The 72,089-nt window shown below is 33.1% G+C and overlaps 1 protein-coding gene across 1 annotated transcript; it reads right to left on the bottom strand.

Moving 5' to 3' along the window:
• Positions 1-14,189: 14,189 nt before the first annotated feature.
• Positions 14,190-58,481, bottom strand: LOC148954038 (uncharacterized). The gene is made up of 4 exons (XM_089086104.1): positions 58,334-58,481; positions 48,857-49,390; positions 48,182-48,529; positions 14,190-14,260 (listed from the first exon to the last, which is right to left on the bottom strand). The coding sequence occupies exons 1-4, from the start codon at positions 58,479-58,481 to the stop codon at positions 14,190-14,192; spliced, it is 1,101 nt and encodes a 366-aa protein (XP_088942230.1).
• Positions 58,482-72,089: the final 13,608 nt, after the last annotated feature.

Genomic DNA, 72,089 nt, shown 5'->3' with positions numbered 1-72,089 from the left:
TTTATGTTGCTCCTTACTTTCAGTTGAAAAACTTTTTTTAATTTAATTTCTAATCTTTTTCTTTAATAATGATGAGAAATCCGGCGCCCCCTTCATAGCAGTGTCCTTTCCCCCATGAAAACTTCTTTCTTGGAAAGATCCTCCGATATAAGCCCTGATCCCCCTCCCTCCCACCTACCAAAAATATCCCCCCTGAAAACGTCTGTATACTTCCCAATAACCAATACTATATGTTAACATTGGGTAAAGTTCATAACTTTCAACCCTCCCCCCGGGGATTTAGGGGGATTAAGTCATCCAAAAAGACATAATTATCATATTTTCGAACATGCTGAACAAAATGGCTATTTCAAAATTTTGATCGGGTGACTTTGGGAAACAAATGAGCGCGGGAGGGGGCCTAGTTACCCTCCATTTTTTGGTCACTTAAAAATGGCACTAGAACTTGTAATTTACTTTCCAATGAGCCCTCCCACGATATTTTAGGACCACTGGGTCGATACGATCACCCCTGAGAAAAAAAAAACAAAAAATCAAATAAACACGCATCCATTATCTTTCTTCTGGCAAGAAATGCAAAATTCCACATTTTTGTAGATAGGGGCTTGAAACCTCTACAGTAGGGTTCGCTGATACGCTGAATATGATGGTGTGATTTTCATTAAGGTTCTATAACTTTTAGGAGGTCTTTCTCCCTTTTCTTGAAAATCAGCCGAATTTTCTCAGGCGCGTAACTTATGATGGCTAAGATTAGACTTAATGAAACTTATATTTTTGAAATCAGAATTAAAATCTGATTCTTTTGATGTATCTATTGGTATCAAAATTCCGTTTTTTAGAGTTTCGGTTACCATTGAGCCGGATCGCTCCTTACTTACAGTTCGTTACCACGAACTGTTTGATTCTAGGAATTAGTCTCTCGAAGCTGTTTAAAGTTCGACTCATTCTAGACGAAGGGATGTTCAAACAGATTAATTACGACAAAAATACGATTCGCCAAAAGAAAATTTAACTCAGTTTGTTTGGTTGTTTTTTTTTTTGTTTTTTTTTTCAATAAGATATGTCCCAGTTACAAAAAACTTTTTTAGAAGCTGTGTTCAAACATTTGTATCCAAAATTTGTTTCGTGGTGATTTTTCATCAGCATTATTTTCTTCTACGTAGTAAAACACCTGAAATTCTAATACAAACCAAAGGATATTTCCTTTTTCCATTTGTTGGCCATTTCAAATGAATTGTAACCATTACTAGTTAAAGCAATGAAACCTATTAAGATTAATTATAAATGTAAATTATTATCAACAGAAACTCAAAATCGTTGATTGAAGGTGTCACACTTTATATTTGAAAAACACATTTCCATGTTAAGTAGGCTATCCTGTCTTCTTATAAAAGAGAAAGCCATTTTTTCATCGTTAGACCTCCCTCTCTCTTTTACTTCCACCGAGCAATAGAACCTTTTTTGCTTACAATCGTTTCCAAGCGTCATTTTCACAAGACTTATCGACCTTTACTAGTCCCAGACTTTTCAAGACCAAAATTAAAACCTGCTCAATCTTGAGCGTACGCGGCTTTCGCCATAAACAGAATAGAAACAACAGAACACAACAGAAACCAGGAACACAACAGGATACAACAGAAAAACAAGAGGAAGTGCAGTGTTTACTGTAGAACTGCCATGAACAGTGACGTTTTACGTTTTTTACTTGTAGTGGGATTCTAATTCTCCCACTCTTGGCAAGCCATGGCTACCTGTCTGCTCTAAACAAAAAAAATATAACTTGCCTTAGCCCGAAATATAACTCAAACTCCGTTTCGTTTTTAAACTTTTTTTTCGTCGTATTTTTCTTAGAATTGTGTATGTACCAAAGAAATTACGAGAACTCTAATCCTGGTTCCTGTGAACAGAATGAATTTCGCCTTCATATACCATCCTGTAAAATCATGAAAAATGGAAGATACACACATGACTAAGGTAAAAAAAAAGTTTTTTTTTAAGTTTGTCTATTAGATTTTTTAATTATTAATTATCTTTTGTCTAGTTCTGTCAAACTTAATTTTTTTTTTTTTCATTTCCTGGGCTTGAATCGAAACTCTAGAATTTTGACCAAATGACTGATTGTGTCATCTTACTGCAACAGGTAAATGAAATGTAAACACAAGAAGAAATTTTCAGAAAATAAATGTCACGTCGGCAAACAAAATGTAGTAGATTCTGCTCTATTAAGCATTTACAAAGAACCAAAACTACACTTCCTTTCTTTATTGATAGTTTCTTCAATAGGTCGTTATCACATAATGAAAGACCATATTTATTACACGCTTCCCTAGCTTCTTCATTATCTTTAATTGCCCATGTTCCTGCTCATTTCATCTTTTTCTTCCTCAAGAGAAACATTTTCTTTCTCAGATCAATATATCTCCTTAGCATTCCCTGTGGGTCTCTCGATCCTGAGAAAGAGGGAATCAACGACATAAATGGCGAGATTCCGTGTATCTTACGGGCATTAATCATGGATGCGACAGATAAGGTCTGGAACTAGCCTGCTTGAAATGCAAATTGCGTCCTTACAATATCGTTAATGTTTCATTGCAAGTTCTACGAAAGTCTATCATTAAGTAATCTTGAATATTATGTAAGATAGTTTGAGTCAAATATCGATCACTTTTCGATAAATTCAAACTGTTGTTAAGAGCTTTGTCCAGCAATATCCTGTGAAAGAAAACGAATTATTTTGAGTCCATCTTTGCTTTATAGCAAAAATATATGAAATTGAATCTCTTTAGTAACTTAATGCGTACTTATGTTGGCCACTTTTTGAATATCAATTTTAACAAATAGATATGTGTAAGTTACTAAATATTACCTTAATAATTCTATACTAAATAGTGAGCAATAACACTAGTTTTATTTTCAAAAGTATGAAACTGACTAGATCTCTTGGTTTACAGCCTGCTAAATAGTCACTGTGTTTGCCAGTCATATAAAATATATTTTGAAATTCACAACTTACAAAAATCAGTTTTAATAAGCTACGAAATACTATCTCAGAACTTAAGATTGGAGAAAAAAACGTCAATTGTTATAACCTCAGCTGGTACTTAAGTGTTATAGCAAGTACACTTTGTTCTTTATCTGTAATTAAATAAAAAAACAAGTTTTTTTTTAACTGAAAGTAAGAAGCGACGTTAAAACTTAAAACGAACTGTCCCCTCCTCACCGCCTCACTTATTACTCTAATGTTTTTTATTGTTTAAAAAATAGAGTTATGGGAAAGTCAAACTTTAGCGTAAAGTGCGAGGCGTTGAGGAGGGGACAGCCCCTTTCATATACGGAATAATTTCTGTTCGTTTTAAATTTTAACGTCGCTCCTTACTTTCAGTTAAAAAAAAAAAAAATAATTTTTGAACATTTTTGAATTAATGCAGGTTTTGATTTTGGCTCACCGTACATGAATAATTAAAACCAAATTTGCATATTAATTTTACTTTTATTTGGTTAAATGGCTTTCTCGAACGTTGTTTAATTTTATTTACGAACGTTTTATTAGTATATATATACATAACTTACGAATTAACTTACGTAACGATCTTCTATATTAATATATTTTTAATACGTATATTAAGGGGTTCGCCCCCTAGTCAATACCTCGCTCTTTACGCTAAAGTTCGAATTTTGTTCCAATTCTTTAAAAATGATCCCTTAATCACAAAGGCCGTTAATTAGAATAAATAGCTTTTATGAAAGTACTCAACATCTTTGGCTTAAAGAGCGACGTATTGACTAGGGGGCGAACCCAATCATATACGTAATATTTTCTGTTTGTTTTCAGTTTTGATGCTGCTCCTTACTTTCAGTTAAAAAAAAACTTTTTTTTTATTTAATTTCTGATCTTTTTTTAAATAATGCTGGGAAATCCGGTGCCCCCTTTATAGTAATGTCCCTTCCCACATGAAAACTTCCTTCATGTAAACATCCTCCCACATAACCCCGGACCGATCCCCCCCCCACTACCAGAAGAAATCCCCCCTGAAAACGTCTGTATACTTCCCAAAACCAATACTATATGTAAACGTTGGGTAAAGTTCATAACTTTCACCCCTGCCCCCGGGGACTTTGGGGGGTTAAGCCTTCCTAAAAGACATAGTTATCATATTATCGACCATGCTGAACAAAATGGCTATCTCAAAATTTTGATTGGGTGACTTTGGGGAAAAAAATAGCGTGGGAGGGGGTCTAGGTGCCCTCCATTTTTTTGTCACTTAAAAAGGGCACTAGAACTTTTAATTTCTGTTCCAATGAGCCCTCCCACCATATTCTAGAACAACTGGGTCGTTACGATCACCCCTGGGAAAAAAACAAAAAAAAAAACAACAAATAAACACGTAATTATGATCCTTCTTCAGGGAAAATAAAAGCAAAATTCCAGATTTGTACATACTAGAGCCTGAAACCTTTATTATAAGGTTCTTGGATTTACTGAACTTGACGGCGAGATTTTCTTCAAGGTTCTATAATTTTTAGAGGGTGTATCCTCCTTTTATAGGAAATCAGCCAAATTTTCTCAGGCGCGTAACTTTTGATGGGTAGGACTAAACTTGATGAAGCTTATATATTTCAAATCGGCATTAAAATCTGATTGTTTTGATGTATCTATTGGTGTCAAAATCCCGTTTTTTAGAGTTTCGGTTACTATTGCGCCGGGTCGCTCCTTGCAGTTCGTTACCACGAACTGTTTGAAATCTGGGAAGACTGTTTAATATTAGCCAAATGGTAGGCTATCATGGAAGACAGAATTGTGCCGCAATCCAAACTATTACGAGTTTCTTGTGGATTTTCATAAATTATATATTTTAATTAGGAATAACTCTATAAAAATAGCGGGATGGGTGAAATTTTCGTCCGAACAAAGCGGCACCTCCACTTAAGTTTGAGAAGTCACATAAAACACGTATTTTTGTTTTATCATCAAATGTCTTGGAAAATAAGTTTTCATAGCCTAACCCTTCCCCCCCTTTTCCAAAAACATAATCGTGACTACACCCCTCCTGAGTTGGATTATTCAGAAATTTTGAATATTTATTCACACGTTAAAAGGCTTACTTAGACTAACAAGAGGCTAAAGGCTGAAGAGGTTTTCTCCTTTATCAAACAGTTCTTTTTAACGAACTGTAACTAAGGAGCGACCCGGCTCAATAGTGACCACAACTCTAAAAAACGGATTTTGATACCAATAGATACGTCAAAAGAATTGGATTTTTATGCTTATTTCAAATATATAAACTTCATCAAGTTTAGCCTTACCCATCAAAAGTTGGAAGCCTGAAAAAATTGTCCTTATTTTCGAAAAAAGGGGAAAACGCCCCCTAAAATTCATAGAATCTTAATTGGTGAAAATCACACCATCAGATGCTGCGTATCAGAGAACCCGACTGTAGGGGTCTCAAGCTCCTATCTTGAAAAATGTGGAATTTTGTATTTTTTTGCCAAAAGAACGATCACGGATGCGTGTTTATTTGTTTTGGTTTTTCCCAAGGATGATCGCATCGACCTAATGATCCTAGAATATCGCAAGAGCGCTCATTCGAACGAAAATTAAAACGTCTAGTGCCCTTTTCAAATGACCAAACAAATTTAAGGGCAACTAGACCCCCTCCCATGCTCATTTCTTCCAAAAGGTCACTCGATCAAAATTTTGAGACATCCATTTTTTTTAGCATAGTCGAAAAATCTAATAACTATGTGTTTGAGGATGAATCAATTCCCCACAGTCCCCGGGGTAAGGGCTACAATTTATGAACTTTTCAAATTGTTTAGATATAGTTTTGGTTATTGGGAAGTATACAGACGTTTTCTGGTTGAATTTTTTCTGGTGGGGGGTCGGGGGGAAGGGGTTACTGGGAGGATCTTTCCATGGAGAAATTTTCATGGGGGAAGGGAATTTCTTATGAAAGGGGCGCCGTATTTCCCAGCATTATTCAAAAAACGATCAGAAATTAAAGTAAATAAAAAACAAATTTTAAACTGAAAGTAAAGAGTAACATTAAAACTTAAGACGAACAGAAATTATTACGTATATGAGGGGGTTCACCCCTGTTTAATATCTCGCTCTTTACGCAAAAGTTTCTTTAGTACTTTCAAAAGAGGTATTTATTCTAATTAAACGGCCTTTGTGATTCAGGGGTCATTCTTAAAGAATTGGAAAAAATTCGAACTTTAGCGTAAAGAGCAAGGTATTGACGAGAGGGTGAACTCCCTCATATACGTAATAATTTCTTTTCGTTGTAATTTTTAATGTTGCTCCTTACTTTCAGTTGAAAAAACTTGTTTTTTTTCATTTAATAGCCTTAAAGACGCATATAGTACTTCTTTTAATTTTTGAAGGAAATTCTTTATTTTATCTTTAATCTTACGCTTTGTGAGGTTTAGGGACAGAAGAGTTATTTACAGGATTGAAGAGCTATATACAGAATTGAGTTATTTCATTTAAAATAAAAAGGGATAATAAAACTGGACACGAAAAAAATACCATGTAAGTCACTCCCTCCCCCCACACCTTGCCCCTTCAATCATGTCCTCCAAGCTGAAAAGTCTACGAAGGGAATATTTCCCCTTCCCTCTCTCCGTCATCTCTCCACACTAAAGTCTGACTACAGTCATTCTTGAAACATTTTAGAATGCAACGAATAGTACTAGTTGATGATTGCAAGCATTTTGTTCAGTGATGGCCATCTGAAACGTTCAGCTGAAAAATGTTCTGTTTTACGCTAGTGCTTTTTACTCTAAGCATTGAGGTAAAAATAAGCTCTGCCTGAGTGGAGGGAGCGAGGTTTCTAGGGATCTAGTGACCATCTATATAAGTAGGGTAAATTTTTATCGTGTTAAGTTTTAACATACTCCTTATTTACATTTTAAAAAAAGCATGCTGAAATTATGTTAAACATGGGAAGAGGAGTTTGATCTCCGCCAAAATAAAGTCGCTATTTGTACCAAAGTTTAAGTTTCGTGAACAAAGCCTCAAAAATGATAATTATTCCCTAAAAAAACGAATCTTTCAAAAACATTTCTCAGGGGAAGCGGAACACAAGGAATGAATGTCTAGGCCATTATTCCAAAAGTATGTGAAGTATTTGTTTACGAGTGTGTGGAAAGAATTGATGCTTAAATAAGCTTTTCCTACTTTATAAAGATTCTCTTCAAAATATCTCACAACCAACAATGTTTTTTTTAGATTTAATGTAGTACCTCTCTCGTTTCATCTAAAGCTATTTATAAATCTCATTTGGAAAAGTAGTATTATCTTGTAAAGGCAGGTCAATTCAGACTTCAGTCGTTTGGCCGTTGAGGCAATAAATTGACGTTGATTGAAGTTTCTTTCGATAAGAAAAGCTTTCTAAAGACAAAGTGAATATAAAAGAAATATATAGAAAGCGTTTTTCCTGTCTTTTTTGCTTTCCAGCTGTTTCCGAGAGCTCGCGTAATAATATATGTATAGTCTTTGTTTAACGTTGGATTAATTTAGAAGCTGAAGCGTCCTTTAATTTTGGAGAAACATAAAGCCCAAACTTGAAATTTAATATTTTGGGTTTGTTGATAACTCTTAATTTTTAAAAAGAAATTCAGTGTTTTTCCTATTTGTGGACGAAAATAAAATTGTTCAGGCCTTGAAAAATAAAGTTGATCTGATTTTGCAGTTATTTTTAAGTTAAATTTTTTAACGTGAACACAAAATATTCAAGGTGTTTAGCCCTTGTCGACTATCTCAAGCACTATCTTTAAACATAAGCTCATAAACACCTTTAATTTTGATCCTACTATAATCGTTATCAATTTTGACAAGCTTGAGGTGACCTTGTGTACAGGGGTGTAGCTCCAGCATTTTCATTTGGGGGGGGGGAGGACAAAAGGGGGTCCACATCTGAATAATTTATGGGCGTGGGCTATCCTTTAGGGAAAAGCAATGGCGGTTCTGGCCTCTTCAATTTGCTTATACTTACAGTAAGTATTAAGTATTATTATGTAAGTATTACAATGAGTGAGTAGCTTACTACCGACTACGACCTCTACTTTATTTTAATAAATATAAAATTTGAAAAACTACAAAATGGTTATAAATGTCAATTTATTTATTTTAGATCTGTACCCTTAAAATTTCTGCGCCCGGGGCAAATGCCTCCTCAACCACCCTCCTCTACAACCACCTGTCGGGGAAGGGATGTTGGGAAACTTGTGAAAAACACAAGCCTAAATGTGTTGTAAAGATGTCTGGACATTGGAAGGGAAAATTCTTTGTTGAAAGGGGCCATCACAAATATGAGCCAAAGCTAAGGATGGACCATTAATTGGATCACGTTTGTTAATTAATTTGGTCAAAGTTGAGCTGCTTTCACTGTTAAGATTGTCTTCACTTTGTGTTATTTTGTTACTATAACAAGACAGATGGCAATCAAATCCCTATTGAATACCTTCTTCTTCTTGTTTCACCTTCCGTTCCTTTTTTAAAGTTGGTTCTCAGCCAAAAAAAGAAAGTAAGGATTCCTGCCTCTAATTGGTTTTATTAGCCTGTTATAACCGAACAAGTTGATACAAATTATAGTTATTCTGAATTAATGATTTACTAGATCTATACCAGCACAGCTGTCTTAAGCAGCATATATAGCATAACAGCTGATAAGCTTGGGTTCATTCTTGAGTTTAATTTGCCAGCTTTGCCGTTAATATTAAAGTGCACATCCCCCTTCCCCTTCCTTCAACTCCCGCACCCATCATAGAAGATTACATCTCGCAGTTAAACTACGCCCCATTCCAACAGCCGCATGCATTGCGTCATTCAGTTGCATGTGATTTGAAAATGATGTTTCAGAAAATCAACAGTACACCCTTTAAATTACAATTGTTGAAATCTTATACAGGAAAATTACAACTCCCTCATTGACCAACAAGAAAAAATCACTTTTTTACATGGGCAGCAGTGATATGTCCTCTTTTTTTTTTTTTTTTTTCATAGCTTTTGAGGTACTGGAACATCATAGAGAGCTGTTTAAGGACGCTGAAAGCTAATTCTTACATCTTATCTTTTTTTATATATTAGACTCGATAAGCCCGTCATAAAGTGCCACATGGTACACTAAAAGCCCAATTTCGGTAACATTTTTGGAATGAAAAGGCTATGTCGGACCCATGGACATCATAAAGAGCTAATTAGGGACTCATTTATCAAGTATATCTTTATCCTGAATTATTTTTTGTAAATTTGACTTAATAAGGCAATCGTAAAGTGCCATGGCAACCTAAAAGTGCACTTTGGGTGTTTTTTAATTTTTTTAAATAAAAAAAAAGGGTGCTGTCATAATAATTTATTCTCCAAATTATTGGAGGAGCAACTACCACCCTCCCCCCTCCAAAAAAAATGACGCCACTGCTTATGTACAACCCAATGGGAAGATGTTGTACCTTTAGGTGTTTTTCAAAGTTAATACAAGTTTAAAATATTTCCTCAAGAGTATATACTACTACTACTACTATCAATTCACCGCAGCACCAAGCCACCTGAGGCCAACACAGCTACGCACACTCATCCTCCATCCAGTCTTTTCAAATCCTTCCTCTTTACACCCTCCCAGGAAGTTTCCATTTCCTTTAAATCTTTATTTTTGACATCCTCCCACCCCAGACGAGGACGACCTGCTTTCCGTTTCGCCCTAGTCGGTTGGCCGAAATGGAAATCGCTGGCAATCTGTCATTCTTCGTCCGCAGAACGTGCCCTAGCCATCTCAACTGTTATTTCATTATAGCCCTAGAAAGCGGGATTGAACCACATTTTTCGTACAGCCTACTGTTTGAAATACGATAAGTCAGCCGGGTATCCAGGACAATCCGTAGGCAATTTCTCTGGAAAACATGTAGCAAATCTTCATCCGCTTTTCGGAGCACCAATACTTCAGAGCCATATTTAAGCAATGTCATCACAGTAGCTTCCAATATTCTATATTGGTTTGCAAACTTATCTTCCTATTCTTCCGAACTTTTTTAAACTGTGAAAACACACCCTGGGCCTTGGCTATTCTACTTTTACCATCTTCACTGCCCCCACCGTCTTTACTAATAGTACTACCAAGGTAAGTGAAGCTGCCCAGCTGATCAATCTTTTAGTTACCCAACATCACCTTTTCATCTTCACTTATTCCTAGGCTTAGTGACTGAGTCTTCTTAACACTAAAAACCTTTAAAAAAATATAACACTTTAAAAAACATTTTTAAATATTCAGTAAACTCAAAAATAACTTGGTATAATTTCATTAAATTTTTTTAAAAATCTCTATATTTTGGTATATTTTACGATGTCCTCTAGTTTAGAATAAGTATCCTTGATTTGTTGATTCACTGTAATATGAGCAAAAAAAAAACAATATTTTGGATATAGTAACTAACTTGAGATATTGTGCAATATACTTTAATGAATGTATTATCAATGCGATACTCTTAGTTGAATCAATTTACGGTAGAATTATCAATCCTGTTGGACAAGAAGAAAATACTGCGCCTTGAGCAGTGCTATCGTATTCATCCCTTAGGAGACGCAATACATGTCAATGAACACAATTCAATTTGTATGTTAATCTATAGCAAAATCTAGGTTCCTAAGATTGCTTTTTCTCCACAAGGTTATTTCTGAAGATTTGCAGTTCAGTAGAAATAAATGAGAAAACTCACATTCTCTTTACCCCGGGCTCCTGTAATCCCTTCAGCCTATTCCTCATCAATTATCCAATCACGTTTGAATCCAACCTCAGTTAAGTCGCCTTTCTTCCCTCGTTCACGCCTAAGAAATCTGCAGAAGTAATTGAACACCATCAAAGGCACTAAGTCATGTGAGTAATAAGATAGCTTCACAGGGATAGTGATTGATTGCCTAATTTGCATTTCTAGATCCGAACTTGAAAGCCTTGGACTTGAAAGGGTTAGTTGAAAAATCAATTCAGAAATGGACTATGCCTGTTCCATGAACATGTGAAATATTAACGGGAATATATGGTTATTAGGCAATATGTGAGATTTGGGATTGCGGATGAGAACTTTGAATTCTATTTCTGAATAATATCCTTTTTTTCATTTTTCTTTCCTGAGCCTGGTTCAGAAAATATTTTAGTTTTAGAACAAGGGAGGGAAAACATCCCAAGAAATGTAAGGCAATCTTGAAGAAAGTTACACAATCAAATCAAAACTTCTGAAAATTTAAAAGCAGAGCCTTTAAGCTACTAGAAACAGAATGTGTTATTATTTTTTCTCAGACACATAATCAAAGATTAGCTTTCCTTCTCGGCCTTTCTTTGGGGTTTTATTTTCGCTGAGGGTGATCAAATCGAACAAGTGGTACTATAGTATTGGGCGAAGACTCAATCAAACAAAAATGTGAAGTTCTAATACCCTTTTCAAGTAACAAAAGAGAATTTACTACGATTAAAAGGATCTTATGCAGTACTTACTGCTTGATTATACATAAATATAACCGCTTAAATGCACCACTCCTTGCGGCTGGTGACGCCTTCACTGTTGTGTTTGATTCATTTAATTATTCACGAGCTCTGTTATTTTGTTGTGCCACAGAAGCCTGAATAAAGCCAAAGTACTATCAAACAAAATTCTGCCAAAAGAAGACAATGCCGCATGATGGCATTTTTTGCTAGACATACATGCAGTCGATACAAAATGAACGATTACTACTTATATAATAGTTCTAAGAATGATTTTGGATATACAGTTGCATACCAGCAATTAAAAGTGACGTAATTATACCCTTTGGATCGAAAGTGCAATGCAGGGTTGGGAGTAAATCTTCCGACGTTTCGCTTATCTTTCGCCCTGATTTCTCCAGGTACTCATCAAGTTGCCGTCGCTGTAAGTAAAATTCATGTGAGTCATTACTATTGCCATCAATCGGTTTTATAGTGGCACATACTGCTATGACTGATACCCTGCACATTTTAGTCATAAAATGAGCGACTAGCATTCTATTATTAATACCTTCCCAACCTAAACAAGACTTGGTAGCTTCCCATCATGAACCCTACTCCCTGCGTATGAACCCCCATCCTTCCTACCAGAGTAAATAAAATATATATTACCTAATTTCAGGTTTCCTATTCCTGGGATATGATATAAATTCTAAAAAATTATCTAAGGATTCTTTTAGGTACTAGTTTAACTGATTGAATATCTGACAATAAGTTGCACGAAAAATAGTGTTCGATCCCCTTTCTAGGACTGTAATAAATAAAATAGGATAGCTAATTTTCGCCTGTGTTCTTGTTTGGAAATACCCAATTTGCCCTTTTCTTCAGATATCGTTTAACAAGGTCGGATATCGAATCCTGAACTTCTATATTTAACAAATTCATATATCGTATAAAAAAATCGTTTATTTCTAATAAAATAAATAAAATTAACTAAGCCTAGAGGAGTACTTGCACTTGCTTACTTGTGCTTGCAGAAGGACCAGGCTTTTTCCTTCTCACCTGATATGAAATACAGAAGTTTCAAGGGAGTCCAGAGAGTGATCCTAGCCTAATTGTTGGCAAACTGGACTTTCTATCCTGTGTCCTTCGTGGCAGGGGATAGAATCCTAGTTTTCCTTATTATTAGAATTGGGATGGGGATCCGCGGTATGCCTCTGTAGGCTCGGGCAGAGTCAATCTAGCTCCAAATGGATACTTGGAGAAATGAGGGGGGAAACTCACAGCCGGGTGCAGTACTCCCGGCCAAATACAGCGAACAAGAATACTGGTGCGTACGGTACGCGGATCATTAATCAAACATGAAAAAATTTTTAAAATGCTGAAGTGAGAGCCTGAGCCTGGGATAGCCTAGAGGAGTGGCTTTCGAAAATCAAAGCACATTATGTATATTTTCTACAGTTTTGAATTAGTTTGCTTATAGAATTTGTATATTTGCTTAAAGATCATTTTAACCTTCTTACTCGGTTATATCACAGTTGGTTAAAGCCAGTTTACCAAGTTGTATTTTTCTCCTTTGCCTCAGAATGCAATAGAATGCATTAATATTATTGAATTTGTTGATCATAAAATTTAATTTTACAATTTTTATCTAGAATTTTCTTTTTTTTTGTCTAGAATTATATTTGAAGCTTGAGCTTACACTTATTTTATCAAATTAAATTTCATAGCAAATATTCTTTCCATTACTTGGCAAATTTTCTTCTTATGCACATGTTAGGCTTTCAAAAAAGGCTACACTATTAATAGCGGTCTTCCGCAGTACTTTATGCTTGAATGTACGTATACTAGCCCTGATGTTTCATATTAGGTACTATTTTATCATATTGAATATCAAGAAAAAGTTTTCTCCGATATTTATTGAAATTAGTTTTCAATAGCACATTGAAACCTAATTTCAATTTATTGAAATTACAAATTAGTTAGCACAATTTTTCAATACCAGTTACTTAATGTTAAATTAGCAGTTTAAAATAGGTGACGGGGAGTATAATGGAAAAAGATGGCTTTCCTTGATACGAGTAGGTGTGTTTATCGAACGGAAATTTAATTTCAGGTGATATCTCTAGATAGTATATTAAATCTACTTTTTTTTATAAGAAATAAAGTATTTTAACATGATAATCAATTGGATTTTTCACATTGTAATATCAAAATCATCCCGTAGTGTTTTTACTGTTCAATAGAATGCCGTAGATCTATTATCAATATGACATATCTGCGGTACGTGACCACAACTGCCTTTTATTTCCTTAGACAAAACGATATTAGTACTATGCGGGGCGATTTTCAAGATGTATTTTAAGATCTTATACAGAATTTATTGTCCTAGGGGAAATAGGGTGAAAAATAGAGAAGCTCTTTCGTAGAATTGATTTTCAGAAATCTTTATGTTTTCAAGGGACGTGTTGTATAACAAAAAAAATTCTAAATTCTAAATATCCCGTTTGTCAGTTTGATAATTCAATAACGGATCAGTGCATATTATATGCTAGATAAATTTCTTTGTGAAAGCAAGTCAAGTTTAAGCTACATCCTATAGAACCAATGACGAATATTTTGCATTTAGTTCTCGTTAGATACCAGAAACTAATTCAGTATATGCGTCGTACTTGGAAATCTTGCATTTATTTAAATTTATTATTTATCCAAGTATTATCTTTGACCTTTCAGGCTTTATATTGTCAGCCTATATGTATTCATATCAAGTATTTTGCCAGTATCAAGATGCAAAAGTGGGCACTTCCCTAAATAAAAAAGGATAAAAATCATTATCAAGATATTTGAAAATATCTTGATAATGCAAAAACATTTATCATCCTCCATCCTCACCCCTGCTAAATTAATTTTTTAAAAATACAGCTGAACGATTTATCTGAGTCCTTTTATCACCCTTTATGCTAAGATTAGACATATGATCGGAAATTCTTTTAATAAAATATAATCTTTCAAAAATATTGGGATACGTCCAAACAAACTTTTTGGCCCAATTTTCAATAAATTTCTAAATAATTTATTTCGAATAAACTTTGGTTTTTTAGTGTCTGAGCACAATTTTTCCTTTTCAAACTTATATTCGGTTCATGGTGAACCTTTTCACGCTGAAGTGAAAAGCTTCACCTTGCATTGGATTATCCAATAATCCCGCATCATCTTATTTCGGCAAATTTGTTTATAACCAGAAGCTATGGGGAAAAAACTATTAACGCAAAAAATATTTCCCTGATGAAATTGTTCAAACGAAATATCTAAACTTACCAAGAGCAGTTGCGTTGGATATTGTAAGAAAGCTTCAAGAGCAAAAAGTAATTGATTTTTCTTGGTAATTAATTTTTGAGTCATTTTTAGCATACAAGCAGAAGACGAAAAATACCACATCGACAAGGAAATCCTAGAAATTTTGGCTATACAAAACCGTGTTTTATTTTAAAACTAGCGCGTTCAAACTTCATTTTTAGTTGCTCATCAACATTCCGCTCAAATACGAAATTGTTGTTAGCAATTAAAATTCAGATAGACGATCTTATGAAAATTTTATTTGGAATTATTCAAAATAGAATTCAAAATAGAAAATAGAATTATTCAATATCTCGCTGACAGCACGGACTTTTATTTGAACGAACTGTGAGTTATATTAATTATTTGATGGCTGTCAGTAGTAAGTATCTATTGAATTCTGAGCCTTTATGTTCCTTGGCAGCTTTCCATGGTTGATTACCAGACAAGTTTCTCGGTCAACTATAAGTTTCTGGACCTTTACATTCCATGGCACCTTTCCATGGCAGATTACTAGACTGATTATTGCTATTGTTGTCAATTGAACATGGAATTATACAAAACCTACCAGACAAGTTTCCGGGCCAACCAGACATGTTTCTGGGCCAAGCAGACAAGTTTCTGGGTCAACTATAAGTTTATGGGCCTTTACATTCCCTGGCACCTTTCCACCAGACTGATTATTGCTATTGTTGTCAATTGAATATGGAATTATACAAAACCTACCAGACAAGTTTCCGGGCCAACCAGACATGTTTCTGGGCCAAGCAGACAAGTTTCTGGGTCAACTATAAGTTTTTGGGCCTTTACATTCCATGGCACCTTTCCAGAGCATGTACCTATGGATTTGGGGCTTTTACGTTCCTTCCTGCTATAGCAAGGCTGGTTTGGTGGGTATAATCTGGTTTGGTGGGTATAATCTGGTTTGGTGGGTACAGTCTGGTTTGGTGGGTATAGTCTGGTTTGATGGGTATAGTCTGGTTTGATGGGTATAGTCTGGTTTGGTTTTTTGGGGGATTCCCCGCCTGTTCCTAAACATTGCAAAAAAGATAGCAGTATGAACGGGGGGAATCTTTACGTTTTTTGCGTACGCCTCTACACCTTTTCAAAGAGAGTGAATATTTGACATTTTTGCAAAAAGGGATAAGGAATTCGCAAATTGGACACTATGAACGATATTAATTAATGTTTTGAATAATAGGAGTGTGAATGATTCTAATTAGTGATTGGATTGTATGACGGTGGATAAAAAAAAGTATTAAACTGATTAACAGTTAAGGTAACCCTGAAGGGGTTGTTAACTCAGGTAATTTGTTATAAATTTGAAACAACGTCAGTCTATGAAAATGGCTAACGACGATAGAATGAAAATGTGAGTTGACCTAGCTTTACCTCTCCGATGTGGTCTGTATAATACACAAGTGATGTTTGAACAGTATTGTCAATTTAAAATAGGGTCTACCGTTTTAGTATACTAAAAAGTTGATACTACGAGAGACGTAGATGGTAAGAAAAGAATTTTAATAATGAAATTCAGAAAAAAACCTTAGAAATCCTTGCAAATCAAGTTGTAAGGTGTATGTGAGTACTAACCATCAAGGATCATAAGCACCAACGACTCTAACCAGCAGAGACATCAAATCCCCAAAGATCCCTTATCCCCAAAATTTTTGGCCCCCCCCCCTCCTTTTTTTTTTTTTTTTTTTTTTTAACATGATATATTTTTTTCAACTTTTTTTTTTACATGTCTTCGAATCAGATGAAACAAACTTAAATTACTATTCTAGTTTTTCTAAACCAGTATTGCCTATAACTTAACATATTCAAATATTTTTTGATAACTTGATTGGTGAGAACTATTTCCGTAAAATCTGAGCTAATAAGGGTTTTTGACCGTAAACTCTAGTTTTTTGTGGGAAAATTATGGAAAATACAATTCTCTGGTTCAAATATGAAACTTAAGTCTATTTATAGATCGAAAAATAAAACTATTTCCGTAAAATCTGAACTAATAAGGGTTTTTGACCGTAAACTCTAGTTTTTTTGTAAGAAAATTATGGAAAATACAATTCCCTGGTTCAAATGTGAAACTTATGTCCATTTATGGATCGAAAAATAAAAGTATTTCCGTAAAATCTGAGCTAATTAGGGTTTTTGAACGTAAACAATTTTTTTTTGTAAGAAAATTATGGAAAATACAATTCTCTGGTTCAAATGTGAAACTTAAGTCCATTTTTGGATCGAAAAAATAAACTATTTCTGTAAAATCTGAGCTAGTAAGGGGTTTTGACCGTACACTCTAGTTTTTTTGTGTAAGAACATTATAGAAAATACAGTTTGTTGGCTCAAATGTGAAACTTAAGTCCATTTATGAATCGAAAAATAAAACTATTTCCGTAAAATCTGAGCTAATTAGGGTTTTTGACCGTAAACTATATTTTTTTGTAAGAAAATTATGGAAAATACAATTCTCTGGCTCAAATGTGAAACTTAAGTCCATTTTTGGAAAAAAAAAACTATTTCTGTAAAATCTGAGCTAATAAGGGTTTTTGACCGTAAACTCTAGTTTTTTGTAAGAAAATTATGGAAAATACAATTCGTTGGCTCAAATGTGAAACTTAAGTCCATTTATGAATCGAAAAATAAAACAATTTCCTTAAAACCTGAGTTAATAAGGGGTTTTGACCGTAGACTATATTTTTTTTGTAAGAAAATTATGGAAAATACAATTATTTGGTTCAAATGTGAAACTTAAGTCCTTTTTTGGATCAAAAAAAAAAACTATTTCTGTAAAATCTGAGCTAATAAAGGTTTTTGACAGTAAAATCTAGTTTTTTGTAAGAAAATTATGGAAAATACAATTCGCTGGATCAAATGTGAAACTTAAGTCCTTTTTTTAGATCGAAAAATAAACTATTTCCGTAAAATCTGAGTTAATAAGGGTTTTTGACTGTAAACTCTAGTTTTTTGTAAGAAAATTATGAAAAATACAATTCGTTAGCTCATAGGTGAAATCCATTTTTCGTTAAGTCTCAGAGTGAATAAATTCGTTATCAACATCCTTTGTCAGATACATCAAATAAAATTTACAAAATCGAAATTTAAGAATGAATAAAGGCTTCAACAACATCCTTTATCGGATATGTTGGATAAATTTGACAAAATCTAAGCATCAGAGTGACTATATTTTTTTATCAACATCCTTTGCCAGATACATCGAATAAAATTGATAAAAACTAAGTGTCAGAGTGAATAAATTTTTTATCAACAACCTTTGGTAAATACATCGGATAAAATTAAAAAATCTAAATTTCAGAATGAATAAATTCATTATCAACATCCTTTATCGGATATGTCGGATAAAATTGTCAAAATCTAAGTATCACAGTGAATATTTTTTTTAACAACATCCTTTATCAGATACATCGAATAAAATTGACAAAATATAAGTGTCAGAGTGAAGAAATTTTTCTATCAAAATCAATTTTCGGGTTCGTCAAATAAAATTTACAAAATCTAAATTTCAGAATGAATAAATGTTTTAACAATCTTCTTTATCGGATATTTCGGATAAAATTGACAATATCTAAGTACCAGAGTGACTAAAAATTTTTATCAACATCCTTTTCTCGTATACATAGGATAAAATTGACAGGATCAAAGTGTCGGTGTGAATAAATTTTTATATCAACATCCTTTGTCAGATATATCAAATAAAATTGACAAAATCTAAATTTAAGAATGAATAAATACTTCTACAAAATTCTATACCGGACGTGTCGGATAAAATATACAATATCTAAGCCCCAGAGTGATAGAAATTTTTTATCAATATTATTTTATCGAGCACAAAGAGTAAAATTGACAGGATATTAGTGACAGTGTGAATAAATTTCTTTATCAAAATCATTTGTCAGATGCATCAAATAAAATTGACAAAATCTAAATTTCAGAATGAATAAATTCATTATCAACATTATTTGTCGGATATGTCGGATAAAATTGACAAAATCTAAGTATCAGAGTGACTAAATTCTATATCAACATCCTTTTCTGGAATACATAGGATAAAATTGTCAGTGTAAACAAATTTTTTTTATCAACATCCTTTGTCAGATACATCAAATAAAATTGACAAAATCTAAATTTCAGAATGAATAAATTCATTATCAAAATCCTTTGTCAGATATGTCGGATAAAATTGATAAAATATAAGTGTCAGAGTGAATTTTTCTTATCAACATCGATTGTCAGATACATCAAATAAAATTGACAAAATCTAAATTTTAGAATGAAAAAATGCTTTAACAACATCCTTTATCGGATATGTCGGATAAAATGACAAAATCTAAGTATCAGAGTGACTAAATTCTATATCAACATCCTTTTCTCGGATACATAGGATAAAATTGACAAATTCTAAGTGTTAGAGTGAATAATTTTTTTTTTATCAATATCCTTTGGCAAATACATCGGATAAAATTGACAAAATCTAAATTTCATATTGAATAAATTCATTATCAACATCCTTTGTCGGATAAGTCGGATAAAATTGACAAAATCTAAGTATCAGAGTGAATATTTTTTTATCAACATCCTTCGTCGGATATGTCAGATAAAATTGACAAAATATAAGTGTCAGAGTGAATAAATTCTATATCAACATCCTTTTCTCAGATACATAGGATAAAATTGACAAATTCTAAGTGTCAGTGTGAATACATTTTTTTTTCAGAATGAATAAATTCATTATCAACATCCTTTGTCGGTTTTGTCGGATAAAATTGACAAAATTTAAATTTCAGAATGAATAAATGCTATAACAATATCCTTAATCGGATATGTCAGATAAAATTGACAAAATCTAAGTATCAGAGTAACTAAATTCAATATCAACATCCTTTTCTCAGACACATAGGATAAAATTGACAAATTCTAGGCGTCAGTGTGAGTATATTTTTTTGTATCAACATCCTTTGTCAGATACATCAAATAAAATTGACAATATCTAAATTTCAGATTGAATAAATTCATTATCAACATCCTTTATCGGATAGGTCGGATAAAATTGACAAAATCTAAGTGTCAGAGGTTACGTGCGCGCAAGTAACCTCGTCTAAATTAACCTTAAAAAATGAAATAAAGCTATTTCGACTTTGCATGTCTCTCTCACTATGTATGCGCCCTCGCGGTGTACACTCCATGTCTTTCTTGTTAATTTTATCAGATATAGCTGGCAAATGATGTTGATAATGCATTTAAAGGATGTTGATAAAGCATTTATTTACCCTAATACTTAGATTTTGTCTATTTTATCCCATCAATCCAAGAAAATGATATTGATATGGAGTTTAATCACTCTGATACATAGATTTTATCAATTTAATCCGACATATCCGACAAAGGATTTTTATAATGAATTTAGTCATTCTGACACTTAAATTTTGTCAATTTTATCCGATGTAAGTGGCAAAAAATTTTGATAAAAAAAAATATTCCCTCTAAAACTTAGACTTAGGTAATTTCAACCTATGTATACAAGAAAGGGATGTTGATGTACAATTTAATCTCACTGATACTTAGATATTGTTAATTTTATCCAATGTATCCGATGAAAGATGTTGTTAAAGCATTTATCAATTCTGATATTTGAATTTTGTCAATTTTTATTTGATGCATCTGACAAAGGATGTTGATAAAAAAAAATTTATTCACTCTGACACTTAGATTCTGTCAATTTTTTTTGATGTATCTGGCAAAGGATGTTGATAAAAAAAACTATTCACTCTGATGCTTAGATTTTGTCAATTTTATCCGACATATCCGATATGGGTATATTGCTATAGCATTTATTCATTCTGAAAATTAGATTTTGTCAATTTTATCCGACATATCCGACAAAGGATGTTGATAATGAATTTATTCACTCTGATACTTAGATTTTGTCAGTTTTATCCGATGTATCTGGCAAAGGATTTTGAAAAAAAAAATTATTCAATCTAACACTTAGAATTTGTCAATTTTATCCTATTTATCCGAGAAAAGGATGTTGATATAGAATTTAGTCACTCTGATACTTAGATTTTGTCAATTTTATCCGACATACCCGATAATGGATATTGTTATAGCATTTATTCATTCTGGAATTTAGATTTTGTCAATTTTATCCGACATATCCGACAAAGGATGTTGATAATGAATTTATTCATTCTGAAATTCAGATTTCGTCAATTTTATCCTATGTATCCGGGAAAAGGATGTTGATAAAAAAAATTATTCCCTATATCACTTAGATTCTGTCAATTTTATCCTATGTATCCGAGAAAAGGTTGTTGATATAGAATTTAGTCACTCTGATACTTAGATTTTGTCAATTTTATCTGGCATATCCGATAAAGGATGTTGTTAAAGCATTTATTTATTCTGAAATTTAAATTTTTTTCAATTTTATTAGATGTATCTGACAAAGGATGTTGATAAAAAAAAATTATTCACTCTGGCACTTATATTTTATCAATTTTATTCGATGTATCTGGCAAAGGATGTTGTTAAAAAAAATATTCACTCTGATACTTAGATTTTTTCAATTTTATCTGACATATCCGACAAAGGATGTTGATAATGAATTTATTCATTCTGAAATTTACATTTTATAAATTTTATCCGATGTATCTAACCAGAGATGTTGATAAAAAAAATTATTCACTCTAACACTTAGAATTTGTCAATTTTATCCTATATATTTGAAAAAAGGATGTTGATATAGAATTTAGTCACTTTGATACTTAGATTTTGTCAATTTAATCCGTCATATCCGATAAGTATCCGAGAAAAGGATGTTGATAAAAAAAATTTATTCACTCTGTCACTTAGATTTTGTCTATTTTATCCGACATATCCGATAAAGGATGTTGTTAAAGCATTTATTTATATTGAAATTTAGATTTGGTCAATTTTATTTGATGTATCTGACAAAGGATGTTGATAATAAAAAAAAATTATTCACTCTGGCACTTATATTTTATCAATTTTATTCGATGTATCTGGCAAAGGATATTGTTATAGCATTTATTCATTCTGAAATTTAAATTTTGTCAATTTTATCCGACATAACCGACAAAGGATGTTGGTAATGAATTTATTCATTCTGAAATTTAGATTTTGTCAATTTTATCCGATGTATCTGCCAAAGGATGTTGATAAAAAAAATTTATTGTCTCTGACACTTAGATTTTGTCAATTTTATCCGACATATCCGATAAAGGATGTTGTTAAAGCATTTATTTATTCTGAAATTTATATTATGTCAATTTTATCCGACATATCCGGCAAATAATGTTGATAATGAATTTATTCATTCTGAAATTTAGATTTTGTCAATTTTATCCGATGTATCTGCCAAAGGATGTTGATAAGAAAATTTATTGACTCTACCACTTAGAATTTGTCAATTTTATCCTTTGTATCTGAGAAAAGGATGTTGATATAGAATTTAGTCACTCTGATACTTAGATTATGTCAATTTTATCCGTCATATCCGATAAAGGATGTTGTTAAAGCATTTATTCATTCTGAAATTTAGATTTTGTCAATTTTACTTGATGTATCTGACAAAGGATGCTGATAAAAAAAAATTATTCACTCTGACTCTTATATTTTGTCAATTTTATCCGACATATCCGAAAAAGGATGTTGATAATGAATTTAGTCATTCTGGTACTTAGAATTTGTCAATTTTATCCAACATATCCGACAAAGGATGTTGATAATGATTTTATTCATTCTGAAATTCAGATTTTGTCAATTTTATCCTATGTATCCGAAAAAAGGATGTTGATATAGAATTTATTCACTCTGACACTTATATTTTGTCAATTTTATCCGACATATCCGACGAAGGATGTTGATAAAAAAATATTCACTCTGATACTTAGATTTTGTCAATTTTATCCAACTTATCCGACAAAGGATGTTGATAATGAATTTATTCAATATGAAATTTAGATTTTGTCAATTTTATCCGATGTATTTGCCAAAGGATATTGATAAAAAAAAATTATTCACTCCAACACTTAGAATTTGTCAATTTTATCCTATGTATCCGAGAAAAGGATGTTGATATAGAATTTAGTCACTCTGATACTTAGATTTTGTCATTTTATCCGACATATCCGATAAAGGATGTTGTTAAAGCATTTTTTCATTCTAAAATTTAGATTTTGTCAATTTTATTTGATGTATCTGACAATCGATGTTGATAAGAAAAATTCACTCTGACACTTATATTTTATCAATTTTATCCGACATATCTGACAAAGGATTTTGATAATGAATTTATTCATTCTGAAATTTAGATTTTGTCAATTTTATTTGATGTATCTGACAAAGGATGTTAATAAAAAAAATTTATTTACACTGAAACTTAGATTCTGTCAATTTTATCCTATATATTCGAGAAAAGTATGTTGATAAAAAATTTTAGTCATTCTGAAATTTAGATTTTTTCAATTTTATCTGACATATCCGAAAAAGGATGTTGATAATGAATTTATTCATTCTGAAATTTAGATTATGTAAATTTTATTTTATATATCTGACAAATGATGTTGATAAAAAAAAATTTATTCACACCGACACTTAGATTCTGTTAATTTTGTCCTATTTGTTCGATAAAAGGATGTTTATGAAAAATTTTAATCACTCTGATACTTAGATTTTGTCAATTTTATCCGACATATCCGATAAAGGATTTTGTTGAAGCATTTATTCATTCTGAAATTTAGATTTTGTCAATTTTATTTGATGTATCTGACAAAGGATGTTGATATAAATATTTTATTCACACCGACACTTAGATCCTGTCAATTTTATCCTATGTATCCGAGAAAAGGATCTTGATACAAAATTTTAGTCACTCTGGTACTTAGATTTTGTCAATTTTATCCGACATATCTGATAAAGGATGTTGTTGAAGCCTTTATTCATTCTGAAATTTAGATTTTGTCAATTTTATTTGATGTATCTGACAAAGGATGTTGATAGAAAAATTTATTCACTCTGACACTTATATTTTATCAATTTTATTCGATGTATCTGGCAAACGATGTTGTTAAAAAAAAATATTCACTCTGATACTTAGATTTTGTCAATTTTATCCGACATATCCGACAAAGGATGTTGATAATGAATTTATTCATTCTGAAATTTAGATTTTTTCAATTTTATCCAATGTATTTGGCAAAGGATGTTGATAAAAAAATTTATTCACTCTAACACTTATATTTTATCAATTTGATTCGATGTATCTGACAAAGGATGTTGATAAAAAAAATTTAGTCACTCTGATACTTAGATTTTGTCAATTTTATCTGACATATCCAATAAAGTATGTTGTTAAAGCATTTAATCATTCTGAAATTTAGATTTTGTCAATTCTATTTGATGTATCTGACAAAGGATGTTGATAACGAATTTATTCACTCTGAGACTTAACGAAAAATGGATTTAAGTTTCACCTATGAGCCAACGAATTTTATTTTCCATAATTTTCTTACAAAAAACTAGAGTTTACAGTCAAAAACACTTATTAACTCAGATTTAACGGAAATAGTTTATTTTTCGATCGAAAAAAGGACTTAAGTTTCACATTTGAACCAGAGAACTGTATTTTCCATAATTTTCTTACAAAAAACTAGAGTTTACGGTCAAAAACCCTTATTAACTCAGATTTTACAGAAATAGTTTTTTTTTTTTATACAAAAATGGACTTAAGTTTCACATTTGAACCAGAGAATTGTATTTTCCATAATTTTCTTACAAAAAAAATATAGTCTACGGTCAAAAACCCTAATTAGCTCAGATTTTACGGAAATAGTTTTATTTTTCGATGCATAAATGGACTTAAGTTTCACATTTGAGCCAACGAATTGTATTTTCTATAATGTTCTTACACAAAAAAACTAGAGTTTACGGTCAAAAACCCTTATTAGCTCAAATTTTACAGAAATAGTTTATTTTTTCGATCCAAAAATGGACTTAAGTTTCACATTTGAACCAGAGAATTGTATTTTCCATAATTTTCTTACAAAAAAAAATTGTTTACGGTTAAAAACCCTAATTAGCTCAGATTTTACGGAAATACTTTTATTTTTCGATCCATAAATGGAATTAAGTTTCAAATTTGAACCAGAGAATTGTATTTTCCATAACTTTCTTACAAAAAACTAGAGTTTACGGTCAAAAACCCTTATTAGCTCAGATTTTACGGAAATAGTTTTATTTTACGATCCATAAATGGACTTAAGCTTCACATTTGAACCAGAGAATTGTATTTTCCATAGTTTTCTCACAAAAATCTAGAGTTTTCGGTCAAAAACCCTTATTAGCTCAGATTTTACGGAAATAGTTCTCACCAATCAAGTTATCAAAAAATATTTGAATATGTTAAGTTATAGGCAATACTGGTTTAGAAAAACTAGAATAGTAATTTTAAGTTTGTTTCATCTGATTCGAAGACATGTAAAAAAAAAGTTGAAAAAAATATATCATGTTAAAAAAAAAAAAAAAAAAAAATGGGGGGGGGGCCAAACGTTGGAGGGGGGGGCGCCCTTCGAGTTTGGGAATAAGGGACCGTTGGGGAGTTGATGTATCTGCTGGTTAGAGTCGTTGGTGCTTATTATCCTTGATGGTTCGTACTCACATACACCTTACTACTTGATTTGCAAGGATTTCTAAGGTTTTTTCTGAATTTCATTATTAAAATTCTTTTGTTACCATCTACGTCTCTCTTAGTATCAACTTTTTAGTATACTAAAACGTTAGACCCTATTTTAAATTGACAATACTGTTCAAACATCACTTGTGTATTATACAGACCACATCGGAGAGGTAAAGCTAGGTCAACTCACAATTTCATTCTATCGTCGTTAGCCATTTTCATAGACTGATGTTGTTTCAAATTTATAACAAATTAACTGAGTTAACAATCCCCTTCAGGGATTACCTTAACTGGTAATCATTTTAATACCTTTTTTTCTCCACCGTCATGAAATCCAATCACTAATCAGAATCATTCACACTCCTATTATTCAAAACATTAATTAATATCGTTCATAGTGTCCAATTTGCGAATTCCTTATCCCTTTTTGCAAAAATGTCAAATACTCACTCTCTTTGAAAAGGTGTAGAGGCGTACGCAAATAACGTAAAGATTCCCCCCGTTCATACTGCTTTCTTTTTTGCAATGTTTAGGAACAGGCGGGGAATCCCCCCAAAAAAAACCAGACTATACCCATCCAACCAGACTATACCCATCAAACCAGACTATACCCACCAAACCAGACTGTACCCACCAAACCAGATTATACCCACCATACCAGATTATACCCACCAAACCAGCCTTGCTATAGCAGGAAGGAACGTAAAGGCCCCAAATCCATAGGTACATGCTCTGGAAAGATGCCATGGAACGTAAAGGCCCAGAAACTTATAGTTGACCCAGAAACTTGTCTGCTTGGCCCAGAAACATGTCTGGTTGGCCCGATAACTTGTCTGGTAGGTTTTGTATAATTCTATATTCAATTGACAACAATAGCAATAATCAGTCTGGTGGAAAGGTGCCAGGGAATGTAAAGGCCCAGAAACTTATAGTTGACCCAGAAACTTGTCTGCTTGGCCCAGAAACATGTCTGGTTGGCCCGGAAACTTGTCTGGTAGGTTTTGTATAATTCCATATTCAATTGACAACAATAGCAATAATCAGTCTAGTAATCTGCCATGGAAAGGTGCCATGGAATGTAAAGGTCCAGAAACTTATAGTTGACCCAGAAACTTGTCTGGTAATCAACCATGGAAAGCTGCCAAGGAACATAAAGGCTCAGAATTCAATAGATACTTACTACTGCTGTCTTCATTTGTCAAGTAGTGTAAGTCTTAGAAATTTGGAAATATGGACCTAGCAATATAATCTACATGTTTCACAGGATGAGAAGTTTGCTAGGTTTGCTAGGTACAGGTCAGCCATACATAAGCGAATTACCGCTTTGCTTATAGCACTGTATAAGAAAAAATGGAAGACGACAGTAAAAACATAGCTTGTGACATTTAAGTCCAACCTTGGAGCTAGCAGGAGTTTCCAAGAATTTGGGTGACGCTGGAATTCCCACTGGCTCAAGATCTTAGATTAAGCCATCCCCCAAAAAAATCTATGGAAAGAAGTATTCTGTCGTTTTCTGGGCACCGCAATGAGCGTAGATGCAGCTTGCACGTTAAACTAGTACAGTGGTAAGTACATAGCTAAAGGTAATATGTAGCTAGTCATTTCTAATACCTTGTCTTTTTAAGCTCCAAAAATAGCTAGTGTTGAATATCAGTTTATGATATCATTACGGCAGTATCAACCTGTTTTAGTGCATATCAAATCGCTTGGAATGGAAATAACGTAAAGAATGCTTTTCGAAATCTGTTGCGCAAGCTTTGAGCCTGATTGTAGTTTATATACAGCAAGAACTTTCTTCATATGTTTCTTCATGTGTTTCTATATAAGAGTTTAAAGATGACGCTGAATACCTTAAATCAGCACAACTGAAACAATTTTTGGGATAAGGCAAAAGTAAAGGGAAGTAACGCCTCCATGGAACGAATTCTAGATTTTCAATGAAAAGATTGAAATAATTTCAACACCTGAATTTTATTTTACATTAGATAAGGGTTGGGATTGCTATTGCACTTCAGATAGCAATTCACAATAGCAATTCAGATCTCTGTCGTCAAAATTTTTGTTTTCACCCTTGCACACAGCAAGAACTTTCTTCATATGTTTCTTTTTTCCTTGAAAATAACTTCATTACGCGCAATATTAAACCCTTTACTTATTTTGCATATGTGGTTTAAAGCGGTTTAAATAATTGACTAAATAATAGTCTGTGGCCTAAATAAATAGTTAATGATAAGTGTGTTTTTTTTGTATTTTTCTGTTGCTTATAAAATTCAAAAAACTACCTGATATTGGCATTCATGTCTTGTGCTAAACATGGCAAAGTATTGTTGTTCATATTACCCACCCCCTCATCCCACGCGAGACCTCTATAACTATTACAATTCTCCTTATATTTGGGATATGTTGTTCAATATGTTCCTCGGCATGTCTCGTGACGTTTTTCCTAGTTTATTCATTAACTCATTTACGTACTGTTGTATAGTGCAAATAATCTAATAAGGTATGTACAGCTAGAAAGAAATATTTTGGCGAGGAAATAATAACAAACAAAACTAGGAGATGACAAATGATTGCAAAAGTAACAACAATATAACAAAAGAGATAAGTAGAAAACAAATTAGAAGAACCAAGATTTGAAATCTTGAAGAGAACCAAAAATGAATAAAAGTTGAAAAGCGAGGAAAAAGAGCAGCCTTAAATTAAAATTATTAAATACTAAAGTAAAATGAAAATTGACAGAACTCAGAAATAACTAGGAAATTATAACGCAAAGAATATTATAGACGAGGATAAAATGCACAAACAATATCTGAAAGACGGATAGGATAAAAAAAAAACCTAATAGCTAATTTAATATTTTATAAAAGATGGCTCATGAAGATAAGAACATAATAAATGATTAAGAATAGCATTGTAAACACGTCAAATTAACAAAGCTAGAACACATTACAATTTATAATAAGAATGTCTGAACTTCACCAAAAAAAAAAAATGTTAAAAAAGACGAAAATTTACGGAGAGGAAGAGTGAGTGAAGTAAAAGATATGATGAAGGTAAGGCAGAAAAAAAAATGAATATTGCCTGTTAAACTAAAGATCTTCTGCCATCGAGGGAAGATCTAAACAAGGTTTAAAATTTAAATGAGAATAAGTAGCCGGTCAAATTTATCATTAAGAGAGGCAAAAAAGTTGTTTTACTAAAGAAGGGGGAAGTTTAAGTTAGCAGCAAGAATTACAAAGCGCTATAAGTTTCAAACTGAATATACCAACAACAAGTCATTTTTATTATTAGAACCTGGAAAAAAGAACTTAACATTCTTTCAAAAGTGTTCATGGTTCTGACAGCTGATCATACATGAGCAGTAAAAAACCTAATATTATTTAGGTTTTTTTATTTACAGTCTGTAGCTTTTAGTGCTTTTTAAATTGCTGCAGTCAATTAGTATTTGGATCTGTTGTGCTTTATTTAATTCCATCTCATACAAATTTTACACCTCTAAATCTTAAAGAGTAATAATTTTTTAGTTCTGTACTTTGCACTCACAAATCCTAACGAAAATTTAAAGAGAAAAGCAGACTGTGAGTTGCAGGTCGCCATCTAACCACCATATCTGGTTAGATAGCTCTTTTTATCAACAGGCTTTACGTTTTGGTAATGGCAAGAATGTGCAAAAGTAGGTTAATATGCATAAGCCAACTCACCTCTGATCAGGGTTGCCACCCTAGTGATTTATCACTATTTCTAGTTATTTCTTATGTTGCTTAGTGATTTTCTTCAAGCTAGGATAGTGATTTTCTTTCTGAAACTAGTTATCTTTTCCTAAATCTAGGAATTTTTCACGATATAGCACGTGGATTCATGATTCAATCGAATAAATCATAAAAGAAGCTAATTAATAAAAAAAAAACGTAGAATGGTGATACATTAGTGATTCAATTGTTTAATGGTTTTAATCTTTACTTCTAATATTATATCGAAACTCCAATAATTATCCAAATTCTCTTATTTCTAGTTGAAACACCTAATAATCACAGATAACATCCTATTCTTTGAGTTTTCGGATTTATGTGCTAACAGATCAAACAGTTTGTAGTAACGAACTGTAAGAATCGAGCGACATGGCTCAATAGCAACCGAGAATCTAGAAACGGAATTTTGATATCAATCGATATTTCATCGGATTATTATGTTGATTCCAAATATATAAGTTTCATTTAGCTTCGTTTTACCCACAAAGGCTAAGAGACTGCGAAAATTTGCCTGATTTTTGAAAGAGGGAGGAGACACCCACTAAAAGTCAAGGAATTTTAATTGAAACCAACCACTAGATTAGGCGTATCAGAGAACCCTCCTGTAGATGTGTCAAGCCCATATCTGCAAAATTGTTGAATTTTATACTTTTTGCCAGAAGAAAAATCCCTGATGAGTGTTAATTTGTTTTTTTCCCAGGGGCGATCGTATCGAGACAAAGGCCCAAGAACATCGGGAGAGAGCTCATGTGAACGGAAATTAAAATTTATGGTGTCCCTTTTATTTGACCAGAAAGATCGGACGGCTACTAGCCCCCTTCCTACATCCCTTTTTTTCCCAAAAATGGTTCATCATGAGTTTGAGATAGCCATTTTGTTTAGCATAGCTGAAAGGTTCCAAAACTATTCCTTTAGATTTAACATGACGACGCAGCCCCTGAGGATAGGTCTGGGGATGAAGTGTGCGAAGGATAGGTTAGGTTACTTTACCCCCCACACCCCTCTAATGTGCGAATATATAGCCCAAGTTATGTTGTTATATAAACTAAAGTACTATATTTTTATCATATTTTGGTATAATTCAAGTCCCTCTAACAAGTACCTCTTTTTTTTATTAAAGAAGTAATAAGACCAATGCTTATTGAAATATGTGAAGGGTGGGACACATTTTTTCCATGAAAGTATAAAAAGGCCATTTTCAGAATTTTTGGTGGTGTCCCAGTAATTATACCAGCTCAACTAAAGTAAAAAAAAAATTGTTTCTATATTCTTTTGGGGAACAAGCTGGGGTTTTAAATCGACAAGAAAAAAAAATTAAAAAGAAAAAGCAAATACTTCGATTAGATCACTGATAACCAATTTTCAGTGGTCGGGGTATAAACCAAGGGTACCAATTCGGGAACATACATGGAGGAAAGAAGGATTTTGTCCCATTCTCTACATAAAGATGCAAAAAGGCATATTTCAAAATTTCAAGGGCAATTTCCACTTGGGAAAAAACAAAACATCAATCTAAAGGTATTTTTCCACTTCCAGGAGGGTAATTTTATCCCCTTCCTGTAGGTGCGCCTGTACAGAACATTGTAAATAAAACAAAACAATTATTAATTACAATGATAAAGAGTAATATAATTCTATGGTTTCTAGTGATTTTTAGTCAATAATCTAGTGATTTATGCTCTGATTTAGTGATTTTTTTTTAAAGAATCTATCGGGTTTTTTCACCGGGTGGCAAACCCTGCCTCTGATTTGGCTAAGGGTACAAAAGCTGGTAGAAATTTAGTAAATTTTGTAGCAAGATAGGTTTCAGACTGAAGACTTCACAAACAAAAATGAAGGACTTTCATATTATGAGAAACCATTCCGATTTATCGTTGCTTTTCGAAAAAAGCTGGTAACTATCGTACAAAACTTAAATTTTGCTTTAATAATGTAAGAACCTGTAAAACAACGTAAAAAATCCAGAACTCCTGTAATAGAACTCATTTTACTACAGTCATTTTTAGCTTTTGTTTGTTTTTACCAATTAAGCATAATTCTAGATGGCAATAAGTAAGAAAACAAATCCAAGTTAACGCAAATCCTTGAATTATAAACCCAACTAACCCCAAGTTAAATATAATACCCATTTGTTTAACAACAGCCCTTCGTCTGTTTAGAAGTTTAATCTTTTACTAATATGAGGTAAAAACAAAATCGTAACAAATCGTAGCTTTCACAATCTTTCCACAATTTTGATTTATGCCTGGGGCATACAGAGGAGCTCATTTCACTTTAGGGATCATATTATGGAGAGAGAAGGTATGATTTAAAAAAAACGGCAAATTTTATGAATAGAACAAAAATATAGAAAATTAGATTTTTCGTTCAGGGGAGGAGAGTGGGTCTTAAGGGCTATATTACCCGTGACAAAATTCGTTGAGCAGAATTTTTTGGAAGAAATATGGTTTCTGAAGCATCTATCTTCGAGACCATTATTTATGCCATTAGATTTCAAAAAGGGATTTTGAAAAACCTTGCTTCAAACCTGCAACAATACATACACAGAAAAGACAAATAATAAGGTACGCACACGAAAAGATCAAAACCACAACACAAATGTAAATAGATAATAATAATAAAAAGCCAAACAAAGTTGAAAAAAATAATACCAGAATGAAATGAACAATCTTGAAGAATACGACAGAATTTATCTGAAATAAAAAGAAATACGGGGGAAAAAAAATCGGAAAAAAAAGAGACATTCTTAGTCAGAGGCGTCAGGAGTATTTCTCTTTACTCGGGGGGTACGTTTCAGACTTGAAATTTCATGATATTTCTGATAAAATTTTCCGACTATTCAGATCATAAGAGCACTTGCTCACAAGAAGAACGGGTGTCTCTCTTAAATTGAATATTTTTTTTTATCCAACTCGTAAAAGCGTAATGAAAATGCATTTAAACACATTTTGACGCGTTTTTCAAAGTTTTCTTAACCCTCCCCCAGAACAAAAATTGTAGATATGGACCTGTCCATGAGTAAACAGTGGTATAAACATAATTGAAAACATCCAAACATTGTTTTGTTTCTATTTTGCTTAAATTGGATCAAGTTGTGGTAGTTTCATGTGCCCATGAACATTAAACCAGTGTCTTAAAAAATAAAATTCTATATTTTGTGTATCCATATTGGGATTTTTGTAAGCGAGATCACATTTCTGTATTAAAATCGGCAATTTAAAATAAATCTATCCTATCGATTTTTACCCATGGATAGGTGCTGCTGATTAGCTTTACCAAGGCATATTTCGTTCCATTATTGAGTTTGTATTATTAGAACAAAAACCAGCCAGTTATTTATGGGGACTTCAATGTTCTTAAGGATTTCCAGCATTTTGTTTTCAGCTATTGAGAAATGGCCGGTCGTTAGTATCATTCCACTAAGCTAAAGACATCAACTTTCAACCCCTATCGGTTGAGATGAAACCTCAACTTCTCTCAACCACTCACATCTACCAACAACAACTCAGCCTCGAGTACTCAACCGACAGCCCTTTTTAAAAAAGAAAATCTATCAATTATAGAAAAAAACAGATTTTGTTAATATTTCATAGCCTTTACCACACACACGGAAAACAAACAAAAGTATTGGATTTCTTTTATGGAAATATTAAATAAAATTCCAGCTCTCTTTCGTCAAATCATCTTTGTCTTCACCTCAGACAAAGGAAGATTTACTTAATATTAAGTAAAAAACATTTACCGAAGTCACTTACCGAAGATCAAACAGTCAGCAAGAAAAGTGTGTAGATTATTCTGTGAGATTATCTCATGAAATTGGCCCTATAATATAGTCAATCCAACTTTAAATCCCATTTCATTTGGGCTGGTTATACCTGGCAAGAAAAAAAGAATGAAGATTAAACCCAAAAATCTTTTGAAACTGAAAAATGTTTGATTTGGACTCCAGGTGCGGGTTTTCAAACGAAGAATAAGTTTTAAACCGTAGACCACACTGTACTGCCTAAATGAAACAATATTCCAATCTGTCTATTTTGCTTGAATAAGCATATTTGTCTATTTTGCTATTTTGAATAAGTTTTACGCCGTAAACCACACTGTACTGCCTAAATGAAACAATATTCCAATCTGTCTATACTTTGCAAATGGAATCCACTGCTCTATCTAACTTTTCCATATTAGGATTTAGTCCAGGTGATAGTTTGGGATTGATTTCTCAATCTAATTGATTAATCTGTCGAAATTGCGCTGACATGATCATTTTTGGGAACCCGCTCAACAAACCTTGATGGAGTTTCATGAAAATCTTTCAACTTCGAAATGTGGATTTTTGGGAAGACCAACTTTATCAAGTGGGAGTTCCCTATAATTTGAGGATAGTGGAAGTGCTAGTCTGTGGGATTCACGGGCCATACATTTTATCGCCCCCCCCCAAGTTTGCACCAACGATTTATACAATTTTCTAAGGATAAATCTTGCCAGATATTCCCGGTTCTCATACAAACTCAGAGCGTCGTAGTTAATTAAAGCACGATACTTCAAATTATATAAATGATTTCACAACATGTAAATAATTAATAATTGTAATTCAATAATTTTAATACTAAGATGCTTATTTTATGTTATGTGTTGTTATATATGATATATTTGCCATAAAATGACTAACTGAGTTTTTTTTTATATATTATTAAGTATTGTCAGAGTCCCATCCCTCTAAAGTAAAAAATGAAAATGAATGGAATGGAATCTTCAACGCCTTAACATGACTGAAATCGGGATTAGAAACTAGTGATATCAATCACAGGGTCAAACTATGCTTGACCGAGTCAAACTAGAATCATTCAAAATAAGCTTAGCCCAGGTTAAATCTTATTTTATTTTAAATTTTGTTGTAATTTAAAGCTGAAGCTCCTTTGGATCCAGCCTGCAACTTCTAAAAGTCTATACTCATTCTCAAACTTTGCTTTTTGATTGAAGGTTAGTTTGGAGATCATATAACTAGACTTAGCTAGTCGGGATAAAAAAAAAATTGGGTGTAGCTATGTTGTTCTCAGGCGGCTTGGTGCTGCATTGAGTTGTTGGCACTGTTCTATTAGCTGGGAAAATCGCGGGATATTGTATAGCGAACATGATAAAAGAAAGTAGTCAAGCAGGTTCTTTCAAAGGAGAATTCCTATGTCGAGCATTGCAAACAGTGGTTTCTATCTCTGTTTAGAATATTTAAACTTTAGTTTTTTGGGGTTAAAGGGGCAAAAAAATGTATGTAGGTTAGGTTAGGTTACGTGTTTAATGTATGCTATGCTTTACCAACACCCCCCCCCCCTAATGTGAAAATATATAGCCAAAATTTGTTTCTAAACTATTATATTTTATCCCATTTTGTTTTGTTTCATTAGAATTAACCAGACTTCACTTCTCGCAAGTTTCCCAGCTAATAGAACAGTACCAAGTTGTTAGTAGTTGGGAGAAAATATTCTAGCCTTAGAAAGATTTGCACACATGTTCCTATCATCTCCTTTTGGCAGAAGTAGTTCTTTGACCAAATATAAACTATCGTAACAAGAAAAAGATACATACAATATCTTATATATAGTAAGACAGTAATATCTTATATATAGTTTTATGATTAGCTTTCTAATTACACCGTTATTGGTTTTTCGGAGATAATTTTTTTTTTCTTTATTAGTTCTTCTTGCTCTAAAGATTGAAGTGTCTTTTTCTTACCTTAGACATTACATCCTGTGCTGCCAGTGGCATCCAGGATATTTACGAAGAGCCGCCGGTTATTCTGTATATGAACCACTGCCCACCATTATTCCCATTGGAGTTGGACTAGACAGGTCTAGTTGCTAGATCTGGTGCAAGGTGTTTATTAGTCAACCTCTCCTGCAGATTCTCTGAGGTTTCAATTCCAAGATCTCTCGGGGTCCTTTCATCCTTCGTAAGGATCACGTACCCAAGGTATCCCCACCTTGGTTCCCATTTGCGTCTATTGAGCCTATGAAAAATGACAATTTGTTTAAGCCACCATTTTTGTACCTTTTCTCAAAATTTACGCATGCATCTAATGGATTTTGCTGGATTAAGTTTCATATAATTTTGTCGAATTTGCATGAAATTGCAATACTATTTTTAAGAGTATGTGTAATTGCGAGGAGATTCAACTGTTGTGTTGAATATCAATCAGAAAAAAGTAAAAAAGTTTGTACCCTCCGGAAGGTATTACCAAATGGGTCATGTAAATATCATATACAATTCTCACTCTATAAAACATTTCGGATATCACACATTTCAAAACATTTTCTGAACTTTATAGAGTAAAATTTGCGTGTTTTTCCTTGTTAAAAAGGTTCTAGATGTCATCTAAGTAATCATATTCATTATTTATGTAGTATAACCATACTGGTATTTTGAATTGTATTATGTAACTCTTCGTGGGCATCTGTAACGAATAAAATGGTAGCCATCTCCCCCTCCCCCAGAAGAATAAACATACACAAGAAGCCCCAATTTTCGTAATATTGAAGGAGACTTGTGACATTTTTCTATCTTTTAGAAAAGTGGTTAATATCCCATTATGCGGGCCTCTCTAAAAAGTCAAGTTTGATTAATGCTAATGAAATAAAATAAAATAGGATGAATATATAATAGTTTAGAAATAAATTTGGGCTACATATTTTCACGTTAGGGGGGACGGGGGTAAAGCATTGCATATATTAAATACGTAAATTAACCTAACCTAGGTCTTCCCCCCCCCCTAAACCCCCAAAAAACACAGTTTAATATCGTATATGCACAGTTTAATACGCTATCATTGCCTGCTCTATAACAGTTAAGACGTCACAAAACGGGTTTTATCATTGCCTACTCTATAGTGATTAACCCGAGAGGCCCGCATAATGGGATAGTACCGAAAAATGTACAAACTTTTACCCCCGTTCTTTAAAAATTGGTCCACCTTCACCCATACATGATTCACGCTATATATATTACCAAAAAAATATATAATTTGCATTCCAAAGTAAAAGAGCATATTTAGAAATAACTAATCTGACTGTTACAATGTTTTAGAAATAAAATGTTTTGAAGATATATGTCTTCAATTGGATAAATAGTCGGGTTTATAAGACGAATACAGTCAAAAACCTTATGGTTTTTCCGGTTTATGAGGATCAAAATTAACTGCAAAGATACAACAGCGTCATCTAAATTTTTCTATGTTTTGTAGTTGGGTGAATATTTCAGTAATCTCAGTGTCAAAATGAAAACTATAAATATCAGAGTTAAAGAGAGTATTGGAAACTTCTTATGAGAGGATGCGGAAATGAAAATAACTGAGATAAGAGCTTCTTGCGGTAATAGATAATCAGATAGATAATTTTTTGTTCGAAAGCAAGGTGAATGTATTGCATTTCTGAAGATAAAAGCAATATGAGTTTCAGTGATTCTAGTGATTTCGGAACTGTTACTAATATTCAGATTATGTTTACTTCGTCGAAAGCACGAACTGCAACTAGTAGTCCCAAGCCTAACACAAACCTAGTTTAAATAAGTATTTTGTTCGAAAATGATACCGCAAACTGTATCGATAAAACTGAAAAGCTTGATGATCATATGTGATATCAATGGCTTTAAAGTCCTTGGATTCAACTGTATGGCTACATCTTCCCCTGTTCAGTTCACAAGAAGCAGGGTAGGGGTGAAAAGGGATTTTTCAGTTGCATTGGCTTAGAAGAATTCTGTTGGCGAGTACTTTCAAATAAGATTAGGGGCACATTTTGTAAACATTGTGTTTTGTTTAACGTTCATGGGTTTGGAAACTTGCAAAAGTTGACTAAGAAGCCACTCGTATCTTTTGTTACGCCAACTGGAAAAGGTGGCAACTTAGTGTGTTATAAAGGCAATCAGTATCACCACGATTCAGTTGACACAGGCACACTTATCCTTCTAAAGTACAATAGCCTTGAAACCAATATTTTAACGCTTGTAAACGAAAAACTTAGCCAACAAGTGCAAAAAAACATAGGGAAATTGGGGCCGATTGTGGAATGAATTATTTTCTTGGGTTGACTGAGCATTACTCTTCGGTACCGTGGAGGTAACAAAGAATTATTGGCAGAAAAGGACCAATTGACAGACAAAGGAAACTTCCGAGAACTTCTACGATACCTTATAAATAGTAGTGACACCACTGTAAAATAACTTATTGAAAGCTCAGGCGCCAATTATGCTTATATAAGGAAAACATCCCAAAATGAGTTAAATGAATATTGAGCCAAGACATTCTTAAAGAAATTCATGCACGAGTTCATTCTGCCAAGTTCTGCAGTGAGGATGTTGATGAAACAACGGATGCGTCACAAAAGTCGTATCTGAATATCGCCCTTTGCATTAATTACGACTCACAAGACGTGAGGGTTTTTGTTATTTTTTTTTAAGCTCTGCACGAAGCATGTTACTCGGGAACCATTGTATACTTAAAACCGATCAAGTGGATTTTTTTTATCTCTTGGGCTAGACTTGCTAGATTGTGTGAGCATAAGCACTGATGGATGAGCTATGACGGTTTCAGCACATTTTGGTGCTGTAAAAGAAGTTCAAATTTAGAATACCTTGCGTTGTCCATGTTTCAACCATGTTCTAAATCTTTCTATGTTAAAGTTTCTCCGTCCAAAGTGCTAGAAACTCTATTGGGGTAAAAAAAAAGAAGACAATCGCTATTTTTTGGTGTTTCTGCAAAGTGCAATTAGTTTTAATCAGAGTGATGAAACACTTGGCATGTTTGAAAGGAGTTGATCGAAAGGCACAATTTCTTAATGCACTTCGTGGTAGAACTACCTAAAATATTGGTGACTTTGGAGATCATCAGCAGCTGAACAAAATGCACAACAGCAGCAAAAGCAAGTTCTTATTGAGTGCTGTCAGATCCTCTGATATGACAGTAACCATTTACGCTCTTAGTAACATGTACGGACTTATTTTAGTGCCCTGTCAGCTATTTCAGAAGAAGAGCTTGGACCTTGCGTACGCAGCAAGCCATGTTAAGGACCTTCTTACCCAGCTGCAAGCCAAGCGTCGGGAGAGTGAAAGTGAGTTGAAAATAATATTTAATGGGGTAAAACTAGAGCAGCAACCAGACTAGATTTAGAAAGAACGGTGGCCGGCGTTTACCCCCCCCCCGGCAATTACCTCCCGGAAAATACCCCCCACGGAAAATACCCCCCCCCCCCGCGGAAAATACCCCCCCCCCCCGCGCGGAAAATACCCCCATGGAAAATACCCCCTCGGAAAGTACCCCCTGTGGAAAATATCCCCTCGTGGAAATCCCCCCCAGAAAATAGTCCCCAAGGAAAATACCCCCCCCCCGGAAAATACTCCCCCCCCCCCGTAGAAAATAAGGCTTTCCAAATTTGAGAATTTCATTTGAGTTTTATTTACTTTTATTTCTGTAGGGGGAAGGAATTTTGCTACTTGTGTATTATGCGCCACTCACTCAAGTTTACGCTGTGTAAAACTCAAGAACAAACCGGTTTCTTCGTAAGTTTCTTTCAGTTTCTTTCATGAGACAAGACAAAGACAAGTGACAGAATAGATTGAAAATATATAATTTGGGCTATATATTCGCACATAAGGGGGGGGGGTAAAGTATTTGTACAGTTTGAAGTCAGAAAACAATTCCTTCTAGGCATAGCCACTAAACAATTACAGAAGAAGAGCGAAATATCTGGAAATTGTGTTAACTAAAAAAAAAAGAAATTTTACTTGGAAATGATCGAGTATTTTCTTGCCTACAAATTCGATAGGAGCGAAGAAACAAAAATTCCCTGCTTCAATTTATTAATTGTCAATGTGATATTAGTCAGTTGTCGTTTTTTACTCCTTCCAATTGGCTTGTGAATCTGCTCTCGTCGGAGAATCGACCATATGGAAAAGTCGGTTGCCTCGTCTGAGAGAAAGCAATGAAGACACAGGTAGTTGAAATACAAGCGGAAGCTTCACTGAAACAGAACTGCGATGTTTTATATTTTCCCAAAATAATAATAATAATAATTTATTTTTGACCCACTATACAGAAAATGAAGTGGAGTAACACAAGAAAAGAAAAAAAACACAAAAATACATTTAACAACAACACAAAAATATGTCAGTGCTCTTGCAGATCCTCGTGACCCTTATTCAATATCAGAAATGTACGTTATGCTTAATTTAGAATAATATTTTTTTTGCAGTGAGCTGCAATATGAATGAAAATTTTACAATTTCCATTGGGAAATTGTATTGAATAGGAATTTGTCTTGCGAATCTCATTAGAATGGGAATTCGCATTGCGAATCTCGTTAGAATGGAATTTTTCCCAGACTACAAAATTTTAGGTTAGAGTTCCACCACTAATGCTTCTTCTGAGTACTCACAAATGGTCAAATTAGTGCTATTTGAAAAGCTGCTTGCATCCACCACTTTTCCAAACACTTTATCAGGGAAATAATTTTTCTTCACAGGTTTTCTAGTATTTTCCAGATCATTGAATTGTAAAAATTCCGTTCCATGTTTTACAATGCTACCGTAGATGCCCTTATTTAACGCATTCTCCGTAAAATTTAAAACAGCATAGTAGATCGGTGAAGCTGTAACTTGTGTTGAGAAGAAATACTTATACAAAGGTATATGCTCAAGAAGTGTATATTATGCCTAAATTTTCTAGCTTTCCACAAACCTTTGGTTATGTATAGCAGAATGTCTGAGGGGGGGGATATTGAGATATCATACCCTGCATATTTGAGTTTACACTGTAAAGAGTGATTTGTCTCACGTGTATTATTAAGAACCCATTCTATTAAAAACTTTGATATCTAATTTCTTTTTCACGGGCCAAGTTGTTCAAAGGGCAATGTACCACTCATTAAATGCCCAATGCGTCTCGGTGCCTTAACGTCCCCTATGACACTAAAAAATTCAAGATAGCCATTTTAGTCCGAACGGTTTTAGGGTCCTGAACATTTTTCCTCTGTGACGACGCACCAAGAGCAGTCCGGGTTGTGGGGACCCAAAATTAGAAGAAACAGTCAATTATTCATAGATATATAGTAGTACAAAAATTGAATTTGTTAACAATTGAATATAACTATGACTCCAACACTGAATTCTCTATCCAAGGCCCTTGGGTTGTTAGAAGCTCCTGCATATGGAAGCTCTTTTGACTAACGGTTAGTCGGGGACAATTTAGAGTCTGGATTATTGTTTAGGATGGAATATTACTTACGGAGTAAACCTTATGGAAAACACGTAATTTTTGTCCAAATTCAAAAGATACTAAAAACATACTTTACCAATGGTGTTCCGTTTCCCCTGATGCTAATAAGGCAAAGGTTTTAAGCTGTCATATTAAAAATCTGAGGATCATTATGGAATTAAAAGGAGTCCGAGATCCAAAGACATCGTGCACATATTCAAAAATATGGACATGGTGGGCCTTGTTGGAAATGTTTTTTGAGGAAATGTACAACCCAGAACTTTTTTACACTATTTTTTAAAATACTTAGTACTAGTCAAGTTTCCCGAAAATTTACTTTTAAACTTTTTCTGTTACTTATTTTTCATTTTCCAATTACTTATATACATTTTTCATTGTCAATTTAGTCTTACTGCTTCAATGGGAGTTGTTTTTGCAACTAATTTTGCTTTCAATTCCGTTTCGTTCGAAAATGTAGAAAACTGATGACCAAATAAAATTATTAAAGCATCAGTTTGCGATTCTTCAAGCAATCTCTTTGCTTTGAATATGCAATAAGACTTTTTGGAAAACAAACTCAAAAGACGATACGTACATATTTCACAAATGCTTTTGATTTCAATCGAAGTAGATATTTTTTAAGTTAACGAGCCTAGTGTTGCAATATACATACTTATTCAAACGTGAGTAGGCGTCACATTGTATTCTAATAAGAACTTTTCCTTTTTTGTTCTAAAAGATATTGTGTTTTTCCTTTAGTTGAGATAAGAAGTGAATTTATCACTATGAATTTATCACAATTCGTATCACTATGTATAAAACAAACAGTTTAAATTTCATTGCTTCCTTCCAATCCTATTTAGAGTTCTGTATTTACATCACATATACTTCAGCAGAGAAGTTTAATCTTTGGAACTCAAATTCCTTCTATGTTTTTTCTTTTTTTTGTGTTGAAAAAAATACTTAAAACCGGACTCAAGTAATATCCTTATTGATTAGATTTAACTACTTAGGTTCTTTAACAACCCATTTAACATTGGCTGATAAAATGATTTGTACCCATTAAACCAGGCCCATAACCAGGGTTTTTCAGGGGGGGGGGTATTTAAAAAATTTAGGGAGGGCCAATAATACAAAGGAAAATTTTATTTTTAAAATTTGAATAAGAAATTCAAGAAAATTCTAGATTCTTCCGGGTGGAAGGGGGTGTGCCCCTGAGGTGCTGCAGTGAACAACAGATTTGGAACACATAAATTACCATTTTATAATATATAAAATTACTTCTCCCCACCCCCCTGTATGTTCGTAGTAAACCTTTTAAAATTCAAAGGGCAATTTTGAACTAATCAACACTCTAGCGTCTAGAAGTAAGCACTCTAGCCCCTGAGGGGTTGCGGGTAAATAAAACCGAGCTGAAGCATTTTCATTACAAATTTTTGTAATTGTAATAAAAACACTTCGGCTTTTTTATTATAAATTATACTGCAAAAGCATTTTCATTGCAAATTTTATCCACTAAAACATATACAGTGTCTAACTAAACTGATTTATTGTATACTTTAAATGCGATGTTAGCAAATTTAGTTTTGTCGTTATTAACAAGTTCCCTAAGCTGTGGCCTTTATGACTTGTCTTTTAAGTGATCATTCCTTTTTGAAACGTCACTGTGTAACGAATTCTCTTTTTTATAACAGCCGTCACCGAATTTTTTCTTAACTAAACAATCCCTAGATTGCACATGGAGCTGGAAATTGCATTTGAAAATGTCTTTCAAAATGTTTTGATCGCTTAAATCGTTGGACTGCGTTCACCTCTGGTCGTTATCCACATTTTGTCAGAATCCTTAATAAAAAAAATAATAAGTTGCCTCTTGAAAATGATGCTTACTTTTTGAAAGATTATTCTGGTCTATAATAAATAGTCTTCTTAGAAAATAACTGCCAATAGAATTCTTCGCAGCTAAATAATTTCCAGCTCGTTATTAATCCCATACTTCTTTCAATAAATCACATTTGAATTGAACCAAACCAGTGCCAACATATCCTCAATCAAGCAAACCAAAACCTTAGAATCTTGTAAGAATGCAACCGTATAACTTATGTTATAGATTCATTAGAATAAATTTAATTTTATGACAGAAATAAAGTCACTATTGGTAACCTTAACGACCGTGAACTGATCCGGCCAGAGGCAGTGGCGTATCCAACCTAGTGTGACTAAAGGTGGGACGGAATGATGGGATGACATATGGAGTAGTGGAGTAGTTTCTTGGCACAAATATTGGTGTTATGAGTAGATAATTTAAGGGCGGATAAGAAAACCAAGTATAGCTTAATTTAGCCAGTCAGCAAAAAATCTTTTCGATGAAGTATGTTTTGATGAACACAAGGAAACAAATTTTCAAACAGTTCGTGGTAACGAACCGTAAATAAGGAGCGACGTGGCTCAATTGTAACCAAAATTCTAGAAAACGGGATTCTGATATTAATAAATATATCAAAAGAATTGGCTTGTTATGTTGATACCAAATATATGCCACTTATAAAGTTTAATGCTACCCATCATCGGGTATTTGCCTGAGAAAATTTGCCCGATTTTCGAAAAAAGGGCGAAACACCCCCTAAAAGTCAAGGAATCTGAAAGAAAGTCACACCATCAGATTCAGCGCATCAATGAACGTAGAAATTTCAAGCTCCCTAATTAAAAAATGTGGAAATTTGTATTTTTTGCCAGAAGAAAGATCACGGATGCGTGTTTATTTGTTGTTGTTTTTTCCTCCAGGAGTGATCGTATTGAACTAACAGTCCTATAATATCAGAAAAGAGCTCATTTGAATGGAAATTAAAAGTCTTTGTGCCCTTTTTAAGTGACCATAAAGATTGGAGGGCAACTAGCCCCCTCACATCCTCTTTTTGAGAGATTTTGAGATAGACATTTTACTCAGCATAGTTGAAAACCCAAGTAACTATGCCTTTGGGAATAACATGACCCCCTACAGCCCCTGGGGAAGGGTATATAAGCTGGAAAATCTGCCCATTGTTTACGTTTAGTATTTGTTTTTGGGAAGTATATAGGAAGGGGGGTAGGGGTTCTGAATTTTCTGCTAGGAGGATTTCCCACAGGAATAATTTTTTTGGGGGAGGGAAGTTTCCAGGGGTGAGCATTCCAAGGGTTTTTCTTTTACTGGGGGAATTCGCCAGAATTCCTTCACGAAATTCTTTTTATTTGTCTTGCTTTCTCTTTGACGACCCAATTTTACTTGTGGAGATATTAAGGGGAATTGTCGGGGGGGGATTTGTACCGGTTTAGGATTGTCTAGAGTATCTTTCTGTAGTGGGGGGGAGCTCACGGGACAAATTCTCCATTGGGGAGTTTTCCACGCGACAAATTCTCAAGAGGGAATTTTCTGCTGGAGCAACTTTCTACTAGAAGCAGGGGGGATCTTTTCCAGAAGATTTTCCACGAAGGGGGAGAATTCCAGCATGATTTTAAAACAATCAGAAATTAAAGTATTTTTCGAATGAAATTGTGCTAAGAAAAAAAATTCAGCCGGAATCGTCAGTAAGAAATTTTCCGGGGGGAATTTTCAGTTTGAAAGGAATTGTCTGGGGGTAATTTTCATGGTTTTTGGAACTTTTAAAAAAAGCTTATTATTCTGATGAAACGGCCTTTGTGTTCCAAGAGTCGTTCTTAAAGAATTGGGATAAAAGACAAAAAATTGGGACAACTTTAGTGTAAAGAGCGAGGTATTGAAGATGGGGCAACCACCCTCATATATGTAATGATTTCTGTTCGTTTTAGGTTTTGATGGTGCTCCTTACTTTCAGTTGAAAAAACTTGTTTTTTTTATTTAATCTTGAAATACCTTACAGATTGTCTGAAGAAACAAGATCGTCTTTTTCTTCTGGTTTAACATCCAGTCAAGAAAGTCAATTCACGAAATACAGGGGTGAGGGCAAGGATTCTTTCATTTTTTTAATGAAGAGAAGCCAGACCAAATTAACCGATTAAATTGGAAATAAAAGAACAAGGAGAAAAGACAATAGTTTTTTTTTGCAAACTATGCAATTTCTTTTACATTCTATTTTGTTGTTTTTCCTCAAAGATTCAGGGGAAAACAGATACTTCAAAAAGAAAGTAAAGTTGGAAAAAGGAGGTGGACTAGATTACAACCTGAGATAATACGAAGCAAGCCTATGCGGAATATTGTTTTTCTCTGATCATTTTTCTACCGACTAAAAATATTAATATGGAAGATTTGTGTCAATTGCTTGACTTTATTGGTCGATCACGACTACAAAGTAGGTATTTAATAACCCCTGGCTTACTTGTAATATGTAGAAATAATAAAGTCAATTAATATGTCACCTGTTTTATGTATTTTTGGCAAACCATATATTCTTGGGCTAACTGATCCCCTCGGAAAGAACTTGTAATACATCTGGGGTGTGTTCTTTCCGAGGGGATCAGTTAGCCCAAGAATATATGGTTTGCCAAAAATACATAAAACAGGTATCCCTTTAAGACCTATAGTTTCAACAACCAATTCACCAACGGTAAAAATCGAGAAATGGGTAGCAATGACACTTAAACCTTTATTGTATCTCCAGGATTCGTATATAAAAAACTCGGAATTCTTAAAAGATAAACTTATAAGTGTAGAAACATCCGAAGAATATAGATTGTTCAGTTTTGATATAAAATCAATGTATACGTATATTCCTTTTGATAAATCGTTTAGTATTTTATCCAAAAAACTTGAGGAACATAAAAATGAGATAGAAGAATTATCTTCGGGAATCGAACTGGAAACTACATTATATTTAGTTAAAATAACTAGCAGGTATACTAATTACTTCATGTTTAGAGATAATTTTTACCATCAAATTAGGGGATTGGCAATGGGAGGGCCTTTAAGTCCGTTGTTAGCAAATATCTACGTAGAGTATGTAGAGACTTTAGCCATAGAAACATATTTTTTTAAACATAAACTTTGGGGCAGATATATGGATGATATTTCAGTTATTTAGGACTATGGGGAATCACAAATTGAAGTTTTTTTGGAACAGTTAAATAATTTGGGAGAAGAGTTAATTTTTATAATTGAAAAGGAAAGAGAGAATATCTTACCGTTTCTAGATATTTTGATCCATAGAAATAATAAAGAACTAGCGTTTTTAATTTACCGTAAACCAAATAATAACAACCGTTACTTGTCTTTTGCACCAAATCATCCGATCCAGGTAATAAGACAAGTGGCTATTTCTTTAGTAGATATGGTATTAAAACTATAATACCCATAATACATAAGCAATGGACTAATTTTAATAAGGATATTCTAGCACGTACTGGCTAGCGAGACAATATGATTTCTCGGATAATTTAAAAAAGATAAAAAGTTTATGGGGCCTGAAAAATTAGAAGAAGACGGGTCAAATCAAGAAACAAATTACATAACTTTGCCTTTATCCCAATATTGTCACAAAAATTAAGAATAGAATTAAAAAAACATAATGTGAATACAGCATTCAAATCAGGACAAACTATAAGCTTTTTGTTAAATAAAGGGAAAGACAAGGTACCGAGAAATTTACAAAAGGGAGTATACAAAATTCCATGCTCTTGTGGTAAATTTTATGTGGGAAGAACACAGCAGATTTTAGAAAATAGGCTACAGCAACACAAGAATGCCATAGATTACTCTCTAAAACAAAATAAAAAACTGAAAATGTTTGAGTCAGTTATTTCAGAACATGTTTATTATTTTCCTCATCACAGTATTTTATTAGATCAAACAAAAAATGGTAGATACGTCTGTAGGACTTTTACAAAGTTTTAGAGAAATTATAGAAATAAAAAAGATAAAATATGGGGGTAATTAGAATCAATATAGATGAAGGGGAATTTAGGATAAAATCAATTTATAATTGTTTAATTTAAAAGCAGGTAAGATATTCAACCAGTACTGATTTTAATAATAGTTCTGAAACGAAAGATGACCTTGCGAACAAAGCTCAGAATGGGTTAAATGCTTGGAAAAGTAAATGAGCTGCAGCTAAGCTTGTAAGCAAACGAATCCGTTCCGTTGATAATTCAAACATTGGTTGATGAGCTTGTGAGATTTTTTTTATGGGTTATGGGCCGGGGGTTAGCTGACCTTTATTGTTTTGGTTTAAGTATAAATATATTCTTCATTTTTTGATAGATTTCCATTTATATACTGTGAGGAGGCGTGTTTGAATCAATATAGACATTTGATTTCGTTTATACGCCAGTGAATGGAAGTGTTTTTTCAATATGTGAGTTTTGTTTCCTATTTTTTTATATTTTTTCTTTTGTTGTTTTTTTTCTCTTTATGTGTTTAGTATATTTTTATTTTGATGTAAGTTCCTTAGACCTTAGATCCACCTGTGCCTCCAGAGGCACCCAGGGCATCAAGAAGGAGCCGCCAATCTTCCCGCCGGTTTGCTGCTGCAAGTATGTCCTCCCACTGAGGTTGGATTGATGTGTGCAGGTTACGAAGATCTGTCTGGTACGTTCGACGCAGGGTGTTTCTGGGTCTGCCCCTACGGCGTGGACCCGATGGCTGCCAATGGAGCGCTGCATTTGGTAGTCGGAGATTGTCCATACGTAGTACATGGCCAAGGTATCTCTATCGGTAGACTCTTATAATATGTGTCACAAGAGGCTGGCCAGTCTTGTCACGGATGGATTGGTTTATTATTCTCTGCTGCCAACGGATGTTGAGAATTCTTCTGGGACATGTGTTTTCGAAAGCAAGTATTCTTAGCTCTTGTTCCTGGTTCAGGTGCAAGGTTTCGGCAGCGTAAAGCAGCACTGGCATAACATTGCTATTGACGAGTCGTAACTTTAGCCGTATAGAGAAGCTTTGGGACCGCCACACTTTCCGTAATCTATTGAAGGCCCCATTAGCTTGGCTGATTCTTGTGAGCACTTCTTTTGTGGTCGATCCGATACTTTCTATTATGCTTCCCAAGTATTTGAAATGGACAACGTGCTCTATGTGTTGGTCTCCGCAAGTGATGCTCAGGGGTGAATCTGTGGTAGCCATGCATTTTGTTTTCTCATTATTTATTTTTAGGTCGACATGGCCACCTCTCTCCCTCACTTTGTCAAGGAGTTCTTGGAGTCTTTGCTTGCATGATTCTAGGACAGCGATGTCGTCAGCGAAGTCTACATCACTGAGGCATGTTTCTGGATTTAGCTGGATTCCGTCTGTGCTTGTACTTCGCAGTATGTAATCAATGACGATTACGAAAAGTAGCGATGACCAAGACGCAACCTTGCTTAACTCCTGACAGAATGCGGAAGAAATGGGTTTAGCCATCCGGTGTCTTTAAACAGCACTCGCTATCTTCATAAAACGCAACAATCAGTGACACTATCTTTTCAGGGATTCCGTAATGCAGTAGGATCTTCTACTGACTTTGGCGGTCTACTGAGTCAAATGCCTTCTCAAAATCGATAATAATCATATAGATTTTGGAGCGCCATTCTCTGTTTTCTTCCGCCAGCAGCCGTAGGGTAAATATCAAGTCTGCACATGGACGGTTTGGTCTGAAGCCATGTTGCTCGTCGCGAAGATGTCTGTCGAGCTGCGAGCTGATTCTCTGCAGTAAAATGTGCTTCAGCAATTTGCTAGGTATGGAAAGCATGCAGATTCCTCGCCAGTTACCTGGGAAGGTCGCATCGCCTTTCTTAAAGATCCTCACAAGCGTGCTGCGTTTCCAATCCGAAGGCACTTTGGTGGTCATCCAGATTACTACGAACAACGCTGTCCAGAACTTGATGCAGGTCATAACAGTCGCGTTGGTCATTTTCGCGGAGATCCTGTCTTCGACAGGCGACTTCCCATTTTTCAGCTTCTTTGCTGCTGCTATAATTTCAGTGGATAACGGCGGATCCGTGCTCATATCTAAGGAAAATAGTGTTGTTGCTGGGATCTCTGGGGGATCCTCTGGTGGAGGTCTATTTAACAGCTTCTCGAAGTGACTGGCCCAAACTTCGTTTACGTCAGACTGATCTGTTATCAGAATATCCGCGGTGTCTGTTACTGGTCCATGTTGAATAGAGGATTTCTTTCCAATAATCTCATTAGTGATTTTATAGACGGTTCTTGAATCACCTCTCTCCGCCGCCTCTTCTGCCTGCGCTGCTTTTCGCTCCAGCAGGTTTCTCTTGTCTTTTCTGGCACTCTTCTTTACCTCTTTATCCGCAGCTCTGTATTCATCGTTTCTGAGGATCTGTTGGTCGGGGGTTTGTGTTTGGATAAGTGATGCTTTTACTTTTTTCCTTGTCACTATGAGCTCCCATGTTTGGTCAGATAGCCACTGGTCCTTTGGGCTCTTACGGTACCCAATGGTGGCTTTCGCAGCATCGTGAAAGCACAACTTTATGCTTTCCCAGTATTGATTGCTATCAGCATCATTTAGTAAAGACAAGGCTTCAAATCTATTCCGCATCTTTAGTTTAAAGGCTTGGTTGAATTCTCTCAACCTCAGTTTCTCCGAGTCAAAGACTGGGTTTAAGGGAGCCTTATTTGCTTTTCTATTTCTTTTCAATTTGAGGCGGATTTTTGCTGCCATCAGATTATGATCTGAGCCAACGTCAGCTCCTCTATATCCCCTTATATCAAGTAGGCTTGATCTCCACTTCCTGCTCCAAAGACAATGGTCAATCCGATTTCGGGTATGGCCATCGGGAGATGTCCAAGAATATTTGTGAACATCCCGATGAGAAAATAGGGTACCTCCGATTACTAGGTCGTTAAGGAGCGCGAAGTCAATAAGTAGTACTCCGATTTTGTTTCGCTGGCCCAGGCCATGCTCTCCGAGAACCTCAGGGGAAAACGATCGGTCGTTCCCTACTTTCGCGTTAAAGTCTCCTAGAAAACATGCCATGTCATGCCGTGGTATGTCGTTTGCCACGGAGTTGAGAGCTCTGTAAAATTCGTCTTTTGCTTCGTCGGTGGCATCATTGGTGGGTGTTTAGCATACTATTACTGACAGTTTGACATGCGCGCCGATGAAGCGGGCTTTCAGGATTCTAGGTGACACCGGTGTCCAATGTAGTAGAGCTTGGGAAGTCTGTTTTGTCATCATTAGGGCTACTCCGTATTCACGCTTTTGCTGCGATCCACTGTATATAATGGTCACATCTCCATTCAGATTTTTAAAAAGAACATTTTTTGTTTCATTTTTCTTTTCTTTTTTTTCCGTTGAGAAAGGCTCCCGGACGTGGGGCCGAAATATTCGGAGTATTTTTGTTTAATTAAGTGTTTATTTTATTGTATTTACTGCTTTATAAAAATTATAACCCGTTTTTCTTGGTTGATTATTCGTAAAGGGAAAAGCAGTGTGGTCTAAGAAATTATTTACGTCTAGCCTATGGTTGGCAAAAGACCAATTCAATTTTATTATTTTTGAATTTAGCAAAAAAACATGCCAATATAATTACACAAGAAAAGTTTTTAGAAAAGTGCAAAGTAAATAAAATATTTCCAAAATCGTTCAGTATTAAGTATAATTTAAATACATGTACTTAGGAGAACCAGACGAGAAAGGGAAATTTAATAAACTTAAACCATGTGCTCAAAGATGAACATTTCCAGAAATCACAAGTTGTAAAAGAAATAATCCCAATATTGTCACCAAAATTAAGAAGAGAATTAAAAAAACATAATATGAATACAGCATTTAAATCAGGACAAACTATAAGCTCTTTGTTAAATAAAGGGAAAGACAAGGTACCGAGAAATTTGCAAAAGGGAGTATACAAAATTCAATGCTCTTGTGGTAAATTTTATGTAGGAAGAACACAGCAGATTTTAGAAAATAGGCTACAGCAACACAAGGAATGCCATAGATTGCTCCCTAAAACAAAATAAAACACCGAAAACGTTTGAGTCAGCTGTTCCAGAACATTTTTATAATTTTCCTCATCACAGTACTTTATTTGATCAAACAAAAATAGTAGATATGTCTGTAGGACTTTTACAAAGCTTCAGAGAAATTATAGAAATAAAAAAAATAATATATGGGTATAAGTATCAATAGAGATGAAGGGGGATTTAGGATCAATTCAAATTATAATAGTTTAATTAAAAAGTAGGTAAGATTATCAACCAGTACTGATTTTAATAATAGTTCTGAAACGAAAGATGACCTTGCGAACAAAAGTCAGAATGGGTTAAATGCTGGGAAAAGTAAACGAACTGTAGCTAAGCTTGCAAGCAAACGAATCCGTTCAATTTATAATTCAACATTGGTTGATGAACTTGTGAGATTTAATTAGGGGTAATGGGCCGGGGGTTAGCTGACCTTTATTGTTTTGGTTTAAGTATAAATATATTCTTCATTTTTTGCTAGATTTGCATTTATATACTTTGAGGAGGCGTGTTTGAATCAATATAGACATTCGATTTTGCTTATACGCCAGTGAATCGAAGCTTTTATTTAATATGTGGGTTTTGTTTACTACCTATTCATATTTTTTCTTTTGTTGTTTTTTTTTCTCTTTATGTATTTAGTATTTTTTTATTTTGAGGTAATTTAAGGTCTTTAAAAAGAACATTTTTTGTTTCATTTTTTTTCTTTTCTTTTTTTCCGTTGAGAAAGGCTCCCGGACGTGGGGCCCAAATATTCGGAGTATTTTTGTTTAATTAAGTGTTTATTTTATTGTATTCACTCCTTTATAAAAATTAAAACCCGTTTTTCTTGTTTAATTTTTCGTAGACAAGTCATTCAAGAAACTATGAAAAAATCGCAAGTAAGTAACAAATTCTTTATTGTTTTCACCTCTTGGAAACACAATACGGAAATTTCATTCAAGAAATTATGAAAAAATTGTAAGTAAGTAACAAATTCTTTCTTGAATTCCTCTCCTGGATACACAATACAGACATTTCATTCAAGAAATTATGAAAAAAATTATAAGTAAGTAACAAATCCTTTCTTGAATTCACCTCTTGGATACACAATACGGAAATTTCATTCAAGAAATTATGAAAAAATTGTAAGTAAGTAACAAACTCTTTCTTGATTTCTCCTCATGGATACGCAATACAGACATTTCATTCAAGAAATTCTAAAAAAAAATTGTAATTAAGTAACGAATTCTTTCTTGAATTCACCTCTTGAATACATAATACGGAAATTTCATTCAAGAAATTATAAAAAATTGTAAGTAAGTAACAAACTCTTTCTTGAAGTCACCTCTTGGATACACACAGTGCAGAAATTTCATTCAAGAAATTGTGAAAAAATTGTAAGTAAGTAACAAATTCTTTCTTGAATTTGCCTACTGGATAGATAATACAGACATTTCATTCAAGAAATTATGACAAAATTCTAAGTAAGTAACAAGCTCTTTCTAGAATTCACCGTTTGAATGCACAATACAGAAATTTAACTCAGAAAATTATGAGAAAAAAATTGTAAACAAACTCTTTCTTGAATTTTCTTCCTGGACAGACAATGCAGTAATATGGCTCAAGAAATTATGAAAAATTGCAAGTAAGTAACAAATTCTTTCTTGATTTCTCCTCATGAATACACAGTACGGACGTTCCATTCAAGAAATTAAAAAAAATGTAAGTAAGTAACATACTCTTTCTTGAATGCGCCTCTTGGATACACAATACAGACATTTCATTCAACAAATTATGAAAATATTGTCAGTGAGTAACAAACTCCTTCAATTCATCTCTTGGATACACGTTACAGACCTTAATTGAAATAGATGGTAGAACTTGCTTTAGTAAAAAAAAAACGAACTAAGCTTTTTGCATGTCTCTCTCACTAGGCCCCGTGGGGCGAATTCAAGAAAGAGTTTGTTACTAACTTACTTACAATTTTTTTTCATAGTTTCTTGAATGAAATTTCTGTATTTTTTATTCGAGAGGTGACCTCAAAAAGAGTTTGTTACTAACTTACAATTTTTTTCATAATTTCATGAATGAAATTTCTGTATTGTGCATCCAAGAGGTGAATTCAAGAATGAGTTTGTTACTTACTTACAATTTTTTCGTAATTTCATGATTGAAATTTCTGTATTGTGTATCCAAGAGGTGAAGTCAAAAAAGAGTTCGTTAGCTAATTACAATTTTTCATAATTTCTTGGATGAAATTTCTATATTGTGTAGCGAAGAGGCGAATTTAAGAAAAAGTTTGTTACTTACTTACATTTTTTTCATAATTTCTTAAATTAAATGTCTGTAATGTGTATCCAAGAGGTGAATTCAAGAAGGAGTTTGTTACTTACTTACAATGTTTTCATAATTTCTTGAATGAAATTTCTGTATTGTGTATCCAAGAGGTGAATTCAGGAAAGATTTTGTTATTTACTTACAATTTTTTTTTATTTCTTGAATGAAATGTCTGTATTGCGTATTCATGCGGAGAAATCAAGAAAGAGTTTATTATTTACTTACAGTTTTTTCATAATTTCTTGAATGGAATTGCTGTATTGTCTGTCCAGGAAAAAAATTCAAGAAAGAGTTTGTTTACAATTTTTTCATAATTCCCTGAGTGAAATTTCTGTATTGTGTATTCAAACGGCGAATTCTAGGAAGAGTTTGTTACTTAGTTAGAATTTCGTCATAATTTTTTGAGTGAAACGTCTGTATTGTGTATCCAGGAGGTGAATTCAAGAAAGAAATTGTTACTTACTTACAATTTTTCATAATTTCTTGAATGAAATTTCCGTATTGTGTATTCAAGAGTTGAATTAAAGAAAGAGTTTGTTAATTACTTACAACAGTTTTTTTAATTTCTTGAATGAAATGTTTGTATTGCGTATCCATGAGGAGAAATCAAGAAAGAGTTTGTTACTTACTTAAAGTTTTTTCATAATTTCTTGTGTTTCTTACTTGCAATTTTTTCGTAATTTCTTGAATAAAATTTCCGTATTGTGTATCCAAAAAGTGAATTCAAGAAAGAATTTGTTACTTACCTACAATTTTTTATAATTTCTTGAATGAAATGTCTGTATTGTGTATCCAGGAGGCGAATTCAAGAAATAATTTGTTACTTACTTACAATTTTTTCATAATTTCTTGAATGAAATTTCCGTATTGTGCATCCAAGAGGTGAAAACAATAAGGAGTTTTTTACTTACTTGCGATTTTTTCATAGTTTCTTGAGTGAAATTGCTGTATTGTGTGTCCAGGAAACGAATGCGAGAAAGAGTTTGTTTAAAATTTTCTTCATAATGTCCTGAATTAAATTTCTGTATTGTGCATCCAAACAGCGAATTCAAGAAAGAGTTTGTTACTTACTTAGAACTTAGTCATATTTTCTTTAAAGATATGTTTGTATTGTGTGTCCGGATGGCAAGTCAAAGAAAGAATTTGTTACTTACTTACAATTCTTTTCATAATTTCTTGAATGAAATGCCTGTATTGTATATCCAGGGGGTGAATTCAAGAAAGAATTTGTTACTTACTTACAGTTTGTTCATTATTTCTTGAATTAAATATCCGTATTGTGCATCCAAGAGGTGAAATCAATAAAGGGTTTGTTACTTACTTATAATTTTTTGAATGAAATTTCCGAAATGTGTATCCAAGAGGTGAATTTAAGAAAGAATTTGTTACTTACTTGCAATTTTTTTCATAATTTCTTGAATGAAATGTCTGTATTGTGTATCCTGGATGCGCATTCAAGAAAGAATTTGTTACTTACCTACAGTTTTTTCCTATTTTCTTGAATGAAATTTCCGTATTATGTATCCAAGAGATAAAAAAATTAAAGAATGTGTTTACAATTTTTTCATAGTTACCTGAATTACACTTCCATATTGCGTATTCTGCAGACGAAATCAATAAGGAGTTTGTTACTTACTTAAAATTTTTTCATTGTTCATCGGGTTAAATTTCTATATATTGCATCCAAGAGATAAATTCGTGAAACAATCTGTTTTCTTACGTACAATTTTTTTCATAATTTCTTGAATGAAATGTCTGTATTGTGTATCCATGAGGAGAAATCAAGAAAGAGTTTGTTACTTACTTACAATTTTTTCATAATTTCTTGAGTAGAATTGCTGTCTTGTCTGTCCAGGAAGCAAATTCAAGAAAGAGTTTGTTTACAATTTTTTTCTCATAATTTCGTGAATTAAATTTCTGTACTGTGCATTCAAACGGTGAATTCTAGAACGAGGTTGTTACTTACTTAGAATTTTGTCATAATTTCTTGAATGAAATGTCTGTATTGGGTATCCAAGTGGTGACTTCAAGAAAGAGTTTGTTACTTAGAATTTTTTATCATTTCTTGAATGAAATTTCCGTATTATGGATTCATGAGTTTAATTAAAGAAAGAATGTGTTAATTACAATTTTTTTCATAATTTCTTGAATGAAATGTATGTATTGCGTATCCATGAGGAGAAAGCAAGAAAGAGTTTGTTACTTAATTACATTTTTTTCATAGTTTCTTGTGTTACTTACTTGCAATTTTTTAATAATTTCTTGAATGAAATTTCCGTATTGTGTATCCAAAAAGTGAATTCAAGAAAGAATTTGTTACTTACCTACAATTTTTTATAATTTTTTGAATGAAATGTCTGTATTGTGTATCCAGGAAGCGAATTCAAGAAATAATTTGTTACTTACTTAAATTTTTTTCATAATTTCTTGAATGAAATTTCCGTATTGTGTATCCAAGAGGTGAAAACAATAAAGAGTTTGTTACTTACTTGCGATTTTTTCATAGTTTCTTGAATGAAATATCTGTATTTTGTATCCAAGAGGTGAAATCAATAAAGAGTTTGTTACTTACTTACAATTTTTTCATAATTTCTTGAGTGAAATTGCTGTATTGTGCGTCCAGGAAGCGAATTCAAGAAAGAGTTTGCTACTTACTTAAAATTGTCATAATTTCTTGAGTGAAATTGCTGTATTGTGTGTCCAGGAAGTGAATGCAAGAAAGAGTTTGTTTAAAATTATCTTCATAATTTCCTGAGTTAAATTTCTGTATTGTGCATCCAAAAAGCCAATTCAAGAAAGAGTTTGTTACTTACTTATAATTTAGTCATAATTTCTTGAATGAGATGTCTTTATTGTGTATCCAGCTGGCAAGTCCAAGAAAGAATTTGTTACTTACTTACAATTTTTTTCATAATTTTTTGAATGAAATGTCTGTATTGTGTATCCAGGGGGCGAATTCAAGAAAGAATTTGTATATTACTAACAATTGTTCTTAATTTTTTGAATAAAATGTTCATATTGTGTATACAAGAGGTAAAAAATAAAGTTTGTTTAAAATTTTTTCATAATTTCCTGAATGAAACATCTATATTTCGTATTCAATAGACGAATTCAATACAGAGTTTGTTACTTACTTAAAATTTTTTCATAATTTCTTGAGTGAAATGGCACTATTTTGTATCCAAGAGGTGAATTTAAGAAAGAATTTGTTACTTACTTGCGATTTTTTCATAATTTCTTGAATGAAACATCTGTATTGTGTATCCAAGAGGTGAAATCAATAAAGAATTTGTTACTTAATTACAATTTGTTCATAATTTCTTGAATGAAATTTTCGTATTGTGTATCCAAGAGGTGGATTCAAGAAAGAGATTGTTACTTACTTAGGATTTTTTCATAATATCTTGAATGAAATTATTGCATTGTACATCCGAGGGGTGACTTCAAGAAAGAGATTGTTACTTACTTACAATTTCTTCATGATTTCTTGAATGAAATTTCCATATTGAGTATCCAAGGGGGAATTCAAGAAAGAGATTGTTACTTACTTACAATTTCTTCATAATTTAATGAATGAATAGAAATATTCCTAAGAATAAAAACGGGTTAAGCTTAAAGATATTTACTGTTTAAACATATTAATAGATTTTTTGAAAAAAAACTCATATTTACATAAAAGTAGTACTCAAAGTTCACTCTTAAACATCAAAAAATTAGGATCCCTTGATATAGAATAGTTTTTACCGTGTCTTATGTATTTATCGCTATCAGGTATGTCCTTAGGTATCCACTGTGCGAAGAACTTAGCCTCGTCTTCAGGACGGTGATAAGCCTCTTCAAGTTTAGGACACTTAAATTCATCTAGATTGAAAAGTGGAATCCTAGGGTCACACTTTTGAATTAAAACTTTATCTGTAAGTACATTACCCTTTACGTAGAGTGCCTCAACCCCGAAAAAGCTGCAAATTTCACTGACTTCCTCCTGAACATTTCTCAGTTCCTGACCACTTTTATTAAGCGGTGTAATCACTCTATCGTAGAATTCCATCTGTTTATACGACGTAATGTAGTACTCCACAAGCTTTTATTGTACTCAAACATATTATAGTTCATTAGACAAGGATAACAGTCAATTTCTTCGAGTTCCATAGACAATAATAAAAATGCACATTCAAATATAACAGCACTAGATGATTGTCATGCAGTCCTATCATCTTGGAAGCTATTAATGTAGTATTTAAGTAGAGAAGTACTTCATCAAACTTTATATCTTTCTCAAGGTTGAATGGACTTTTGGCTAGGGGGATGAGTCCTAAAACCATCTGAATTCATTGTGAGGAGGAGTCATAAAACCCGTAGAATTCATTGCGGGGAGGAGTCATAGAACTCTCGGTATCTATTGAATGCAAATGAAGCCCGGAAATTACAATTTTTTTTATAATTTCTTGACTTAATTTCCTTTATTGTATATCCAAAAGATGAATTCCAAAAAGAGATTTTTATTTTCTTACAATTTTTTTCATAAAGCTATATCTAACAGCGGGTGATGACGAAACATTTATTCGTAGTGATAATTAGGTGTTGTAAATGTAATCCAACGCATATGACAATTAATATCAATAAAGAATGCTAATAAAGAATTTGTTCAATTTGCTACTTAAATTATGTCAGTGTTATCAAACGTATCTGTCAAAAGACATTGATAAAGAATCTATTCACTTTAATTCTTAGAATCCCTCGATTTTTCCAAGCATATCTGACAAAGCATGTTGATAAAGAAGTTGTTCCCCTTTATACTTAGATTTTCCCAGTTTTATGAAGTAACCCTGACAGAGGTCGATGTTGCATAATTTGTCCACTCGGATACTTATATTTGGTGAATGTTATCGGGTTTATCCAACTAAAAAATGATAAGAAGGAATTTTTTTCATAAGATACTTAGATTTGTTTTTGTCGATTTGTTTGTTGTTCTCGTGAAAAGTCATTCGGATAGACTTTCGAATCAACATAGAATGTTTAGGTAATGTTCAATAGCAAATCCACAATACCATTTTGTTTTGTTCCGATTAATATGTCAATAAATTGTGTAAATGCCTTTGGACCACGACGTAAAAGCTTCATGCAATAGTCTAATGATGGATAATCAGTTTTCATTATATTGACAAGCATTTTCTTAGAAAATATCTTCCTTCGAATAGATAACTCCATAAAATCATCATCAAGAATCAAACTTTTTTCCATAAAGACAAGATTTCGCATGATTTATTTTTCTCACATCCCTCCATTTTTTTTGTTCTTGACATTCACAGTATCAAATATAAACTAACTCATGAAAAAAAATCTTATATTTTCGAGCACATTCTCATCATCTATTGGTTTGCTATGGAAAGGAGGAGTAAAAGATCAACTAACAATATCTAAACAGAAAAAAGCAATGTAAAACATTTTTATTGTCAAAAAATGTAATAATAAAATAACATATATATTTTCACTCTTTTTTCACGAGATGTCCCAATCCATTGTCCTCAATGTGTTTCATGGTTGCATTCAATCCAAGTTGTAGTCTAGATATATGCATAATGTTCACAGCAAAACATAATTGCTGTTCCAACTTAAATTTACTCAAAGATATAACATATCTACCAAACATATAATCCGAGTCAAATGTTAGCCGACAGTCGTTTGTAATTTCCACAGCTATATTGGGAACTCTCAACTTCATATCCTTATTGTCAACTCCTTCAACTTGCAATAGTGTAAAACCACTCATTTTTAATAATAGAAGGTTTTTCGAACTTTAATAAATGTAATTTAGTCAAATGTCTATTTGGAACTGCGACATCAACTACTTGTCAAGCAATTCATATCCATACTCAAGGCCAAAGAAATCTGTTATGTAAAAGTTCAGCTACTTACTCTCTTTGAAAGGTGTAGAGCTGCTATAGAAGTATTACCTATATGAGAGGGGATACTTACTCTCTTTGAAAAGGTGTAGATCTTCATTCCACTTGATACGCTTCAGTGCTTCCTAGTGCTGTACGCAAAGTATAATAGAGGCTGACCTAGATAAAGATCGTTCAACCTCAAGAGTGCCCTAGGGAATGGCCTTGATAATGTTCATTCAACTTGATACGCTTCAATGGTTCCTAGGGGTGTAAGCAAAGTATAATAGAGAATGAACTAGATAAAGACCCTTCAACCTCAAGGGTGCCCTAGGGAATGAACTTGATAAAGTTTATTCAACTTGATACGCTTCAGTGGTTCCTAGTGCTGTACGCAAAGTATAATAGAGGCTGACCTAGATAAAGTTCGTTCAACCTCAAGAGAGCCCTAGGGAATGGCCTTGATAATGTTCATTCAACTAGATACGCTTCAGTGGTTCCTAGTGCTGTACGCAAAGTATAATAGAGAATGATCTAGATAAAGTTCGTTCAACCTCAAGAGTGCCCTAGGGAATGGACTTGATAATGTTCATTCAACTTGATACACTTCAATGGTTCCTAGGGGTGTTAGCAAAGTATAATATAGGCTGAACTAGATAAAGATCGTTCAACCTCAAGAGTGCCCTAGGGAATGGCCGTGATGAAGCTCATTCAACTTGATACGCTTCAGTGGTTCCTATAGGTCCCGGCAAAGTATAATAGAGGCTGACCTAGATAAAGATCGTTCAACCTCAAGAGCGGCCAAGGGAATGACCTTGATAAAGTTCATTCAACGTGATACGCGTCAGTGGTTCCTAGTGCCGCTGTGGAGAAATACCTTAATAAAGTTCGGTCAATCTCAAGAATTCCCTAATGGATGGCCTTGATAAAGTTCTTTTAACTGGATACGTTTCAGTGCCTCCTAGGGGCGTCGTAGAAATGGAACATAGATATATACTTATGAGTAGAGTTCAAAACATTATATGCTTTCTAAAAGCCAGAATATACTTTGTACTTGACGGAAAAAAATTCAATTGTACTTAATGAAAAAAAAATGTGCATTGTCAGTTTAATATACATTTGCTGATATTTATTTCTTAAAATCTTAATTAATTTTCGATTTCTTAAAGTTAAAAAAGTGAAAACATTTAAAAGAAATTTTTTCAGTAAAGTACAAATTATATTCTGGTTTTTAGAAAGCATAGTGATTTTGAACCCTACTCATATTAATTTCCGCTCGTTTTGAGTTTGACTCTGTTATTTATTTTAATTTCTTTTTGGTTTGGGGTCATTTATTTACTGATACTGATTTGTGGTAGTTGCATTTTTGGTCGATTATTTGATTCTATTTTTTTTAATTTTTGGTTTAATGAAGTTCTTTGCTTTTTTTGAAAAACTTGTTTTCTGGAAAAAGTTTTTTTAATTAATTTTTGTTCGTTTTATATAGAAATAGTCTTTTTCAAGGTAAAAGAAAATAATAGTTTGAATCTTTCCGGTTTTCCTTTAAGAAATTATAGTTTGACCTGCTTTTTTTTTGTGCTGGAGAAACTTCTTCAGCAATTTTTAACAACATTTACTCTTTTGAAAATCATGACACAAATAGTAGTGTTTAATTTAGTTATATACATCCTCTAGTTGACCTGATAAATAAAATTTAATTCCATTCCCAAAAAAATTATATTTATGCTCTTTCACAGCCTGGATAAATTTACACTCTTTTGATAAAGCAAAATTTTAAGAGCAGAAGTAGTAAGAGAAGTAGCCCCGACAATTTGAACTTAATACCCTTAGTCGTTCTTGGTATATTGCTGAGATGTTTTATTGGCAATCAAAATACAAACATTGTGTTTGGATACAATTTTAAAGCAGTGTTTAGTTTTTGAGCACATTGGGCAAATTGTATAATTGTGGGGGGTTGACCTACCCAATAACCCTAAAGATATAGTTGCTAGACCATTCAGCTATGCTGAACAAAATGGCTATCTTAAAATTTTAATTGGAAGTGTCTGGAAAATTATGTGCTAAAGAGGGGGGCTGATTGCCCTCCAATCACTTTTGACTCTTAAGAGGGAACTAGAACTTTTATTTTTCAATCAAATTAACTTCTTTAAAATTTAATGATACTACTTAGCTATTATAGAGCATTGCTGCCTATGTCATTGTGAGCCCTATAGTGCTTATATGCCCTTTTAATACCTTCATGCATATGGGTTTTTCGTTTAATTGAAACTCCTCCTAAACGTTCCTAAAAGTTTCAATTTAATGCCATTAGTGTCGTTAGTTACAGTAACCGTAGAAGCAGCATTAAATGAATACACACAGTGTCTTCTGGCTAGCTCAAAATCCACAACCTATGAAGGTGACATTTTGAGATAATGTTAATGTATTACGGATGACAACCTGCCATCCGTATGCAGGTTGTCAAAAGGGCATACCAGCAATATCTTAGGAACAGTTTCGTGCGTGAAATTAAAACTTACAACGCTTGTTGTGGGGGATGTTGAACTAACCAAAAGACAATATTTGCATCATAATACTAATGCTTCTACTCCTCCAAATAATGCTATCATTATTGGATCAAATAATGCTATCATCTGATGTTTATACGACCACCCATTCCATACAAAGCTTATATGCCCTCATAAAATAACTTACAACCCTATCCCCAGGGTTGTATATATAATATAATAATGACTCTGACACCCCCCCCCGCCAATGCCCTGTGGATAGGGTTGTAAGTTATTTTATGAGGGCATATAAGGTTTGTATGGAATAGGTGGTCGTATAAACATCAGATGGGGCTTAATTTGATTGAAATTGGAAGTTATAGTGCCCTTTTAAAGAGTCAACGTGATTTGAAAGCAAACAGTCCCCTCCTTCCACGCTCATCATTTGCCTTGACACCTCCAATCAATATTTGGAGATAACACTTTTATTCATCATAGTTGAAGGTTTTTAAAATTATGTCTGTGAGGAGGACACCTCCCCCCTACAGCTCTCAGGGAAAGGGTTGTAAGTTATGGCCCAGGGGCATTTAAGGTTCTTATAAAAAGAGTGGTCGTATATGCTTTGGAGGGGACATCCCCCACGCACACACACACATAAACACGTCGTGTTTTCCTGAGATTAATTAAAAAAAACTTTTTCCACAAAATAAGTTTTTCAAAGAAAAGTAAAGAACTCAATTAAACCAAAAATGAGCAAAAATAAAATCAAATAATCTACCCAGCGTGAAACAACCACAAATCAGCATCGATAAATAAATAAAACACAAAACGAACAGAAATAACAATAAATAACCGAGTAAAACTCAAAACGAGCAGAAATTAACATGACTAGGACTCAAAACCCCTATGCCTTCCCAAGGCAAGAACATAATTTACACTTTACTGAAAAAATATAAATTTTTTCACTTTTATAACTTTAATAAATCAAATAATATAAACATTTTGATTACTAAATATACGTATATGTATATTAAACTGACAATGCATATTCATTTGTATTCATTTGTATTCTAGTAACTATATCTTTAGGGTTATTGGGTAAGTCAGCCCCCCAAAGCTATGTAATTTACCCATTATGCTTAAAAGCTAAATGTTGCTTTAAAATTAAATCAAAACACACTGTTTGTATGCTGGTTGCCAATAAGACATCTCCGCAATATACCAAGAACAACTAAGGGTATTAAGTTCAAATTTTCGGGGCTACTTCTCTTACTACTTCTGCTCTTAAAATTTTGCTTTATCAAAAGAGTGTAAATTTATCCAGGCTGTGAAAGAGCATAAATATAATTTTCTTGGGAATTATATTAAATTTTATTTATCAGGTCAACTAGAGGATGTATATAACTAAATTAAACACTACTATTTGTGTCATGATTTTCAAAAGATTACATGTTGTTAAAAATTGCTGAAGAAGTTTCTCCAACACAAAAAAAGCAGGTCAAACTATAATTTCTTAAAGGAAAACCGGAAAGATTCAAACTATTATTTTCTTTTACCTTGAAAAAGACTATTTCTATATAAAACGAACAAAGATTAATTAAAAAAAAAATTTCCAGAAAACAAGTTTTTCAAAAAAAAGCAAAGAACTTCATTAAACCAAAAATGAACAAAAATAGAATCAAATAATCGACCAAGCATGCAACTACCATAAATCAGTATCAGTAAATAAATGACCCCAAACGAAAAGGAAATTAAAATAAATAACAGAGTCAAACTCAAAACGAAGGGAAATTAATATGAGTAGGGTTCAAAATCACTATGCTTTTCAAAAGCTAAAATATAGTTTTTGCTTTACTGAAAAAAATTTCTTTTAAATGTTCTCACTTTCATACCTCTAAGAAATCAAAATTTAATCAGGTATCTAAGGAATAAGAGTAAGCATATGTATATTAAACTTACAATACACATTTTCTTTTTCAGTAAGTACAATTGAATTTTTTTCAGTAAAGTACAAAGTATATTCTGGCTTTTAGAAAGCATATTTGTTTTGAACTCTACTCATAAGTAGATATCTATGTTCCATTTCTACGACGCCCCAAGGAACCACTGAAGCGTATCAAGTTGAATGATATTTATCCAGGTCATCCACTAGGGTACTCTTGAGGTTGAACGATCTTTATCTAGGTCATTCTCTACAACAGCACTAGAAACCATTGAAGCGTATCAAGTTGAATGAACTTTATCAAGGCCATTTCCTAGGGCGCTCTTGAGGTTGAACGACCTTTATCTAGGTCAGCCTCTATTATACTTTGCAGAGACGTATAGAAGTCACTGAAGTGTATCAAGTTGAATGAACTATATCAAGGCCATTCCCTTGGGCACTCTTGAGTTTGAACGATCTTTTTCTAGGTCAGCCTCTATGATACTTTGCGTACAGCACTAGTAACAATTGAAGCGTATCCAGTTGAATAAACTACATCACGGCCAGTCCCTTGGGCACCCTTGAGTTTGAAGGGTCTTTTTCTAGGTCAGCCTCTATTATACTTTGCGTACAGCACTAGGAACCACTGAAGCGTATCAAGTTGAATGAAGATCTACACCTTTTCAAAGAGAGTAAGTAGCCCCTTTCATATAGGTAATACTTCTATAGCAGCTCTTCACCTTTTCAAAGAGAGTAAGTAGCTGAACTTTTACATAACAGATTTCTTTGGCCTTGAGTATGGATATAAATTGCTTGATAAGTAGTTGATGTCGCAGTTCCAAATAGACATTTGACTAAATTACATTTATTAAAGTTTGGAAAAACCTTCTATTATTAAAAATGAGTGGTTTTACACTATTGCAAGTTGAAGGAGTTGACAATAAGGATATGAAGTTGAGAGTTCCCAATATAGCAGTGGAAATTACAAAGGACGGTCGGCTAACATTTGAATGGGATGATATGTTCGGTATATATGCTTATCTTTGAGTAAATTTAAATAGGAAGAACAATCATGCTTTGTAGCTAAAGTGAACATTATGCATATATCTACACTACAACTTGGATTGAATGCAATCATGAAACACATTGAGGACAATGGATTGGTACATCTCGTGAAAAAAGAGTGAAAATGTATATGATATTTTGTTATTACATTTTCTGACAATAAAAATGTTTTACATTGCTTTTTTCTGTTTAGATATTGTTAGTTGATCTTTTACTCCTCCTTTCCATAGCAAACCAGTAGATGATGAAAATGTGCTCGAAAATATAAGATTTTTTTTCATGAGTTAGTTTATATTTGATACTGTGAGTGTCAAGAACAAAAAAAATGGAGGGATGTGAGAAAAATAAATCATGCGAAATCTTGTCTTTATGGAAAAAAGTTTGATTCTTGATGATGATTTTCTGGAGTTATCTATTTGAAGGAAGATATTTCCTAAGGAAATGCTTGTCAATATAATGAAAACTGATTATCCATCATTAGACTATTGCATGAAGCTTTTACGTCGTGGTCCAAAGGCATTTACACAATTTATTGACATATTAATCGGAACAAAACAAAATGGTATTGTGGATTTGCTATTGAACATTACCTAAACATTCTTTGTTCATTCGAAAGTCTATCCAAATGACTTTTCACGAGAACAACATACAAATCGACAAAAACAGATCTAAGTATCTTAGGAAACAAATTCCTTATTATCATTCTTTAGTCGGATACACCCGATAAAATTCAACAATTCTAAGCATTCGAGTCAACAAATTATACAATATCGACCTCTGTCAGGTTTTCTTCATAAATCTCAGAAAATATAAGTATAAGAGGGAACAAATTTTTTATCAACATGCTTTGTCAGATATAATTGGAAAAATCGAGGAATTATAAATATTAGAGTGAACAAATTCTTTATCAATGTAGTTTGACACATACGTTTTATAACACAGATACGTTTTATGACACAATTTAAGTATCAAATTGAACAAATTCCTTAGTAACATTCTTTACCGATATCATTTGTCGGATACGTCGGATAACATTGACAAAATCTATGTATTAGAATGAATAAATTCTTTATCATCATCCGTTGTCGGATATGTCGTTATGTAAAAATTGTAAGAAAATAACAAACTCTTTCTTGAATTCGCCTCTTGGATATACAATAAAGGAAATTCAGTCAAGAAATTATGATAAAAATGCATTTTCCGGGCTTCATTTGCATGCAATAGATACCGAGACCTCTATGACTACTCCCCTCAATGAATTCTACGGGTTTTATGACTCCTCCCCACAATGAATTCAGATGGTTTTAGGAGTCATCCCCCTAGCCATAACTCCATTCAACCTTGAGCAAAGGTACAAAAGTTTGATGAAGTTCTTCTCTACTTAAATACTACATTAATAGCTTCCAAGATGATAGGAATGCATGACACAGAATTTATCGGTTTGAAAAAAATCATCTAGTGCTGTTATATTTGAATGTGCATTTTTATTATTGTCTATGGAACTATAAGATATTGACTGTTATCATTGTATAATGAACTATAATATGTTTGAGTACGATAAAAGCGTGTGGAGTACTACATTACGTCGTAAAAACAGACTGGGATTCTACGATAGAGTGATTACACCGCTTCATAAAAGTGGTCAGGAACTGAGAAATGTTTAGGAGGAGGTCAGTGAAATTTGCAGCTTTTTCGGGGTTGAAGCACTCTACGCAAAGGGTAATGTACCTACGGATAAAGTTTTAATTCAAAAGTGTGACCCTAGGATTCCAATTTTCAATCTAGATAAATTTAAATTTCCCAAATTTGAAGGGGCTTATCACCGTCCTGAGGACGAGGTTAGGTTCTTCGCACAGTGGATACCTAAGGACATACCTGATAGCGATAAATGCTTAAGACAGGGTAAAAACTATTCTATATCATGGCATCCTCATTTCTGGATGTTTAAGAGTGAACTTAAGTACTACTTTTATGTAAATATGTGTTTTTTTTTCAAAAAATCTATTAATATGTTTAAGCAATAAATATCTTTCTTGAATTCACCCCTTGGATACACAATATAGAAATTTCATTCAAGAAATCATGAAGAAATTGTAAGTAAGTAACAAACTCTTTCTTGAAGTCACCTCTTGGATGCGCAATTCATAAATTTCCTTCAAGAAATCGTGAAAAAATTTTAAGTAAGTAACAATCTCTTTCCTGAGTTCACCTGTTGGATACATAATACAGAAATTTCACTCGAGGAACTATGAACAGATTGTAATTAAGTAACAAACACTTTATTGATTTCACCTCTTGGATACACAATACAGATGTTTCATTCAAGAAATTATGAAAAAATCGCAAGTAAGTAACAAACTCTTTAATGTTTTCACCTCTTTTGATACACAATACGAAAATTTCATTCAAGAAATTATGAAAAAAATCTAAGTAAGTAAAGAATTCTTTCTTCAATTCTGCTCCTGGATACACAATACAGACATTTAATTCAAGAAATTATGAAAAAAAATTGCAAGTAAGTAACAAATTCTTTCTTAAATTCACCTCTTGGATACACAATGCGGAAATTTCATTCAAGAAATTATGAAAAAATTGTAAGCAAGTAACAAACTCTTTATTGATTTCAACTCTTGGATGCAAATTACAGATATTTCATTCAAGAAATTATGAAAAAAATTGTAAATAAACTTTTTTGATTTCACCTCTTTGATGCATAATAAGGAAATTTAATTAAAGAAAATGTGAAAAAACTGTAGGTTAGTTACAAATTCTTTCTTGGAAGCGCCCCCTGGATACACAATACAGGCATCTCATTCAAGATATTATGACAAAAATTGTAAGTAACAAATTCTTTCTTGGATTCGCCTGCTGGATACACAATAAAGACATCTCATTCAAGAAATTATGACAAAATTCAAAGTAAGTACCAAACTCTTTCTTGAATTCGCTGTTTGGATGCACAATACAGAAATTTAATTCAGGAGATTATGAAGAAAATTTTAAACAAACTCTTTCTTGCATTTGCTTCCTGGACACACAGTACTGCAATTTTACTCAAGAAATTATGAAAAATTTTAAGTAAGTAGCAAATTCTTTCTTGAATTCACTTCCTGGACGCACAATACAGCAATTTCACTCAAGAAATTATAAAAAATTGTAAGTAAGTAAGAAACTCTTTATTGATTTCACCTCTTGGATACACAATACAGATATCTCATTCAAGAAATTAAGAAAAAGTCGCAAGTAAGTAACAAACTATTTATTGTTTTCACATCTTTGATGCACAATGCGGATATCTCATTCAAGAAATTAAGAAAAAATTTTAAGCAAGTAACAAACTCTTTCTTGAATTCGCGTCCTGGATACACAATACAAACATTCCATTCAAGAAATTATGAAAAATTGTATGTAAGTAACAAATTCTTTCTTGAATTAACTTTTTGGATACACAATACGGAAATTTCATTCAAGAAATTACGAAAAAATTGCAAGTAAGAAACACAAGAAATTATGAAAAAACTTTAAGTAAGTAACAAACTCTTTCTTGCTTTCTCCTCATGGATACGCAATACAGACATTTCATTCAAGAAATTATAAAAAAATTGTAAGTAATTAACAAACTCTTTCTTGAAATCACCTCTTGGATACATAATGCAGAAATTTCATTCAAGAAATTATGAAAAATTGTAAGTAAGTAACAAACTCTTTCTTGAATTCGCCACCTGGATACCAAATACAGACGTTTCACTCAAGAAATTATGACGAAATTCTAAGTAAGTAACAAACTCTTTCTAGAATTCACCGTTTGGATACACAATACAGAAATTGAATTCAGGAAATTATGAGAAAAAAATTGTAAACAAACTCTTTCTTGAATTTTCTTCCTGGACAGACAATACAGCAATTCCACTCAAGAAATTATGAAAAAATTGTAAGTAGATAACAAACTCTTTCTCGATTTCTCCTCATGGATACACAATACAGACATTTCATTCAAGAAATAAAAAAAATTGTAAGTAAATAACAAACTCTTTCCTGAATTCGCCTCTTGGATACACAATACAGAAATTTCATTCAAGAAATTATGAAAATATTGTCAGTGAGTAACAAACTCCTTCTTGAATTCACCTCTTGGATACACATTACAGACATTTCATTCAAGAAATTATGAAAAAATGTAAGTAAGAAACAAACTCTTTCTTAAATTCACCTCTTCGATACACAATACAGATATCTCATTCAAGAAATTATGAAAAATTTTTAAGTAGGTAACAACATCTTTCTTGAATTCACCTCTTGGATACACAATACAGAAATTTCAATCATAAAATTATGAAAAAATTGTAAGTAAGTAACAAACTCTTTTTTGAATTCTCATCCAGTATACTCAACACATAAATTTCATTCGAGAAATTATGAAAAAAATTGTAAGTTAGTAACAAACTCTTTTTGAGGTCACCTCTCGAATACAAAATACAGAAATTTGATTCAAGAAACTATGAAAAAAATTGTAAGTAAGTTAGTAAGAAACTCTTTCTTGAATTCGCCCCAGGGGCCTAGTGAGAGAGACATGCAAAAAGCTAAGTTCATTTTTTTTAATAAAGCAAGTGCTACCATCTATTTCAATTAAGGTCTGTAATGTGTATTCAAGAGGTGAATTGAAGAAGGAGTTTGTTACTTACTTACAATGTTCTCATAATTTCTTGAGTGAAATTGCTGTATTGTGTATCCAAGAGGCGAATTCAGGAAAGAGTTTGTTGCTTACTTACAATTTCTTTTTTATTTCTTGAATGAAATGTCTGCATTGTGTATCCATGAGGAGAAATCAAGAAAGAATTTGTTACTTATGAATTTGAAATTATGAATTTTTTCATAATTTCTTGAGTCAAATTGCTGTATTGTCTGTCCAGGAAGCAAATTCAAGAAAGAGTTTGTTCACAATTTTTTTCTCATAATTTCCTGAATTAAATTTCTGTATTGTGCATTCAAACGGTGAATTCTAGAAAGAGGTTGTTACTTACTTAGAATTTTGTCATAATTTCTTGAATGAAATGTCTGTATTATGTATCCAGGAGGCGAAGTCAAGAAAGAATTTGTTACTTACTTACAATTTTGTCATAATTTCCTGAATGAAATTTCTGCATTGTTTGTATCCAAGAGGTCACTTCAAGAAAGAGTTTGTTACTTACTCACAATTTTTCATAATTTCTTGAATGAAATTTCCGTATTGTGTGTTCAAGAGGTGAATTCAAGAAAGAGTTTGTTACTTAATTACAATTTTTTTTATAATTTCGTGAATGAAATGTATGTATTGCGTATACATAAGGAGAAACCAAGAAAGAGTTTGCTACTTACTTACGACTTTTTCATTTTTTCTTGTGTTACTCACTAGAAATTTTTTCTTAATTTCTTGAATAAGATTTATGTATTGTGTAACCAAGGGATGAATTCAAGAAAGAATTTATTACTTACTTACAATTTTTTTCATAATTTCTTGAATGAAATTTCTGTATTGTGTATCCCGGAAACGAATTCAAGAAAGAATTTGTTACTTACTTACAATTTTTTCATAATTTATTGAATGAAATATCCGTACTGTGTTTCCAAGAGGTGAAAACAATAAAGAATTTGTTACTTACTTGCGATTTTTTCATAGTTTCTTGAATGACATATCTACTAAAAATTAAACAAGTAAAATGGGTTTTAATTTTTATAAAGGAGTGAATACAATAAAATAAACACTTAATTAAACAAAACTACTCCGAATATTTCGGCCCCACGTTCGGGAGCCTTTCCCAACGGAAAAAAAGAAAAGAAAAAAATGAAACTAAAAATGTTCTTTTTAAAAATCTTAACTTACATCAAAATAAAAACATACTAAACACAAAAAGAGAAAAAACAACAAAAGAAAAAATTTAAATAAATAGGAAACACAACTCACATATTAAAAAAACACTTCCATTCACTGGCGAATAAACAAAATCGAATGTCTATATTGATTCAAACACGCCTCCTCACACTATATAAATGGAAATCTATCAAAAAATGAAGAATATATTTATACTTAAACCAAAACAATAAAGGTCAGCTAACCCCCGGCCCATAACCCCTAATTAAATCTTACAAGTTCATCAACCAATGTTTTAATTATAAATTGAACAGATTCGTTTGCTTGCAAGCTTAGCTACAGTTCGTTTACTTTTCCAAGCATTTAACCCATTCTGACCTTTGTTCGCAAGATCATCTTTCGTTTCAGAACTATTGTTAGAATCAGTACTGGTTGAAAATCTTACCTGCTTTTTAATTAAACTATTATAATTTGAATTTATCCTAAATCCCCCTTCATCTCTATTGATACTGATACCCCCATATATTATCTTTTTTACTTCTATAATTTCTCTGAAGCTTTGTAAAAGTCCTACAGACGTATCTACTATTTTTGTTTGATCAAATAAAATAGTGTGACGAGGAAAATTATAAACATGTTCTGCAACAGCTGAATCAAACGTTTCCGGTGTTTTATTTTGTTTTAGAGATCAATCTATGGCATTCTTTGTGTTGCTGTTGCCTATTTTCTAAAATCTGTTGTGTTCTTCCCACATAAAATTTACCACAAGAGCATGGCATTTTGTATACTCCCTTTTGCATATTTCTCGGTACCTTGTCTTTCCCTTTATTTAACAAAGAGCTTATAGTTTGTCCTGATTTAAATGCTGTATTTATGATATGTTTTTTTAATTCTCTTCTTAATTTTTGTGACAATATTGGGATAAAAGGCAAAGTTATGTAATTTGTTTCTTGATTTGACCCATCTTCTTCTAATATTTCTGGTTCCCTCAACTTTTTTTCTTTTTTTCAATTATTTGAGAAATCATATTTCTGGATAGCCATTATCTACTAGAATATCCTTATTAAAATTAGTTCATTGCTATGTATTCTGGTGATGCTAATTTTAATACCCTATCAACTAAAGAAATAACCACACCCCTTTTTACCTGGATCGGATGATTTGATGCGAAAGAAAAGCAACGGTTGTTATTAGTCGGTTTACGGTAAATTGACTCTAGGCTAAAACTCCAAACTCTTAACTATAACTAAACTATAACTCTAACAGACACTCTAAGCTAAGACTCTAAGGTAAAACTCTAAACTCTTAACTAAAACTAAAATAAACTAGAACTTCAACGAAAGCTCTAAGCTACGACTCTAAGCTAAAATTCTAGGCTAAAACCCTAAACTCTTAACTATAACTAAAAAACTTCAACTCTAACTAAAACTCTAAGCTATGACTCTAAGCTAAAACTCTAAACTCTTAACTATAACTAAACTAAACTTCAACTCTAACAAAAACTCTAAGCTAAGACTCTAAGGTAAAACTATAAACTCTTAACTAAAACTAAACTAAACTAGAACTCTAACAAAACTCTAAGCTAAGACTCTAAGCTAAAACTCTAAACTCTTAACTAAAACTAAACTAAAATAGAACTCTAACTAAGACTCTAAGCTAAGACTCTAGGCTAAAACTCTAAACTCTTAACTAAAACTATACTAGAACCCTAACAAAACTCTAAGCTAAGACTCCAAGCTAAAAACTTAACTCTAACTAAAACTAAGCTAAGACTCTAGGCTAAAACTCTATGCCAATGGGTTAAAGAAAAAAACAAAAAAATGTTGGTTAATTTCTAAGTTTAAAAAATTCAGTCCGAAAAAACTTAAAAAAATTCAAAACGGGAGGGAGGAAGGGAGGGGCTCGGGGGCCGTTGGGGGCGCCAGGGGGTCTTTGGGGGCACTGGTGCCTTTGGGGGCCCGGGGGCCTTTGGGGGTGCCAGGGGATCCTTTGGGGGCCTTTGGGGCGCGGGGGGCCCTTTGGGGTTGTGGTAGGAGGCCCTTTGGGGTTGGGGTAGGGGACCTCACAAAATTGTTCAAATGGAACTTGTGTATTATAACGACCACAGAGTTTCACCCCAATCATCTACTAAATCATCTTCTAAAATCATCTTCTAAAATCATCTTCTAAAATGTAT

Source organism: Artemia sp. Qi Xiang Cuo, chromosome 3, assembly GCF_049724085.1.
Source record: "Artemia sp. Qi Xiang Cuo chromosome 3, ASM4972408v1, whole genome shotgun sequence".
In the NCBI taxonomy this organism is placed as follows: Eukaryota; Metazoa; Arthropoda; class Branchiopoda; order Anostraca; family Artemiidae; genus Artemia; species Artemia sp. Qi Xiang Cuo.
The sequence above is the reverse complement of the archived record's forward strand: the minus strand, read 5'-3'. Positions and strand labels throughout refer to the sequence as shown.

Excerpts from the sequence above, each read along its gene's own strand:
- LOC148954038 (XM_089086104.1), bottom strand. The coding sequence starts at position 58,481 with ATGAGTGGTTTTACACTATTGCAAGTTGAAGGAGTTGACAATAAGGAT. Across the intron at positions 49,391-58,333 it reads TAGATATGTTATATCTTTGA|GAGACTTTAACGCGAAAGTA; the intron begins GTAAATTTAAGT and ends CATGTTTTCTAG. Across the intron at positions 14,261-48,181 it reads AGGCGATGCGACCTTCCCAG|GGAAGTGCCCACTTTTGCAT; the intron begins GTAACTGGCGAG and ends TTTTTTATTTAG.